Genomic DNA, 63,186 nt, shown 5'->3' on the forward strand with positions numbered 1-63,186 from the left:
CCCCCCTTCCCTTTCACGTAACAGGGTTAGATGGGAATCATGTAGTGATGATACAACTAATATATCTTTTTTCTTCAGTATCTATACAGCAAAATCAGTTAAGAGTTATAGAAAAATAGAAAGCCACAGACATATTGATTTAAAAATAATAAATAGGGTCTAGAAACACTAAAATAGGATCTAGCAATATTATTGTATGGATGATACAGGGTTGTGTACTATGTATAAGATTTAACAGGTAACAATAGTTTAACTTCTAAGGCCTCAATTTCAATTTGTTTTCATAAAACAATCTTGCTTAAGTCTTTTCAAGTATTTAACAGAGGTATTTCTACTCCACACTCTAGATGCAGCTTTTATTTATTTTTTTCCCTTCAGTCTTAGTAGCTAAAATCACACAATTACAAACAAGATCTAAACCAAATACATATTGATGGGAGCCATAACCTGAATTCTGACAGCTCTGTTCTTACTTATGGCATTGGATTTCTCTGGTGGTAGTGCTGCTAAAAGTGATCCTTTTTTCTCCACTGTAATGGAAGGTCAGTTGTCTCCCTTACAGACTAGTGAAATACCAACTCTCTAAAACCCAAAATGTACTTCTCCCTGCAGTTACCAAAACAGAGATTTTATTTGCCTCCCAGTATACTATTTCCCATTGTTACAAGTTAGCTCTATTACTATTTTCTTTCCTTGTCAAGTTGCAGGATGGATTAAGAGTAGAAATGTTGCTACTGACATTGCTGTAAATTCAAGTGACTAACTAATATTTCTGAACACTGCTGAAATAGCAGATGGTTCTTCATGTTTAATGTCGCTCGTCATCTGAACTACTGTTCAGTATTACTGTTCATTATTGATGAACATCTCCAACTGTCATTTGATACTTGGTGGTATGGTAGCTTAACTGAAGACAAGGTTATTTGAGTTGGCAGTCTGCTTTAACTATTATATAAATATGGAAAAAAGTTCTTAGATTTGGCTGGATCCGTTTTGTGACTGCTCATCTTAAAAAAAAAAAAATGAAATCTGTAGAATATATTGCATCTATTGATTACAGATTTCTCTATAGGGTTTTCTGATATTATCCTTTTCTAATTTTTCATACTCTGAGTCTAAGTGTTTTCCAGTCTTGAGAATAACTTTTGGCAAACAGAAAAACTTCCTTCATAAGTAAGGGAATAAAGAACTTCAAAAAGGAAGTTTTCCTGGGACACCTCATACTTCATAACCGGCTAGTAAGTGCTGCTTTAATGAAACCTATATTGTTTCTGTTTCCCTTCTCTCCACATGCTCACAGTCTTTCTGTCTCCCTTTGCCCTTGGTGCTGGGTGAGCTCGCTGGAGAGCCAGTGCTTCCCTTTGCTCCAGGTGTCAGTGCCTGGGAACAGCTTCCTCCTGCTGCACTGCACCGACAGCTTCCAGCCCACGGGTGGCCACAAGCCGGCAGCGCCGAGAGTGCGGCACTGGCAGCTGGCAGCAGTAGGCTAATGTTAAACGAAGTTAGCTTTGAAAATTCACTGTGTTGCCCAGTATGGCATGACTAAAGGAAGCATCTGGAAGTGCACATACCCCCAGGATACTGTAGCTTTTCTTTAACTCCTGTAAAGTAGCATACTAATAAAATGCATAGTTCTGTTAAGAAAGTGATCCAGGTACCAGCATCCCTTACTGTGATCAGAAACTCTCAGGAGTTAGTGATTCTTAAAACATTCCCCATTGGATCCAAGTTCTTTAGCATTCTGCTTCATCTAGATTTCCCCCTTTTTTCACCAGGTTTCTTCCTTCTCTTTCCTGATTTCCCAGTCTTTAAAAGACCCTAATCTTCTCTGTATATTGAGCTTCCCTTACTGAGGTTTCACGGTTGCAAGGACCGTTTCCTGCCTCTGCACTTGAACAGCTGCTTCTCTGATCTCATCACCATTTTCTGGACAACTGCTCTTACCCAGCTTGCCTCAAAGCTGCTACAAACCTTCTGTATCCCATTGAATTGCATTCTTTTCTGTTTGCCTTCTGGTTCCACTAAACTTCCTGCTGTTGTAGCCATTACTGTCAGCACTACTGTGTAAGCCAACAAAACCTCACTATATTGATGCTATTTCTAAGAAGGTAACTACTAGAACAAGGAAAAATTAATAAATGTTGCTAGTTCAGAAGTGTTGATAAAAAAACCCCCAACCAACCAACCAAAAAAAGCATGAAATTATTTTTATATGGTTTAAAATTTTATTAAAACTACTTGAATTATTAATGTAAGGTTTCAAGTAATTTCGTCTTGAGTGAAATCTTGAATCCTGATAAAAATCAACTTGGCAATAGCTTTCCTTCTGCCTCAAAAAGCCTGAAATAAAAGTAAATGCATAGGAACTCTGAATAGCTCCTACAATTTTCACTAAAACTTAGTATGTACAAATACATGTGACATCAAAAGATGGTCTTAGTGATGAATTATGTTGGCATGCTTAAAAAATATCTACAAGTTGTTGAGATAATTCTGAGAATATCCTAAGTGGTAAAATGAAGTTGATGCATTATAGCTAAGTCTGGGAAGCTGCTGAGACACAACCCGCCTGTACCTTCCTGATATTCCAGTGTCTCAGAGGGTGTTAGAGGTGACAGGGCTCTCTGCCTCACTGGAGAGACTTTAACCTTGGTGTTCGTTAGCTGTGGAAGTCAGAGCTGTAAGTGAAAGCAGTATAAAAAAAAATTATGTAAACAGGTAAACCAGCAAAAGCTTTGTAATGTCATATTTGTATATGGGCTATATGCTGCTCTCTCTTCTGTTTCAATATTACTTTATTTGTGAGACACTTCAGTTACACTTTAGTTTTTTCTCACTGCAGTATAAGGAGGTTTAACTGGCTGAATATTTGGTAGGCTAGGCACGGTTCTAACTGCAGAACTGAACAGAATTTTTTTTTTTCTGGTAATTAAACAAAAAACACCAACCAACCAACCAAAAAAAAAAAAACATGACTGCCAAATATCTGCTGTAGCTCTCTCATCCCTATCCGGAGACAAAACTAAGAATCATAAATAATAATGTTATTGATTGATTTCAAGCAGTGATTATTTTTTGAACTGAGTTTTAAATTTTACTGCTCAGAAAAGCCATGCTTCTGTTCCTCTTGACCTTGGCTCTCTTTCTGCAAGCTACCTGTCCAGGTAACAGCAAGGAACACCTCATTCCTTTGGTTCTGTGCCAGGGAAATAGGCAGCATGTGGTCACTTTAAATATTTGCTTATATTCCTTCCTCCACTGTTAACTGTGTTTCTCCAGGCAGGATGATCCCCCTGCTAGCAGATGTGTCCTGCACAGTGTGGTAAGAAAAGCAGGCAAAGCAAGGTGCAAGAGAGTACTGCTTCAAAATGAATTTTTTTTTTTTCCTTCTTTTTACTCTGCTGAAAATAACATATTCCAGCATCTTGGAAAAAAGGCAAAATACAAAGCTGTGAAATAATGAAGCCTATGAGGGCCTTTGACTGAGATAAATAGAGCAAGTCACACCTTTCAGAGCTTATTGCTTAAGCTTTTCCTTGAGAAGTGACAGGTGGTTTGGGGTTTGGGTTTTTTTTTTGGCATTTTTAGTGATGTAATTTTTTTTTTAAAATGAAAGAACAGAATTCATGGTATAAGAAATGAATTCTATGGAAAATCTGCAGCTGTGGATATTGCTGGTGCATCATCTCTTGGCTGTATACAAGGGAAAGATTTAGTTTATTTCAGTGCTTTGAATGATGGCTTTGAACACCAGTTACATTATTCATTGTGGAAAGCTGCTTATCTGTGGTGTAAAGCTGGGGAATTTAGGCTGCATGAAAGATTTAAGTATGTTTTAAGGAAAAGCTCATGTTAAATCCGAGGGTGAGTTGAGAATATATATTGTATACTGCAACTGTATACAATATACCATAAACCATTGGTTTGGCCGTTAGGTTTAAATTTGTATCAAACTTATTTTTTTCTAATGTACATTTTCTCTCCTTGTATCTCTGCAGAATCTGTATATTGTTAGTGCTATAAACTTTAAAATCAGCCTTTACACAAAAATTCTGTTACTTTTAAAACTTTGAGATATTTGAACAGCCTGCATGTTGTTGCATGATAAATACAAGAGTATAATCCTTTACAGATGTTTTAACTTAATGTAATAAATTACTAATTTACTTGTACTGTAATTTTAGGGAGATATCATTTTTCTTTTCCTGAATAAATTATATAATTCCTGCATTTCACAGCAAAGTTTTGACTCAAACTTGAAAATATGTGCTGTGTTACAATAATAATTAGTAAAACATATTCTGTGGTTACTAAAATATATTATTGTATTGGGGTACCTAGTAAAAAATAGGAATGAAGTAACTGCTTTGAAAGTCCTTTTTTGAAAATAACTTTTTTTTTTCTACTTTCAAATTCCTCCACTCAATCTGACAACTTGAGTTTGCTCACTTTTTATGCATGAATTGTATATAAAATAACGTTTTAATTGTCACAGTTGATGAAGTAGTTGTTCCCCTTTTTGTTTCTCTCAGTGTATTGAGTATTTAGGCCTGAGGGAGGAACCCATTCAGCTCTGTTCCCTCTCCAGTGTAGAGCTTAGAGCTACTGTGCACTCTGTGTCAAATACATTTCATAGGTTCAAATGAGTTTTGGTAGCAGAGCTTTCTTGATCAGACTGATTTCTTAAAATTAGCAACTTTTATTTGTTTATCAATTCTAGCTAAAAAAAATGGAATGCATTTTAAAATGCCCCCTAAATAACAATTTGCAGGATTATCAGTTTTGTTTAAAGAACTGTTATCTTCTGGTGGCAGCCTGCACAATCATATCCTTTTCTGGCATACTTGAAAGGTGTTCTATGTAAATGCGCAACAAAAAGCTCCTTTGTTTCACGTGACTTGCCTTTTTAAAGCTGCTTTTGAAGTATTTTAATTGCTAAGACTACCACTTTGCAGATGATGCATCCTTTTCAATTAACGTGCATAATTAGTATAAATCAGGACAGGAAAAATATTTCTTATAATGGTATAAACAACCTTGAATGTTTGTGAAAGAGCCTTCTCTAGGCTTCTTGCTTCCTGCCCCTTCCTCTGTTCTCTGGTTTATGAAGTTAAATGCAGCATCAGAAAAATATTTTGATAGATAAATAACTGTAAAGTATTCACTGATTATTTAAAAAACAACTACAAGTTCAGTATTAGTATGAGGATTTTTTTAAAAAAATAGTCATTAATTTCTTCAAGTATGTAATCTTACAAGAGAGAATTTTCTACTATGGAATTTTAGACATTAAAAATGAATTTTTCCTTCAAATATGTATAAAAAGATAAACAATGATTCTACTTGCTGAGTGAAGTCCTAATAAAAAGAAATTTCAAGTTCTTTTTCAGTAACGTGTCTATGAATTATTTCTAGGTATGCAGAATTTTTAAAGAATGTTTAATTTGTAGCACAGGTTAATGTGCAGTTAATGAGGCAGATACCTACGAATGAAACAAATGGCCTATGATTTGTTCTCAATTACAGAAATACATTTCTATGAGTTCTGTTTGCTCTGAATTTGCACCATTGTATTTCAAAGCAAGTATAAGTTTTCAGTGACCATCATGTCCTACATGTAGTGAAGTAATTGAGTGTCTTGCATGTATTTGATTTTGTTTGCCAGTTCTTAGCAAATAAACTCCTTATTTTATGGTAAGACTAAACCAAATTTTCATGATAGTGGGAATGAAAACCAAATTTTGAATAGCTGCCTTGGGAGAGGGATAAAGGGATTCCACCTTTTGTTGTCCAACCTAAACACACTAAACATAACCACACTGATGAAGAACAGTTGCAGTACTAGACAGTACTTTTTTGCATAGCCAATGTTGTAATCATATCTGTTCTAGAATAAGCATTTTGATGTTACCGAACTTTAAAAACTTAGTGTCATTATATTGTTCTGTATGTCATACATACTAGGGATGGAGAGGATTTTCTAGCTCACTTTTTTTACTGCAATTCTCGATAATGGTGTTTCAAGCATTAAGAATTACCCATATAGGGATGTGCCTGCTGCCTGTGGGGAGCTGCCAAGGCTGGGAGCAGTCTCAGAAGCGGAGATGTGCACCGAGATGCGCAGTCAGCTCCACTTTGTTCTCCTTGCAGTGACCTGTAGTGCTTGGGAGATATGTTGCTTACTTATATACTATTTTGCATATTACACTTCTGAAAATGTATGCTGGGTACACTATACCCAGTATAGCACACTTCTTGTACAGCTGAAAGTGTGACAGAATCTTCAGATTGTCTGTGTTGTGACTTGGTACAAGGTGCTTGATCTAGAGAGTCATGTGTATTTCTTTCCCCCTCTCTCTGGTATTGGTTCTTTACAGTTCTTTCTTACGTATGTATCTGAACAACTATCAGGATTACTCAATAACCATGTACTTAGCTCTAGGCTATCTCTAACATGTTTTTGAGAAAAGTTTTAAAAGATCTTTTTTTTTTTTTTTTTAAATGGATTTCACAGCCTTGAAGCACAATGCTCATTGCTTTCTGCTATAAGAAAAGACAGTCAGTTGTTTCTCTAAAACTGGAAGGAGCCACTGCTAGAGACAGGAAGTCGTGTATTTCACACATACTTTGAAGTGAAGGGAACTTCTCACACTATAAAGAACAAGTCTTTATAGTCTTATTTTGAATTATGTGGGGTTTATGCCACAAGAGCATATTTTGAAGATGTTTAGTGATGAAGTATTTTATGTGAGTGACTTGAGGTGCTAAAAATAGAAGGTTATGTAAATCAGATCAGCAGATTTTTACTCAGTGTTTATGACACACCTTCAGCATTAATTATTAAAAAAATCTTAAATGGCAATTCTATGTTATAAAATCCAATCATTATCAGATCCGAAATGCCAGCGTAATTCAAGGGCCTGTGGTGATCTTGCTAGAAAAATTTCCCCTCTTCCCTTGCTTTCCTCTTGCTAAGCACAAATACACAAAACATTCCGCAAAGGTTCAGCACACATCTCACTCACCAGGAGTTTGTAACTGTGTGTTACAAGCTCTGCTGGAACTCCAGACACTCCAACTGCTGCATGCTTGCTTATCATTGTCTAAGCTGTGGGTTGATTCTGTCTCAGCTTAGCTCAAAATTTATTTTTTTTTTTCCTTTCCTGCCATTTACATATTCTACTCACTGCCACATATGTGAAAGTGAAGCATGATGCACTATTTTCTGTAGTTTTGAAAAATCTTTTAAATGATTCATACGTTCTTTGTAAGCTGGTTTTACTGCTAATTCTAAGCAGCATGCAGATTTTATACGCCACAGTTCTTTCTGGAGACTTCAGTGGCCTTCAAGGTGAAAACAGAATTTGAAGGACTCTAACAGGGGTTTCAGTGCAGAAGTTTTGTTTTTTTCTTCCATTACCTTTGTTATGGTTATCCATACCTTTTTGTCTGGAGAACATACTGCTCTAGTATGATCCTTGGAAAGAGAGTGAGAGGCAAGAAATCTCTCCTTGAAAGTGCACTGTGAAATGAATTTGGATTCTCAAGAGCACAGTCTGTTGAAAAGAAAAAGAGGATATTGTATAAAATGTGCAGTCTTTTAAGACCTCCACTTCTTTGGGGATGTGATTGCAGATAGAAAAGTAGAATCAAGATCACTGGAATTTAGACTCCTGGAATTCAGTGGTGTTCAATGACAAAGTCTTTATGATTTTTTTTTTTTCTTTTCTGAATTGTCTTGATTTTAAGTCATGCTCCACCTTGATCTTAGAACCCATTTTGTTTATGCTGGGTATATCATAACAGCTGATCTTTTCATTGTTTGAGAAAGGCTTTATTAATTTATGTAGCTTTGTTCTCTTCGCCTTTGCTTGTGCTTATGCATTTAGGCCACTGCTCCAATCTTTTTTCTCTCAAGAGAGTGATTGGAGAGAAGCACAACACAGTGGTTTACCTACCAGAAGCCTTGTTTGTATCTGTGCTGATAACTGATACTTTTTGCATACAGTTTTTTTCATGGTGGGGGGAGAAGAATGGCTGGCCAGTGTTTACTTAAAGGGCTGGTACTGGGTGCTAATAAACTGCCGTCCTACTAAGATCATGATTAGGGCTGTAATTAATTTCAAGCAATCCTCTGATATAGTAATACTGCTCAGATAATTGAAGAAGTATCTAAAATGTCTTTGGGAAACTGACCACTCTGATGTTTTTGTCCTGCAGGTGGCAGTGTATGACTTCACTCTTTCCGTTAATGCTCCTCGGGGTGACTTGCCATCGACTTGGCCAAGCCTTGGACCTGCAGCTTCTGTTGGATCTGTAAAGGATGTTGTTGCTCCTCGGCCACCTGCGGTGGCTGTGGCTCTTCCATCTGTTAGAGTTAAAGCAGTTGGTAGGTAAACTAAGGACTTAAGCAGCTGATGGAGACTTAAATTTGTAGAGATGTTTTTGCATGTATTCTAATCACAGAGAATTGCTCCTTAACTGACATTTGATGGATATTTGTATAATTTTGAAATTTCTTGGACAATTGGCAACTTTTTGTGCTTTGATCTGTATTTTTAAATATGTGTAAAGCTGAACTTCCTATACATAATTATAACATGCTAAGAAAAATCTGATTTAATTTTTTAGATAGCCACTTGCTTTATGTAAAAAATAGTTCACCATAACTTATTTTTGTTTCTACTCATTCATTAATGGTTGTAGATCTTATTGTGCAGACCCCAGTACTTACAGCTGCTCATCTCAAAAGAGCAGAAAAGTAATGTGCCATTTATATTCATTTTTTAGTCTTACCCTGTCAAAACTAGGAGCTCTACCTGTATATCAAACTTCTTTAAAATGCCTCTAATTGGACCTGATCCTATCTGAGAGAACTGGTGGAAATTTAGCCCATTTGCTTCTCTTTGTTTTTATGTGGAGAAGTGTACTCTTCTGGCCTGTCAGAGTTTGTTAATGGCAATTTTATAGGCCTTTTGCCTGCAGTAAGAAATTGGTATCTTGCAGGGTTTGTCTCTGCTTTCCTTAGAAATAATTTGTGGTTTTCATTAATTTCCTGTCTGATCTTTATAGTCATATAGACCTACATATTGCAAGTACTTGAATCCACTAGATTTCCTCATCTCAGTTTTTAATATCTAGTCACCATTTAAGTGCTGAGTGTCTTCATGGAATTATGTTTGTGTAGTATTAAAACATCTTCAGAGCACTGAAGGAGGCTTGGCAAATTAAGTGCACAATGTGGGGGTAAAAGCAACTCTAATTTGTTAGTTTTTATCTGTGTTTGTTTTCTTATTTTCTTTTTTTTCCACTGTAGGGCTTTAATTTAAGTCTTCCTTTTGAGATCTTTTTAGAGTGAAAAAAATCCAAGAGACCTTCTTAAGATCCTGTGGTGGAAGTAAATTAATATTAAAGATTTCTAAATATATTTAGTTGAGGACAACAGGGAGTGAAAGTTTAAGAATGCGTAGAATAAAGAGGAATGCATGTGTATGGGAGATTATTAGAAAGCATGTTTTTGATGGCATAATGAGTCAAGGTGGCAGACTTTTAGTGCAGAAGTGATTTATGTAACCTGAAGAAAAAAAGAAAATATTTATTTCCTGTTTCCTTATTATGAATAATGGAATAAGGAATTATGATACAGTCAATAAGTCTCACTAATAAATGTCAATCTTATTTAAATCTTAGCAGAAATTTGTACTTCTGCCACATAGAATTTCTTGAAAATACCAGTATAAGCCAGCATCAAATAATTACAGTGCTAAAGTGAATATGTAATAATTTCAGTTGTTAGAGGTAGTTGAAAAAATAGTGTGGCTTCTATTTCAATTGAGTATTGGAACTGCATTCTTACTGGGAATTTTGATGGGCTGGGAGGAGGGAGAAAAGTCTAAATAAATCACTGAGTATTTCACATAATCATACAGATACAGACAACTAGACAGATTATTTTTGTTGTTAAAAAAGAACCTGATAATTTTATTACATTCTGAACACTTGAAAATTGTCTGTTATTGATTCATCCCTTCAGATTGTTGCTTTCAAAACTAAAAGTGGGTAAGACAAATATGTCAAATTCTCAGTACTTTGTGCTTTAGGACACATTTGTTTTCCACTCATAATTTTTTTTCCTCGTTTGCCCTGTTACAGTTCTGTGATTGACTGGGATTCAGACTGCACAGGACAGTGCAGTTGGCACTTGAATCAATAGCTTATATCCAATGTTTGTACTTGGGAGTGTTCACCCTGACAAAGAATCACAATAATCTCAAGAGTAGTCAACCCAGTCTTTTACCTTCAGTGTAGTCAATATGTTTTCAATCCACCATGGATCTTTTGAGCGTGTTTAAAAACAAAATTTGCAGACTCGTTCAGCACAAGGGAAGTAAAGCAGGTCTCTTAAATACTTGTAAGGCTTTTCCCTTGGAGAATGCTTATCAGTATGTAAGAAAGCACTGAAAGAGGAAAAATCCCCCTGAAACCAAACCGCAAAACTCAATTGGAAAAGACACAAACCCTTCGTCAGCCAGACACAAAGGAAGAGGATATATTATCAATGTAATGACATCATGTGAGCTGACTTTTATTATAAAAAAAAAAAACCTACCAACCCACAAAGAAGCCTAAGTCTCACAATTTTTTTTTTGTGGGGTAGATAATCTCCTTTCCCTCCTTCCCCTTTTTTGTAATTTCCTTCTGTGGGTAGTTTCTAAGAGAGGCGAGGACTTTGTGAGTGACATAGTTGCATATTGGTGGAAGCATTCCAGCAGATTAGGGTCCTACTTTTGAACAATATGCGTTTTAGATGGTTTATGGAGTTTCTATGCCTTTGCTTTAGGGAAACGGTATTGTTGTTTACATAATGTGAGATATGCGATTAGGAAATCTTCTGGGCTTTTTAGAGGGAGAAGAGAATTGATCAACACAATTCCTCACCAAGTGTGAAACAAACTTAGTTTTTAAGGACACTGTGGGAACATGTATCTTGTTTTTTTTTTCTAAATCCTCATTTCAAACATCAGCCTCTGTGATAATTTCATATAGCTGGAACAAAGAAACTTAAGAGAGGTGCTGTTTTTTTATAAAACCTTTCAAGTCTTTCCTGATGATTACTGTCACAAATATAAATGTATTCCTTTACATTAGGAAGATCATGCGGCTCTCTGTTTATAGCATCTTTTTATGAAGGAGAGATATAATAAACCTGGTAGATACAAAATTTAGATAACTTTAATGTGACTAAAGGTCATAATAAGACAGAAAGTTAAATTACTGTAATTATGTATATAGTGTGGGAAAGAAAATACAACTTTAAAACAAGGGGAGAAAAATTTCTGTTAAACATGTGCAGAAGCAATGATTTCATGAAGGGACTTTGAAGAAATTGTCAAAGTAATGCTGCATAAACATCTCTAGATTATTTTTTCCAATAGTACTTAGATCACCATTGGAGTTCTCCTCAATGGAACTTAAATTTGCACAACATTCCAATGGCACCCATTTCAATATTGCTGATGAAAGTCTGAATTCTCAGGTATGTAATCACAAGTTTTGTTATAGTTATTCTTGGCTATAGATTTTAATTATTCAAAAATGACTGGGAAAAAGAATACAGATCTGGAACTCAAAATTCAGTCATGTTCCAAATATGTGGTTTGAATATGTAAGTTTTCTTATTGTCATTTTGTTCAGTTTTTCATTTTATGTTTGTCTTCTGTTCACTAGAAGGTTTTTGAATAATAAAAATTGTGCTTGTCCTCACTGTCTGGTATATGTGGGCACCATGAGAAACTGACCATGAATTGTGTAAGAAATAGCTTGCTTCCAGAGCTTTTCTGCCTTTGCCTGTACTAGTAAACCAGACAGTGGTGTGCAGAAATGCAATTGATATGCCGTGATGGTCCATATAGTTAAATTGCTGTCCCAGTATCTAGTGTGGTACTGATCTGTGCCAGCTGGAATCTCCTCAAAAGCTCCTCGTCTTGATTTAGGGCTTAATGCAAAAGAGGGACTAAGCAAGTGTTTTGCCAATTAGTAGGCCTAGCAAAAATGACACAGCCAGCAGGAAGACAAACCAGTAACTCAACTGTTTTGAACATAGAAAGGTCACTACATGGATGATCACCGGGGGTATAAATAAGTCAATTAGCTCACACATAATCAACATCACCCCCAATGACCCCAACAACGATACCACACAACCGACAATAGATGCAACAAATAAAGAACCAAAGTCAACAAGTTAATCACATAAGATAAAGATGGCCACATATTTCTCTCTCCCCTAGCCCACATTTGCAAAGGTCTAACCTGACCAGGACCTACTTCCAGGGAGGGTCAGGAGGTCATTCCTCAACCAGGAAGCTCTGTGAAGTGCACTCCACAGAGCAGATGCCCCTGACTCCCTGCAAGTGGTCCCAGCTTTTATCCCTAAGCAGACACCTGACCTTTGTCAACTCAGTGCGGGACCCCGTTGAGCGCTCTCCCGGCAGGCCCGGCCACAGCCTGGGGGGAAGCTATAAGGCAAACTCACCACCTCTTTATGAAGGGCTGTGGGAATCACCCATATGTCAACCTTAATTCAGGGCTTGGGGTTCAAACCCCAGCATTTCATCAGGATATTTGGTCACAGCCATTCTATTTTGGAACAGAGAAAGTGCAAAACACACCATAATGTAATTTATTTTTTTGAATTCCCAAAGACTTTATGTGGAAATTAAAAATGTTTGTGAATGACACCGAGCTGTGTGGTGCATTTGACACATTGGAGGGAAGGGATGCAATCCAGAGGGAACTTGGCAGGCTTGAGAGGTGGGCACATGCCTACCTCGTGAAGATCAACAAGGCCAAGTGCAAGGTCCTGCACCTCAGTTGGGGCAAATACAGGCTGGGCAAAGTATGAATTGAGAATAGTCCAGAGGAGAAAGACTTGGTGGTTCTGGTTGATAGCAAGCTCAACATGAGCCAACAATGTGTGAGTGCAGGCCACAAAGCCAACCATATCCTGGGCTACATCAGAAGAAGCATGGCCCCTCTTCTCTGCTCTTGTGAGACCTCACCTGCAGTACTGCATCAAGCTCCGAAGCCCCCAGCATAGGAAGGACATGGACCTGTTGGAGCAGGTCCAGAGGAGGCCCATGAAGAGGATCATGTGGTTGGACCCACCTCTTCTACGAGGGCAGGCTGAGAGAGTTGGGGTTGTTTTGTTCAGCCTGGAGAAGAGAAGGCTCCAGGGAGACCTTATTGAGGCCTTCCAGTATCTGAAGGGGACCTGCAAGCAAACTGGGGAAGGACTTTTTAAAAGGGTTTGTAGTGATAGGACAAGGGGTAATGGCTTCAAATTGGGAGAAGGTAGATTTAGGTTAGGGATAAGGAAGAGCATCTTCACTATGAGTATGGTGAGACACTGGAACAGGTTTCCCAGGGAAGTTGTAGGTTGTAGGTGCTCCATCACTAAAGGTCATCAAGACCAGGTTGGATGGGGCTTAGAGCAACCTGGTCTAGTGGGAGGTGTCCCTTCCTGTGGCTATGGGGTTGGAACTAGATGGTCTTTAAGGTCCCTTCCAACCCAAATTATTCTATGATTCTATGATAGAGCAATATGAAAAGTATCATGATGTTTGCTGCTGTCTGTCTTTCATCATATCCTCCTTTTTCTGCAAATATTTACAGAACCTTGACCTGAAGAATATCTCAAGGCAGCAGCTGACATGGACATTGAATTGTGATGATGCAAGCAAAAGTATGGAAGATGGTATTTTTAAATTTAGTCTGCAGACTGGATTTCTTGATCCAGGAGAAAAAATCAGTATTCGTGTATCTTTCTGCCCATGTAAGTAATTTTCTAAATTCTTCTACAGATAGTTTGGCCAATATGCCATTTTCATAGATTTGTTTAAATGGCTTTTTGTGATGAATCATAGCTAGCACTTGTTTTGATTAACTTCCAGTTGACAAACTGAAATGCCAGAAGAAAGGTTTGTTATGGTTCTGAGAAAATAAGACAGGTACAGACCTAATAAAATGCATGGGATCACTTGGTCGCATTGTTTGAAAAGTCTGGTTTGCACATATAAAGCATCAAAGGCTGGGATAGCTGAATCATTTTCAGTACTGATCCTTCATATGCATTTGGGTTTTCAGACTTGGACACTAAAGCCTTCCAAGAGTACTTGCAATGTGTGTGGTTTTTTTTTTTTTTTAGTTATAATTTAGATTAGAATGGAAATTTCCTGCCTCAGTGAGATACAAAATTATATTTTCTGACTAGTCTGCTCAGGCGACCAAACCCTAACAAAAAAAAGTCAAATAGATTTCTAACAAAACTCGGGAGCGTACAAGAAGATGGTGATCAACCACATACACCAGAAGAGAAATGGCAGAACATGAGTATTAGGATTATTTCCAGTCAAGTGTTTAGGGCAGAGAGTAATATAATGCTAAAGCCCACCAGCATATGCAGCTCATGACTGCAGAACTGCGTTGTTTTGACAGTTTTAAATGACCTAGTTTTGTGGCCCCAGCATTCTCAAGGGGAAGAAAAGTTGTTTTGTCATTGGATCTGATCCTGAGTCAGCAAGTGAGCATCCCTGTCCTAAAGAAAGATGTTGCTGCTATTCTTTTTGACAGGATTGAAATCTATAGTCTCAGTTAAGCACTGAGAACAATTTGATGGAGTTATAAATAATAAAAAAAAATAAATAATTATAGGTACAAGAGTATCACAATGATTCTGTATGATGAATTGAGACTGTATCAAATGTTGCTATGCAAACGTGTTGCGAATGTGCAAGAGCAGTATATATATAATACAGAGGTTTCTGTACTTCAAAATATTTTTCCATATTTTATGCCTTGTTGGTAGCTTTTTTCTTCAACTTGTGGTTGAGGAAAAATCACATCAACTTGTGATTTTGCTTCATGAGGTGGAAAAGTAATGAATATATAATGGTTTTTTTCAGAATTATTTAGAAGGCCATTTGTTTTAAATCCTCATAATTTTTGTTTTGAATAGCAAATTCTGACTTTTCTGAAGTAATATTTCTTTGTGCATATAATATCTGGAAGTTTTCTGACCCAGTCATTATCTGTGGTTGTAGTTCTTGCACTTCTGAGCTGGCCTTTTAGAAATCTGTATTTAATTTACACTGTTAAATTAGGTATTATTACAAATTGAACTGCTAGAAAAAATTTGCTAGAAGAAAGTTAAATGCCACTTATTTTTGCTCAGCCTTCCACTAGTGTTTAGAGCTTGTATCTGTCTTTGTCTCCTTTTTTGCCTATGTTACTCCAAAGCAAATAGGAACCCCCCTGTTTTTTCACTCTGAACCACACGTTTATGAAACGACCATAAAAATGTGTTCAATGCAATAAAGATTTCTTAGCAGGTAGGTTCTATTTTCTACTTTGTGTAATCCTTGAGTTTGGAACCAGATGGTGTGATCTCATCTTCATCTCATATATGCAGGTCATCAATCAGTTTTTAGTCATAACTTGTGGAGGTTGTCAAAATAAAATAGAGGAAAATTTTTGTTAAAGAATTTGGTTTGGGAGCAATATGAAATAAAAAATCCAAGGATACTAGGTAAATTGGATGAAAAATATTGTCCGAGGATGTAAGAAAATGTTAGAATAGAAAAAATCAAAGGAGGTTAAACAGTGGGAGCAGGATGACAAAATCATTTGACAAAACAGACACTCTAGGAGAAAAATCTTGAAGGTATCTCTTTTCAGATGTTCAGTTTAGAAATATGGACTTGGAATATATCAGTTTACTTATGAAGTAAGGATCTACTCAAAGCATGTCTAGGAAGTGTGTCTAGACAGAAGAAAGGCTTTGGGTAAATTTCTGAATTTTGAGAAAATGTTGAGATGCAACTCAACAATGGGTTGCTTCTAAAAATATGGTAAAGTCTAGGGACAGAACCATATTATGATGCCAGGCCTTTGGAATAAGTATGTAGATGAAAAAAGAACAGAAATATAGAAGGTTGGGAAGTGGAAAAACAAATGCTCATAGCCTTCTGTTGTTCCTTGAGATGCAATTAAAAAATACACATGTAGTTTACTGTAACACCATTACTTTTAACCATTTTTTTTCTCCTTTCATAAATTTCTACTTTGCTTTCAATCAGTTTTTTTTTTTTCTGCAATGCTTCAGATAATAAAGCCTACAAAATAATGTTGTAATTTAGGTATTCTAATAGATATTTTTGCAAAGTGTGCCTGAGGTTAGAATAATTGAGGGTCATATTAACATAATCACTTGTGAAGAACACGTATAAACATTTTTGTCTGCTTTGAATTTAGGAAACATATTCCTCTAATAGGAGATATAATAGCTGCATTTTTGCATTGATTATGTGTATAGCATAGAAAAGAAAATTGCTCAGGGCAAAGTTAGACTTGGTAGGTAAATAGAATAAATCTGTATTTCCAGATATCTGGTGATTTTTGGGGTCCAGCTGAACATGTGGTCTCCTTGTCTTATTATTCTAAGTACTGCTCTAGCATTTAAGACTGAAGAAGTTAAAAAAAAAAAAGTCTAATACTATTTTGTACAGCAGCTGGGGAGGGATCATGTGATAATAGCCTGCATGATCATCCACATGATGGTTGTTCCATTTAGGTCTTAATGTCATGAGAACATACTAAAATTTCTTGCATGTTGCAGACTGTGAAGCAGAGAGCAGCATTCAAAAAAAAAAAAAAGCCTATGTTTTGAATTACTGAATAAATTGTATTTGTAAATGCAAATGTATATATACATAAATATGACTGATAATTGTAATTTGGAGTTGTTTGTATTTTTGCTGTGTTCCAATATCTCTTATTTACAGAAAATCATAAATAACTGTAAAAATCAATTGCCCTTAATTCCATGTTCTAAGTATTTTCCCATCGTTTATAATCAACTTGTGCTATACTTCTACTGCATATAATTGTTCTTTTTTGTAAGAAAGCATTAGATACATCAAAACCCACACAGGAGACCTAGTTAATGAGTATGCCGCGCTAATCACCTCTCTAGGTTTATACTGTGAAGTTGTAGTATTTGGGGGTAAACAAACCTTAAAGTGAACTTTGAGTGTACATTACAGTAATCTGTTTAAATACGCTGCAACATTTATAATAATGTGAGTGCAAAATGCTCTAATAAGCTACAATTTTAAATTATACATGAGAGTTTATATAATGTGTGGTAATATAATGCCATCTGTAAAAAAAAGTATACGGCATTTAATGTTCTCAAGAGCTAAAGGTGTATTAATATGATTCTCTTCTGCTCTACTATAGTATAATGCATTAACAATATATGAAAATTTTTACTATAACTTATTGTGATATGAAAAAAACTTATCTGCAATGTAGTAAGTTACAGTAAATTTGTGCTCTGGGATCTTGTGTGGAAAAATACTCACAAATGCACCCATGAGTTAACAGTTCAGTGACTCTAGAAGACATGATGATTAAATAATGGGCACAAATGACCATCATGACCTTCATCTTCTCGGTTCTATTTTCTGTAACAATAAGAAGCTAAATAACTACACCCTTTAATAGTTTCTGTGGAGGAATGATTAGTTTTCTTTTGATTTTCTTTTTTTTCCTTCATTTTTGTAGGGATTACCTTTAACTACCTCTGAGCTTTCTGCTTTGAAGTCTGTATTTGAATGTATGCTGTTTCTTCACTGGCACACATTTATGCTGATGGTGTATACATGCAATAAAGCATGAGTTATTGGAAAGACCAAGGCAACTAAACTAACAATGTTTATTTGGGAGACAAATGTAGGAACTGAATAACAATCTTATACAAAGTGAAGAGGGTGAGAAAAGCAGATGTTGATTTTCCGTTCTTCCCACACACTCTTAAAAGATCAGAAAACATGCTATTATGCAGTTAAGATTTCTGGGGGTTAAAAAATAAAATAAAAAAAATAAAATTTGATTTGTGCTGCTAGAGAGGAACAGTAAATCTGGACATCCTTAAAGACGTTGCTGTTTAATCTAGTAGAAAAAGCTAGTTTAAATTGCAGCTGAAACAGGTAGAGTAGAAGGTGTGGGGACTTGAAATATTTCTCCTCCAGAAGTGTAAGAGCAGTACTGGGAGAAGAGCTTTCTGCAGAAATATAATCTGTTTGTTTCTATTAAGAAGAAATGTGCATAAGTATAGTCCCAGGATAGCGTGCCATGGAGTTAGGCACTCTGAACTGGATTGGCTTTCTAGTGCAAATTAGACTGAAAATGAAGCAGCTAATGAATATATGAACCTATGCACTTTCAGAAGTTGTGCCACTTTATTCAGATTTTTTTCTAAGGTAAGGTACTGAATGCTTATTTCCCATACTAAATATTTAGAAAATACAAAGTGGAAATTTCCCATAAAATTCTACAGGCTTTGTTAGCCCTTGGCAAGTTTAGATTGGCACATTTGTAAATACAATCAAATCTCCTTAAGGAAACCCTTCACATCTGCTGGACTGCTTGTTGTTTGGCCTATAGAAATTAGTGGTGATATGTCAGAATGGTAACAGCAGCATAAACTTTATCAGTAGTTGTGAAAAATGTGATTAATAGAATAAACTCATGACTTCGGCTGTTAGCTGAGGATGTAATTCTTATTAGTTTCAAAGTGATTTATTTAAGATCAAATATCCTGAAAACATTATTCTTAGGTATTACACACTAACACACAAAACTTACTGAAGTAATTTCCTTTTTTCTCTTCGTGTCTGTTTAAAATGAGGACAGTATCACAACATCCTGATGTTTCTGACAGAAGGACTAAATTATTGGCTTATATATTATGCAGAATTTTGATGTTACTAAGTATGTGGAGTCACACAAAGAATTATCAACACTGCAGAATAAGCACTGTCTGTTCTGCCTTCTGAGCAACTCAGGGATTCAGTGGCAAATGGATGTGATAACGTAGTTAATGGATTTATTAGAATTCTTATGTATAGTATGGATGAAAAGTTTGTATGAGGAAAGCTTAACACTATTCTTTCCTAACTTTTGAAGGTTTAGCTTTGGAACTATGGTTAATACAAGAATATTAATATGTACTTTTAAAATTGCATATCTTTTGATACTGATATGTGCTCCTCTAGCTTGCTTCCTTCATGGCCTTCCATCTCTATGCCATTTATTGATTATAGCTTTTCACTTCCCTTTGCCATATGTCATACATAAGTATGAAGATAGAATATCAGAAATGTGGTTTAGTTAGAGCACAGGGATAGGACAGTAGACTGTCAAGCTTGTATATGGGAGTAACTTGAACACCTTTTCTTGCAAGCGTGTAAGAAAAAAATTCCAACAAATTAAAAAAAAAAAAAGGATTTCTAGTTTATTACAGGCAAGTGTTCTAAGCATTCCTAAATAATTCTTAATTTACTATATGTTAAGCTACATATAAGTAAGAAGAGTAAGAAGCTGTTTCTTTTAAAAAAAAAGCTAAAAAGACTCTTACCATAAATCTTTCAGTTCTATGTATTTGTGGTTATATAATTTTGTGCTTTGTATTTTTTTTTTTAAAACCTTTTTAACAGCTTGTCCTGGAACATACACATCTGAAATGTCACTGTACCTAAATGGTAATCCATCATGTTACAAAATAAAATTGTCTGGCATTGTAAAGTCACCAAAAATAAATTTTGATCCTCCTTTTTTAATGTTGATGCCAGTTCCTCTGGATATGGAAACTGAATCAGCCATCATTATCATTCCACAAGATTATTTAAGGTAAAAATATATTTAAAAGTTTATTACAGAAATCCTGCATATTTCATGGTTTTTATTATCTTCTTAAAATTGAGTTAATTTTTGTTTGTGAATGTATGGAATTAATTTTCTGTTCAGCACAGGAAAGAGTCTATCTACTTAAGAGAAAATTAATGTAATTATCTTTGCTGTACATTCAACAAGCCCATGTTCTGTGCTCAAAATGTTCCTGCTTCATGAAGTGACTATCATCTTAATAAATTCACCCTGTCAGATGCTTTTGAAATTACTTTGAATAGCACAAAAATTAATTTATTGTTAATTTTAGCCAGATGCTAAACCTATGGTCTTTTTTTTTTTTTCTTTTTTTGCATTATGATAGCTGTTGTTTGGACAGCTGGTGTTTCTTTTTTTTTTTTTTTTTGTGGGGTGTGTGTGTTTGTTTGTTTTTGTTTGTTTGTTTTTGTCTTGTTTGTTTGGTTTGCTGGTTTGTTTTCTGTTTTTTAATTCCCTAAGCAAAATTTTAGTACCTAAGAGGACAGCACGTTTTAATTCTGTCACTTAATATAAAAAATAATCCTTGGACTTTTAATTCTGCTATGGAACACTCACTTTATCTTGCTATTTAAATTTATGAGAGCCTTTTTTAAAACTTTGTATTATGTAGCATAACCCAGCACCACACCTATTCCATTTTGATACACATCTTAATATTGTAAGCTTGCCAAGCACTCTTGTGTCCATGTGTGTTGAAATATGCTTTCCTGGTGTCTTAAGATACAACTTTTCTGTTCCTAGTTAGTAAAGAGCAGCAATATTAGTTTGTTATGCTTATGTAGGTATCATTTCAATACCAGAAGAACTGTGGCAAACTCTCTTAAGTTGCTGCAAGTTAATGAAAATAACTTTACCTTCATATTATTATTGTCTTACCTTGTTTGAGTTGTAGTAATTTAACACGTGATTTGTCTATTGTCAGTAACTCAATGGTTGGAACTGAAAGGATTCCATATGGGCCTGGACTGACTGCCAATCTTGTTTCAGAACTGGAACCTAAAATTACATAACTATTTTAAAACTTGCTTTAACTTGAACAATAATGCAATTTAATCAATAGTAATGAAAAGTTTAGGTTTAAGAAACCTAAAGTAAGGAAGTAATATTTAAGCCTTTTGTAGCGCGGTGAAGAGAAGTTGCTTTTCATTTAGATGTTGCACTGTTGTGGGTCAGTATAAGAGTTCAGATACACATGCAGAAAATAAACTAGCATCTAAATGACAAAGGAATTTTAATGAGCTAGTGTCACTTGATTTGTACTTAAAACCTGAAGTTATTCATCTGTGTTTAACTGTGAAAAGCAGTTTTGTAAATGTGTGAATCTGTGAATCGAATTTATTACTGCCGTCCTGTGAGAACAAACACCATTACTATTTATTTTTAACACAGGCAGTCACGAATTCAAGTTGAACTTCCAGAGCTTGAACTTGAAGATGGTGACAGGATTTACCCTTTTTCTGTACAGTTTCCAGAAGGTCAAAATATTGTTCTTTCATCAGATGGCACAAATAAGGAATTCACTTGTCATATCAGCTTCAGGTCATCTAGGCCCGTGTCACTTTTAGGGAATATGTTCTTCATCGATGAAGAAGGAAACAGGTAACCTGTGCAATTCAAATTCATCTGGGGGCAGGGTCCAAAATGACAAAGTTGAATATAAGACACAGAAATCATAATAGTTGGGTATAGGCATACAAGAGTCATTCTGAGGAAAAAAAAAGGAGTTGAAAGAGAAATGTATTTCTTTTTTCAACTAAGTTACAATTCAAGTATACAAAATCCAGCTTTGGTCTCCAAGGTAAGATTCATATAACTGGCCACCTTAAGGTCATGTATCTCATTAGTATCTAGTAGTAATTCTTATGTCTGCTTCAGTCTTCTCAGATTGCTTTGGAGAGAAATGGTCTTCATTTAGCAAATCCCAAATTTTTGTATTACAAAATAGTTTGCTTTTTGAAAAATATCCCATTTAAAATTTTACAGCGCACTCCATGCTGGATTCCAGGGTGGTTTAATTTTGGGTTGAGCCGAACTGTGAAATTTTGTTCCTTTGAGTCTTTCTCCTATGCTACATTTTTTTTCTTTTTTTTTAAATAATAAAATGTCTGTGACTGGGTTAGAGTCTCTTTTCTGGTGTCTGGAAGAGCTTGTGGTTCTTATCACCTATTTGCCAATCTTTATAAAGTTGCAGTGGAGAGATATAGCAAGGGATTACCCCATTTTCACTGCTCTCAAAAACTTCAGGTTTTATTCTGGTACCCAAGAGTTAAAGAAAAGACATCTCTTGAGTAACTTAGCAGGTACTTTCTCTAAGTAAGCGATTCTGGTTGGTTTAAAAACTATCTGTACAATGTGGAACTGTGCAAGAGTACTTGTTTCCTTTTAAAATTATTTTTTAAATTTTTTTTGAGAATGTTTGAGGTTTATAAATGTGATTTATTATTTATACATGTGGTTTATTCATTCCCTGAGCCTCTGAGCTTAAGAGTAAAGATAGGGAGACTTCTCAAGGGGGAATTACACTGGAAATCAGAATATCATTTTGCTAGGAAGCAGCAAAAAATGTGCCTCAGTCTTATTTTAAAGGGACATTCTTCCCTTCTTTCAGTGTATGTCATTCTTAAGTCTTTTGCTCTCAATGTTGTCTTTTTTCCCCTGCATTCTACTACTGCCTGGTTTAGGTGTTTTTTTTTTTTTTTTTTTTTTTTTTATTTCCTACCCCTTTTTTTTGATTTTTTTTTTTTTAAATCTAACCTTTAATCTTCTATTGTTCTCTCTTACTCCTTATTTTTTCCTTCTCTGGCTTTATGTTCTCCATTTTTAAGATTTCTGGAGCACAATGGTCTATTATGAGTTTGTATTCTCTCAGCTGAGGCATTTTCTTATGTCTAGGTCTTCCTGCACTATCTGTAATATTGTTACTCACTTAGGAATCTGGAGGCTGGTGTCCATACCAAAGATCAGTATGGACTCCTTCAGGTGGAAGAATGTGGGTTGGTTTGGTTTTCTTTTGTTTTGGGTATGTTTGTCTCTTTACTAGTGTTTTTTTTTTGTGTTGCTTTTGGGTTTGTTGGTTGGTTTGTTTTTTTTTTTTCTTTCTGAAAAGGCAAGCTGCATATGTGTGTCCCGAGACAGGAACTGGGAACTATTAAGTGATTAGTATATTAATGCTTTCATCATTTTTTTTTTTTTTTTTAAATTTACAAGAGGCAGAGCAGTATCTTTGAGCAATTGGCTCATGAAGAAAAAAGGAGGCTGACTCCTGCTCTCAGAGAAGGTGTTCTTTGGGTCATAAGATAAAAAAGAATAATTTCAACAGCTGGGTGACACAAGATTGCATGGATGGGTGCTGCTCAGCTGTATCAGTGCAGTATATTGTTTACAGATTCTAAAATATATATAAAGGCATGCATATATATGTGTGCGTTTTGCTTTTTTTTTTTTTTTTTTTGTTTTTTTTTGTCGTGTGTTTGTTTGTGTGATGCTAGGAATTCATAAAAGTATGCTAGCGATAAGTTTCAGCCTCAAACCTTACTTCCTGTATGAAAAGCCTGTGGCATACTGTCTTTTCTCCTATACTCCTGATATTTGAGATATAGGACTGGACAGCAAAGTATGGAAAGTTGTTGATGTCTTCTCCCTCCTGCTGTGCTGGGCCCTTCAGTGTTTTCTGCACTGCCTTGGAGGAGCTTTCTGGACAGCAGCGTCAGCAGAATCAGGCAGTGTCAGATAGAAGATTTACTCTGCATTGTTATTTAGTTATTTATTTCCTCAAATGCAGTCCTGTGCACTACATCAGAAAGCATTTGAAGTTTTCAGAAGTACTGACATTATTTGGGAATAAAAGCATCTGAAAAATACTCTCGGAATTTACATTGCCTAATTCCTGTTAAATGTAAAGTCCTTTAGGACAGAACACCTAGAGTTTGATAACAATTTGTATGCAGTGCTCCTACCAAAATTAATCTATTTAAAACAGTGTTTAGTGATAAAGACATATGCAAGCATGAAATTCATATATCTTATTTTGATTTTAAAGTAGTAGGCTGTGTTTTAGGTAACTTTACTGGTGGAAAGCAATGCAGAAGGCCTCTTCAGTCCCAAGTAAATGGACATCAAATCTGTTATTAAATGTGCTGTTCAAAAATTAATGTTTTCAGCATTTGTCTCTTTCATTCCTCTCTTCCCTTGGTGGGATGCATGGGTGTATGCATGAGGAGGAAAGATAGGTTCTGTTGTGATTAAAAGTCATTCCTATAGTTACTCTTTTCAGTGAAGCAACTATTTTCAAGGTTAAATATATCTGTTCTACAGCTTGGGCAGAGCCACTACAAACTGGGCTTTTTCTTAAGCATAACATTAAATTTTATATTATTTTGACGTAAGGGTTATGGAACTTTCAATTACAGCTGCTTGCTTTGGATTAGTATTTCATATTCTTCAATACAGATTGTCTGCCAGGATTCTATTTCTTATTCATTTTATTTAATTCCAAGATTTAATCATTGTGTGGGATGTGATTCATAAGTGTGTGCTAAAGCTTGCAATAATTGTGAGAAAAGCATAATTTAAACTTATGATGAGGTCTGAAATATAGCTGCTCAGCAGACACGATATTTATTGTAAATAACTGTTTTTATATGATGCAGTAGCAGCTTCTTAAACCTTATTATACAGAAATAATCCTTTCTGCTGTGTAAGATACTTTTTTTCTGTATTTGCCATTAAAATGAAATAAAGGATACCATCCTCAATTTAAAGGCAAACTCAATGTGTTTTTTAAAAACATACTAAATAAAAATCAAAGTAACCTTAAGAGGTATCCCTGCTCGCAAAGCTGAAAAAAAATCATGCTCAGGAATGACAAAACGACTTAAAATTGCTGCTGTATTTTAAAACATAGTAGATAGGTATTTGTTAAAGGACAGAGCTAATAACCTTGGTTTGCCAGTGGGTGTGTGATTTTCTGCCAGGCAGTTGGTTGCATGTGTGTGTGGCCTGTAGGAGCAGATAATTTGAAACCTCAGCACAACTGGATGAAATCGCACATGACCCACAACAAAGGGGTTCTGTATGTGCCATTAGTCACTGCGGTAGTCTCATTCATGCTGGCTTTTGAGAGAAGTTTCTCATCAGTAGTTTTATCATCACCAGGAAGACTTTTCCAATTGAAGGAGAGAATTCTAAGTGTGTGATACTCTAATCCTGAGCCTATCATTATTATTCTAATAAAGTCTAGGATAATTTATCGACACTTGGGTTTTGTTACTATGGTTAATATTATGATGTGCTTTGATATTCCACTCTGAAGTAACTTGTCGCTGCAATTCCTTTTTTTTTTTGCATATCTACCCTTATTATCCCCCTAACCCCACCCATGGTAGACCTGTGCAATGCATTCAGACTTCAAGCCTGATTTAACTAATTGTCTAAACAATTGAGCAGTTTGTTTCAAACTGTGTGACTCATGAATTTAAACCGCTTTGTTAATTTTAGTCGTTTTGGAAGACAAGGTTTTGGGGCCTTCTAGATCTTTAATAATAAACCAGTGAAACCTATAACCTTGTATCAGACCTATAAAAGCTAAATGGTCTTGAATAGGTTCCTGTTTTGTTTAATAGCCCATGAAATCTCACAGTATCAGTTGCTGAGGATGTGTTAATTTGTCATATTATCTCTTTATGTTTCCATTTTAAAAGTAATAATATGTATTTTTAAATGGTTTGAAAGGAAATGTTGTACTTCAGCTCCTTCTGTGTTCTGGGATGGAATTAAAATAGGCAAGTTAAAAAATTATTTTCATATGTTGGCAAAATATCATGTCCTTCATTTTAACTAGTTGGAAGAGGAGCCTTAAGTTCTAAGCAAAACTAATTCTAGGCATATTTCAGAGGATGAGTGTTGATGAGACAAATACTTTGTTCTGGTCATTTTTTACTTAGGCTCTGCAGTGTTTTCCTTTTCTAAATTCAGGTCTAAAACTTCAGTAGGTTTGATTTGCATAGTCTGTATTAAGTCAATCTAAATAATAAAGTTTTTCTTTTACCTTTAAGTCAGAGTGAACACTGGGTAGAGGGTAGATATTGTTGAATTTGTCTCCTTTACAGAAAACATTTGAAAGACAATAGGCAATCATGTTTTGTAGCAAAATCATGCTTTATGTAGCTGTATATGGTTGTCATTTACACAAGTAATTTACTGTGTGCACAGATTCCATTAAATGGATCATGAGAGAAAATGCATTAGTATTTATTTAATGACTGCCTTAATTGAGAATTTGCAGTTAATTTTTAATGTTATTTTTAATCTCTATCCTTCCTTTTTTGCTCCTTTGACTCTAAAGCAGAATAAATGACGTTTCCTTGCGTAGGGCTGATAGGAATACAGAAATGAAAGATAAGATAAAATCCAAGAATGTCTTGAGCAAGTATTTAATAAATGAAGGAAATAACTGTCATAGCTAAATATTTCTTCCCAGCTTGAAAAATTAAGCCCAAAAAAGTCTCTGTGAACACGACATGTTTATATATTTGTCCTCTAATTGCTATTACATCTTTTAATATGCTGATTAGATAAATAATTTAGCAGGAAAGAAAGTTTTCTTCCATCCTGACTGAAATGACATTTAACTTACTGTTTCTAAAAAAATAAGTGGTAAACAATAAGTACATGCTGAGTCATACAATAAAAAAAAATGATGCTCTGAGCAGCATCATTTCCAACCTGTTGTGTCGTAGATGGTGTGTAGATAAATTGATGTTATAATTGATGACACAAATATGCTACGGTCCTTCCCTCCCATGTTCTCCAGTTCTCCATTTGCTTTCTCTCGCCCACTGGGAAGCTGGGGAAACTCATGCAATTTCTGATGTTATTGACATTGCTTATGGCTGGAAGTTCAGGAAAGAGAGAATGTTGGGGGACTTAGTCTCTATTAACAACATGATGCAACTGAGACACAATCACTAAAAGGTAGCGGCCTATGAATGGATCCCAGTTGTTTTGACATTCCCTGGGATCGCAGTGTCTCACAGAGGCGAACAGTCTGTTCCCTTTTGCTGCTGGGAAATGTGCCTAAACCCTGGAGCTCTTTAACAGACACTGCTGGCAAATGTCAAATGCCTGTATTCTGCTGGCACACCTTAGGGAATAAGAGCTGTCGATTCCCTTGGGTGTCGTTTAAATTCAGAGAGAGCAAGGAGCTAGAAAGCATTTGAATTCTTGATACTTGCATGCTTCTTTGCTGCATTCATCTGACATAACATATCAACATTTTACTTCAGAGAGTTTATAGTGCTTTTGAAAACCAGGATGGTCAAAACCCATTAATCACTCCTGTTCTTTCCTGTGCTTGTGGCTTTCTACCATTATGATGGTCCCTGCCAGCTGAAGAAGAGTCTGTTATTCAGGAATTAAGAACTGACATCACTGCTGCTGCTAGAAAAAAAATGTGGCTACTTTCCCAGCTATAAGTCTTGTCTGTTGTGTGAAACCATGTGCCTGTCACTATTCATCATTGTAGTATTCTGATTGCTGTCGAATCCTGAACTCCTGCTACAAAGGATAAGGGCTCCCCAGTGCACATAGAAACGGCAGAGCTTGCCTGGGTCATCTTTTCCTTTCCCAGGGTTTGGAAATATGCATTAGAGAATAAACTCTGAAATAGCAGTGGCAATGATGGTTCGTGTAGATGAAGTTTTTGCTTGCTTTATTAAGCATTATAAAATTGAATACACTGAATAATTTAACACATTCAGTAATTTAACATTTGCGAGCAGTACAGGTATCTTTCATTCTAATAGTATAACACAGACTTTTATAGTATTTACTTAAGCTCTGCTGCAAATACAATATAAATACATTGCAGAAGACTTTTAGCTGTGTAACCTCATATTATGAGTGGTGTTAGAAATAAGGTTCAATGGAACAAGATGATTTTAAGCACATGCAGAATGTACATGTCTTTGTAATCTGCCATATTCATATGGAAATATGCATGGTTTTCTGTCTCAAGCCCTGTATCTCAGTGCCTGAAATGTGTTCGATAAATAATTAGTGCCTAGCACCTTTGGTTTTTTTTTTTGCCATGCTTCCTCAAGAATGGAGTGTCATCTTTTGAAACCCAGATATGATTTTTTAGCTGACATATTGTTCTTGAAGTGTCCTTTCAAATCCCACTTTCGGTAAAACACCATATTAAATTACTTGATGATGATGAGTGGACATGTGGCCAGTAAGTGAGGTGATATTTATTATCACAGAATAGATTAGAAAGAGCTTCCCGTGATCTAGTCCCCTCTTTAAATCCCCTCCTCAAATCAGAATCAACACTGCTGTCTACTTGGTTTTTTAATATCTCCAAAGATGGGCACTCCACAGCCATCTCTGGGGAGGTTCTTATGGTATTTTTTTTTTCTTATAACTAGATAGAATTTCCTGTATTCCAATTTGAACTGATTTTTTCATCTTACAAACACTCTGAAGCTTCTAAATTTCTTCGTTAAGAATATATTTACATTGCATTTGCTATTGGCTTGGAGTTTTAATTTCTCTTACTACAAGACCACGGCAACCAAGGAGGCATGCCCTTGTTGGTTTGTTAGTGGCATGGGACAGGGAGGAGCTTCTCTTGCAGCCGCACTGTGAGTCTGTACATTTGTACACATGTTCTGTAGCGGTGGCTGTTCTTTATATTCTAGATTGTGAAGTAGTAGCTTTGCTTTGAGTAGTATCACACAATGAGTTTAGATAACTACTTAAGATGTGCTGTGTTTATTCTCACGCATACTTTTCTGTGTTTCATAACTGTGCAAATGAGACCATCAATGAAGATTTGACATATGCCCAAATCTCAACTCAAGATTATATAGATATGCCGTAGGTGCTCATCTCAAACTAGGAAATCAGAAAATTGACTGAGTCTATTAATGCAGACATCTGTCCTACTTTCACGTAACTTGAGAGCTGTCTTTCATTAACCTGCATAGGGCTTTCTTCCACCCCTGAACACAATTCTGTTGTCTGAAGTTAACCTAATGTATGCCTGCAGAGTATTGAGAATTGTTGTTTATCACAGTAAATTTATGGCTTGGAAGCTGGCAAACTTTTTTGTGTTGTAGTTGTTATTGATCCTGTGTGTCTTTAAATGGCTTGGTAAAGGTAGAATAAATATGGTCTGACACCTAGTTTGGGTGTATATAAATGTACATTTTGTACATATAGACAGATGTAGCTATAACTCTCAGCCATCTATCCTCCTGATAACCTGCTGCAGAGATTTTTGCTGGATTAAAGCAGAAAGCATGAAGTTAGCTAAAAGAAGTACTCTGCTGCAAGGTGAAATTGGCCATGGCCCTTGCTGTGCTCCCAGACATGTTCCAATATTGACATGTGCTAAGAACAATTGAAAACATTGCAGAGCTGGATCGTTGATTTATGTAACCGTTAGCTATGAAATTGGAATCCAAATGTGAATATTTACAAATAGGAAGGATGGCTGTGGATTTTGTTGGAGCCTCGCTCTATTTAATAAAGTACCCCTGAAAGCAGTATTTAAGAATGTTGTGTTTGGAGAGGCAAATATGAAAGAGAAAAGAAAAGCCACTTTCTGGTACGTTTAAAACATTTCTGTTTTCCTGGATTATGTTATTTTATAACAGGGTAGTAGAAGATAATTGTGCCATATTAGAAATTAATCTGAAAGGTCTTGTGATATCTTCTAATATTAATCTAAATTTACACCAAATAGGAATTTATCCTTCAATACGTAATTTAATGGAAACAGAAAATATTTTCTTTTGTCTTGTGCAAGGTATCTTTTTCAATAGGTGTAATTCTCAATATACTGAAGTAAGATGGATATCAGCATGCTGTTTGAATTATTAAAATACATTTTTCTTTGTAGTTTTGACAGCTTACTCAAAATTGTTGATGTTAGTTAATAACTTAATGTGGGGTAAAAACCATCTGTGTAGTAACGTAGGATGAAGCTCAGTTGAATGATCTGTCAGTTGCAATGAGCTAAGAACATATGTACAGAGGGCTAACAGAGATCCATGGATGGCAATAATATGCTTGTTGATTGCATCCTGGGATATTGAGGGGAAGTACAAAATAAAAGAAGGTTGAAAGGTGGATTGCTACACATTAATGTGGCTGCTACGGACAGTAGAGAAACTCTAGTGAACATTGAAGCATGTACATTGATTTCTATTATATTCTGGCAACTGCAGTCAATATCTTATTGTTTTTAAATTGAATCTATTTATTTCTAAATATTTATGTTGAGATTTCTGTAAATTCTGATAGAATAAATAGGAAAGCAAAACAGAAGTTACTTTTCAAGAAAACTTATCCTGTAACTTTTGACAGGGGATGTTTAGTAAGTTAGCATTCTACTTTAGGACACTCACAAATGTCAGCTGTAATTTTAATTATTTTTTCTTTTCCCAGAGATGGAATTCCTATATTAATAAAATTTCTGTTAATTCTTGAACTTTCAGATTAATGATACATACATGCTCATAAAAAAATATGAAGTGGAAATACTATACTAAACTTCCCTATTTAAGCATGTCCAGTCCCATCTGTCTACTCTCCTGTTGAAGCAGAACAGAAATTGTCTGAATGCGTTCATTCTGTCTTATTCCTGTGCTCTTAATGACCATGGCTAAACAGAAAACTATCACTTTTGTGTTTTGTTTTGAACAGGTTTTTGATTCAAGTTGCTGCAACAGCAGAGAATTGCCTTCTTACTTTATACCCATATTTGGCATTTCATCGCTCTGATCAACAAATTATCTTGAGAAGCAGTAAGCAATTAACTTTCTACCTTTTAAAATTATATTATGTCCAATAGTATTATCAATGTTTTCAGTGTGATAACAGGGATGTTATCCTAAAGATAGTATTCCTCATTAATTACAATGGGATACTGCAGTTAAATTTTAAAAAGACTTTAATAGCTTCTATTTTCTTGTTGAAAATGAGGAAAACTTTTATATAATTGATTAGGTACTGTTTATTGAAAAGTATTGGACAAGCTTAAATCTTACAGAATGCTCTGTGAAGTTTTTGAATTATGGGTAGAGAACACAGTCCAAACAATAGTGAATAAATAAACACAATTGAAGCTATACTTATAGAGAGTGATCATCAGTCCCAGGACAACAGTTGGATATGTTTGCAGAAAGCAAAAGAGTAAAGCCACATGATGTTATGATAAAAGGTGATCATTATTTGCCTGATTGGAATATTTTTCAATTGTTGGTGTTTTGTTTTTTTTTTTTTTTTCCCCAAATTACTGTCCTTGAAGGCTGGAAAGCATAAACATATTTTAAAACCTAATAGAAGCCTGCAGCCAGAGACTAGAAATATTTTTATCTGCAATGTGTCTCCCTGCCTGCCTCCCTCTGCCTGCTTCTCTGTGTCTACATCTCTGCCTGTCCCCACCTCTGCCTGACTCCTCTCCCTGTCCATCCCCTCCCACTTTCTGCCTGCCTCAGTGATCTGTAATGTCTTTACATGTTGCTGTGCTCATGGGAATAGATTAGAATCATTGTATAATTCAGGTCAGAAGGTATCTCTGGGGGGTCATCTAGTCCAACCTCCTCCTCAAAGCAGGTTCAAGTATGGGGTAAGTTATTACATAGGGGTTTTTATGGACAAATTTTTCAGGCAAGCAGGTTATTCCTTAGGTCTGAAATAGATTTAGCTTTGAAGAGTGAATTCTAAGAGTACATTAACTTAAAATAGGTGTGTTACTTGGCCTGTCTAAGAGAAAAGAGAGTTTATGCTTGTGAAATTGAAAAAGGGATTAGGAAGAAGGCAGGTAGTGATTTTTATTTTTTTTTTTTATATATATAGAAGATAGGTATAAGTACCGTATTAATGGATCATAGAACAAATAAATGAAGAGAGGAAAGGGGGAAAAGTGTTATCACTTGTAAATGTGTATGGCTTGGTTGATTTTTTTTTTTTGGGACCAATAGGTAATTTTTGAAATCTTGTCTTTTGAAGATACTTTGTAGGTTTCCCTTGAGGATTAAGCCAAAAATGAAGTGATGATTTTATAAGAGTTGACCTCTCATTAATAGTGTGATATTTCCATTCTATATTGGTTGCTTATTGGTTTGTTTGCACTATCAGTTTGTATCAAGTTTGAAGCAAGTCATTATCACTAAATTCCTCGATTCTTTTTTACATGGTATTGTGTGGAATATTTTGGTGTGGAATGCTGCTTAATGTGAGCAGGCCATTTCTACACAACACAGTGGCTTTGAAAGCTATTCAGGAAGGCTTTGCTTCCATGTATCGACACTATGCTCTTGTGCTATTTGCTTCAAACCATACGAATAACAGTGCCAGAAATTGAAAACTGAATATAATCATATGGAGTTCTTCCTTCTCTTACTGATGGGCTAACTTCTCTAGATGCTACATTGGGTTCCTCTTCTACTCTTGTACTGGAGACTGCTATCAGAGAGAGCTAGCAGAAGGTCCTCTAATTCTAGCATAGGCCCACATGAGAATGTCAGAACATTCTGGCAGAACTGATGGATTGATAAAGCATACTTTTGAGTTTGATTTGTGTTGTTGAGTCTGAAAGAGCCTGATAATGGTATGCTGACTCATTACAGAGCTGTAAACACTAATTCCTCAAGAATGTTTTGTTAATGACTTAGAATTCTTGAATTAGTGCTGTTCTGATAGGCACTTTTCAGCAAGTGTGAAGACTTCTCCTGTAAAACATAGAATTAATAGAAAACAAAATAGGGATAATTATTTTTTGTCCCTGGTCTAGTGACAAAAGTGAGATTTTCATAGTGAGTCAAATGAGAACTGTTACCTGATTAAATGAAACATGGAACAGAAATATATAGAAGCAAATATTCCTTTATAAACTGTTAGAGCACAGACAATAAAATATGTTTTCTCAACTGCAGCTTGTAATCTTGTTTTACAGATAGCAAAGACCACAGCAGTGGGGAAGTTGTTCTTCAGCCACATTATACTTCGCAATCCCTTTCCTTTAGTACTTCCTCAAGTTCCTTCGATGCAACTACTGACTCAACCTTTGAAGATTCTCAGTCAGGTATAGTGCAGCTGTTCACTTAAAACACTTTGAGCTCTTGCAACTACTTTTCAACTTACTGCTTTCAAGAGATATTTTTCATGTTTGTAAACTTTACCTGAAATACTTCTGCATATATAATGAATGGATACTGGGAAGTCTGTCCTCTCCTGTGACACTACAGGTAACCTGCCCTAGAGTATAAAAGCAGAAAAAAACCTCTCCTTCCTTCGAGCAGGCCGAGTGGAAGAGAAATCAGTCAAAGTATTAAAATCAACCAACCAACCAAAACCGAAAAACAACCCCAAAAACTCCCAAAAATGTCAAGATCCATATTGCATTGTTTTTTCCTCTCAAATTGTAACAATTATTGGTTTTTTTTATTACCTGTCTGAGGTATTAGGTTTTTTTTGCATCATTTAAAGTTAAAACTGCAACAGTGGATTAAAATACATCTTTAAGGATGGGATCATCTAAGTTATTTGTGCTATGAAGAAAATGACTGTTTTTCTTAGTTATCTTTTATGCAATAATGTTCTTGTTGATGTTGTAAATAACTAGTAGTTGTTAAAATATGTAATCTAATTTTTGACCAGCTCACTATTTAGGGGAGAGAAGTCCTAACAGAGGGGAGAAAAGTCCAAAAGGTTATAGATTGGGATGTAAGCTTAGTTACACCTATACCTGATAAACTGTTTAAATACAAGTCAGTTACTGAGCCTTGCTATGTGATTGAGGTGGGGAACTTGTAATGACTAGCTGGTAAAATTATACCTACTGAACTGTATGTAAGATTGTTTCTTTAAGATTGCTGCGTGTGGTTTTGTAAGCCATGCCTGAATTTATTTTTTCTGATTGGGTAATTTTTTCTTTAGGTGAAATTAGATTCCAAGAATATAATTTGCTCTGTTCTCAAGGCATGTACATGTCCCTTAAATTGTTTACTCCTGAAATACTTCGATCATTTGTTGTCTGACAGTTTATTGCTTTCTGAAAACAATTGTGTATCAAGAAAAAAAAATACCGTGTTTGTACCAGACAAAAAGAGGGAAATAAGGGAGTTTTTTTTTTTTTTTTTTTTTTTTTGTGTATCATTCAGAATCAGATACTACTTTCGAAAGTGAGAGTGATGAAGAGATGAGTGAAGAGAGTGAAGCTGACAGTCAAAGTTACAGGAAAGAAAATAAATCTGAATCATCATTTTTTCCTGATGAAGATAAAGAGGAGTACATCTTCTTTCAGAAAACCCTAACTGCTGTTAAGAATTGGTTCACTCTCTTTGGTTGGTCTAATGGACAAAATCCCCTTTCAATACCATATTCACTAAGACGGTAATTCACATCTGCTTAGAGCTAGCTTGTGTCTGCCTAATAAAATGTTCACATATATAGTAAAGTGTTTTGGATATGATCTGGGGAATATAAACACACTCTAATGTTGTATATTAAAATTGTAGCGTCTATGTGCTGTTTATATGAAAATGTCATTCAGGTGTTGCTTTTAATTTTCTAAAGTGCATTTCCAGCCATGATGCTCTGATGTATCATCATGCTGTGTATGTTAAATACATGTCACCCCCTTAACTGAAAATTACTCTCCTCCCAGAATGAGCAATTGTTTCTTTTTTTTTCCCCCATCATGTATTCTAAAGATCAAGAAACAGATAGGAAAGCAAATTTCATAATCAACAGTCTTGCTAACAACCTGGAAATACATTTGGCTTAGTGGCATCACTTAGATGATCTCATCTAGCTAGCTACTAAATAATGAAGGCAGTCTCCTGGGACACAAACACGTAGGCATCTATAAACAGGATAAAAATCAAAGTTGTGTTTGGCAGAAAGCAGTGACAAACACAAAATTATTTATGACCTACTTCACATATACTTATTAAATATTCCACGTAGTTCAAAATTTGTAATTATTATGAAGATTCTGTAAGATGGACAAAGTGTTATAGTTTTATGGTTTCTTAAATTTATCATCATGATAGATGCAGTGTTAGCTCATTTTATGCATTTAAAAGAAAACTATCAGAAGTTTTTTTCTCTCTTAGTGATGTGTGTAAAGTCCAGATGACCTCTTCACAAGAAAAGGCTTTTAAGCAAAACCTTGGCAAAGATACTAAGACACTGTATGACATGTTATTCCATCTGAGTGGACAGTTGTTACCAGGCATTACATCGAGCCAGTCCTTGCCACTTGATCCAGTTGAACGAATGCTACAGCTCCACTCGCAGCACTCTGCATTGCTTACTTTCCTTAAGTAAGTACCTGATGCATCTTTTCTTTCCACTTTTTATTAGCATAGGTAAAACATAATTCCAGGTCAATGATATATGGTAGGTTTAGGTTTTCCTTTATACTGTATATTTTATGAGATAAGATTTATGTGTTAAAACTCTTAACTTTTACCAAGGTTATCCACTGCAGTTTACACTAATTGAGGTGTCCTCTGCAGTTTACAGTAATTGAGGTGTTCTTTGGTAGGGTTACAGCCAAAACAGAAATTCCACAGGTACTCTGCTCTCTTCATTGTGGAAGGTGGTGCTCAACCTCATTCCTTAGATGGAGTCAGTATGTAGTCAGATCAGGCTTGTCATTAGTGATCCTACCATTCCCACTGATTTTCTTTGTCCTGTAATTACTAGCTTTAGCAAAAATTCTGTAGACTTTGTAATCTCTTAGTCTTTGATACTAATAATATGCTAAGGAGTGGAAGCACTACTCCTGTTGCTGAACAGATTTAGCTATTAGCTACCTTCATGGATAATCTTATCTTGTTACATAATATGAAACAACTGTCAATGAAGGTGCAAATAAAAAAAGTTGAGAAATTATTCTTCATCCTTCATGGATGTTGCTGCTGTGAAACAGAAGAAAATTAACTTCAGAGAATGTCTAATGTCATGAGATCCTTAGAGATCATCAGAAGTCCTGAAACTGCTTTTTTATTAGCATGCTCACCTGTTATAAATACAAGCTTTTAATCTGAGAATAACGGGCAGTGATGTAGCTCTATCTGAACTCATAATGAGACCAATGCACACTTATCCAACAACACTGGATCTTCATTTGCAACTTTCATGAATGTAATTTGTTTTTTACAAGAGGCAGAATAGCATTCTTTTGTGTATCACAGATGATAAGATAGTGGCAGATGATTTGGAGGAGCCATTGCAGCAGTGGCAGAAAAATATCTTTGCGTTTCTTTAGTAGTGAAGGGAAATGCTTACAGGTTCCTGTTGTTTTCAGAGCTTCAATATCTATTCTGATAATAAATGAAGGAATCGGTATTTCATTATATCTTAAAGGCTAGAGTCATTAGGCAGTAGATTGCTGAAGAATGTCTTTCCATAATATCAACTGAAAATGCTCAGTAATACCACCCTGCTGACTCTTCTTCTGAAGGTGTGTTGCAGCCTTTCAGAGAGCAAGACATTGAGTATGTGGTAATACAGAATAATGGAATCATTTAGGTTGGAAAATAAGATCATTGAGTCCGATGGCGAATCTAGAATTGTCAAGTCCACCACTAAACCGTGTCCCTAAGTGCTGTATTTATACATCTTTTAAAAATCCTCCAGGGATGGTGGAGTCAGGACTCAATGGACAGCCTATTCCAATGCTTTACAAGTCTTTGTGAAGAAATTTTTCATAATACTCAACCTAAACATCCCCAAGTGCAACTTGAGGCTGTTTCTTCTTTTCCTATCACTTGTTACCTGTATACCTCCACCTCACTACAGCCTTCTTTCAGGTGCATGTAGAGACTGAGAAGGTCTCCCCTGAGCCTCCTTTTCTCCTGGCTAAACAACTCCAATTCCCATAACCCCTCCGTTCCTTCAGCTGCTCCTCATAAAACTTGTACTCTTGACTCTTCACCAGCTTCATTACTCTTCTTTGGATATACTCCACCACCTCAGTGTCATTCCTATAGTTGGGAGCCCCAAACTGAACATGATATGATAAGATGTTCTGATGCTGAATGGTTGTCTAAGTAGATTCAAGAGATTTTCTTATTTATCTGATCAGCATAATGATATTTTTCTGAGGTCAGACCATCAAAAGTCTTTGGTTCCAACCCAAGGAAAATGATTTTTGTTGCCAATACCTTAGGTCCAGTGTTAAGCTTTCCACACTTGGAATATATTTTTTTGGTGTTCAGTCTAATGAAGCTGCCTTTTGTTACTGCAGTTACTTTTCCTATTGCAGTTATTAGTCCCCTGAGGAGAGGTGGCAGGTCAGTTTAAATAATAGAGTTTGGAAATACCTTTGCTTACACCTGTAAGGCTTCCAGTGTCAAATCTGTGGACAGGTAAAAGCATCATCATGTTTTAATTCTAATAATATTATGTAAACACTGGTCCTTTGGCTTTCACATGAAAATAGGTATTGTGTGTTTTGATGCCTTGTGCAATAATAAATCCTTTATGGAAGAGCAATTCTCATAAAGAAGCCAGTCTGTCCACAGTTATATGTGATTTTAGCATCTAGGTGTATCCATAGGAATTAAACATGAGCTTCATAAATAGAAGCTATCTAAAAGAATAGTACTGGAGCATTAGTCCAAAGTGTACTCAAGCAGAACTCCGAAGAGCTTACACGTAGGTTGAGGACATTGAAAGACTTGGACTACTCTTGATAGGAATTGTCTTGCTTACATATTTACTTTTGCTGCTTTATAATTTCAGAAGCCAAGGAGCATCTCTTCCCCACGTTTTGCCAGAATTTCTGCTTGAACCTGATGATTATAAGAAATGGATTAAAGAGCAAACTGTACTGAAGGTAGGTTTTGGGATTTTTGTGTTTGTTAGTTTTGTTTCATTGTTTTAGTGAAGACATTTTTTCCTACTATCCAATCTAGACTTCTAGTGGTGCAACTTGAGGCCTTTTCTTCTTGTCCTATCTACATGCTAGTGTCAAAGACCACATACTTAATATCTGTCCTTTGAAGACTAATGGAATTTCTCTGTGGACAGTGAGTATTCCTACTGTAGTGACTGTTGTTGATTGCATAATTCTGAGCATTTGCATGAGATTGAACAGGAATTTAAGATGACAAACATTTACACACTCCATCCCTGTTTTTTCTTTTTCATTCCTTCCAATCCCGCTGATACCTGTTATTAATTTCTAAGAGATGTGTCCTCAAAGTAGAATTAATTTTACTGCTTTCTACTGATTTTACTGTTTAAAAAAACCCATCCTTTGTGTTGCCATTCTGTCCTGTTGCTGCTTTCAACTCCTGTTAATTCTGCATTGTGCTTCTTAGTCCTGACATAGCACCAAACTGTTAATGGTTCTAATGCTGATCACTATTGCATTATAGTAGGTGTTACCAGTAATTTCTGCTATTGGTTCATTATCGTTTTCTGAATTTTCCACCCAAACTGCTGAAAAGAATATTGAAAATAAATCCTGTTCCTTTATCTTAAGGGTCACACAGCTGAGTTGGAAAGAGAAGATGTGGAAAACTCAGACATATTTAGTGACAAGCATCTATTCATTCTGGAGGACAGTATGTTTGAGACAGTCAGCAAACGAGCTTGGACAGATGTACTACTGCAGATATATAAGGTAAATTGTAGATACATTTGCTATTTAAATTCTGAAGAACTGATGGCAAAACCCATTTTTTTGGGCATGAGTCTGTGGTATATTAGAGATTTTTTTTCTGAACAGATCTTTAAAACAAAATACTTCTAAGTATAATATTTCTAACAGGGAAGAAGAAAAATGAGTGAGTCTATTTTCCTTTTCTTAGTTCTGAAACATTAGCAGTATGTTAGTATGTTTGTCCTGTGGTGCTTAACTGCTTAAAAACCACAACAATGTTTCTATTAGGAAATAATATTTTAGAACTGTCTGCATTTTATAAAATTAAATGTTACAGAAATCTTATTACAAATAAAAAAATCTGCCATGCTTTTTGTTACCCTGGTTAGAAACACTTCTCACTGAAAATAGTAGGTGGCTAGACGTATACATAACCATGGTATATATTATCTCACATTAGAATGCAATTTTTAAACCTTAATATTAATTTATAATACATATTCCTTTTAAGACGTAATAAACTTGTCAGTGTAGACTTTTCAAATTTTATTCAATTTTATGTTTACTGATATTAGACAAAAATTGTGTATCTAAGTAATGTTTTCCAATGCAAATCTGATGTGCTAACCAATAATCAGTAATGTTTATATGCCTAAAATTAAATATTTAATTATTTATTCCCAAAGTATGGAAAATAAATGAAAAATAAAATATTATCTGGGCTTACCAGTGCAAGAAAGACATGGACATACTGAAGAGTGACTCCAGTGAAACATCCCAAAGATGACTGAAAATACTGGAGCATTTGTCATACAAGGAGAGACTTGGAATTCTGAGACTGTTCAGCCAGGAGAAGAGAATGTTCAAGGGGGAGCTTATCAATGTGTGTAAATACCCGATGCGAGGGTGTAAAGAAGACAGTGTCAGACTCCTCTCGGTAGTGCCCAGTGACAGGGTGGCGGGCAGCAGGCACACACTGAGATACAGGAAATGCTATTTAAACATCGGAAGCTTTTTTACTGTGAAGGTGGCCACACACTGGAACAGATTGCACGGAGGGGTTGTGGAGTTTCCATCCCTGGAGGTATCCGAAATCCAACTGAACATGATCCTGGCAACCCACTCTAGCTGATTCTTCTTTGAGGAGGAGGTTATATTATTAGTTACTGAAAAAGCATAATAAAGAATGACAAATAATTATGTCACTAAGGTGAGGTCGCCCCTCAGCCTTCTCTTCTCCAAGCTGAACAAACTAAGTGACTTCAGCTGCTCTTCCTAAGTTTTGCCCTCAAGACCTTTCACCATCTTGGTCACCCTCCTCTGGGCACAGTAATAATTTGATGTCCTTCAACTGAGGCACCGAAAACTGCACAGAGTACTCGAGGTGGGGCCACACCAGGGCAGTGTAGAGTGAGACAGTCACCTCCCTTGGCCAGCTAGCGATGCTGTGCTTGATGAGCTTCAGGACACAGTTGGCCTTTTTGGCTACCAGGGCACACTGTTGACTCATGCAACTTGCCATCAACCCAAACCCCCAGATCTCTTTCCGTGGGGCTGCTCTCCAGCCTCTCATCCCCCAGTTTGTATATATAACGAGGATTATCCTGGCCAGGTGCAGAATATGTCACTCCTCCTGTTAAATTACATTCAGCTGGTAACTGCCCAGCTCTCTAGTCTGTGCAGATCTCTCTGTAAGGCCTCTCTACCCTTGAGGGAGTCCAGAGCTACTGCTGATTTAGTATCATCAGCAAACCCACTTAATGTACATTTGATTACTTTGTCCAGATCATTTATACAAACACTAAAGAACATTGGCTCTAAAACTGAGCCGTGGGCAACCCCCAGGTGACTGGCTGCCAGTGTGAGGTAACCCCACTTACTATAACTCTGAGACAGACATGTCAGCCAATCATTCACACGTCGTATTATGGGCTTGTCTAGCTGCATACTGGACTTTTTCTCCAGAAGGATACTGCAAGAGAGTATCAAAAGCTAGAATCCAAAAAACACAATCTACTGGCTTCCCTTGGTCAGCTAGATGGGTGACCTTCATATAAAAGGAAATTAATTTGGTTAAGCAGGACTTTACCCTTGTGAAACTCTGCTGGCTATGACAAATGACTGCATTGTCTCTGAAGTGTTTTTCTAGAACTCTCAGGATAACCTCCATAATATTACTAGGCTCTAAAGTGAGACTGCCAGGCCTGTAATTACCAGGGTCTCCTCTCTTTCCCTTCTTGAAAACTAGGACAACATTTGCCAGCTTCAAGTCAACTGGGACCTCTCCAAACTCTCAAGGCCATTTGGAAGCTTCAATTTGCATTTTGTTTAAGGAAGCAAAGGAATTCCCTAAAAGCCTCAGCAAATCTGTTCTCCTGTGTGTTATACATTTATGCTAATGTGTAATCTCTTATACATTTTCTGAATTAGAAAACCTTTTGAGTTTGAAGTGGTGCTTTTAATCATTCAACTTGAAATTGTTCTTTTTACAGTTTGTGCTTAAAAACACTTTTTCTAATTTCAGGTTTTTGTTCTTCAACATCTTTCTCCGTGTAGTATCACTGATCTATTCAGCTTAGAAAGAGCGCAGAACATGCCAAGAATAAAATCAGAACCTTTATCCAGTAACATATATTCTCCCTATGAACGAACCATCCTCACCTGGTTGAATGAGAATTATGAGAAGAATCGAAAAACTGTGTGGAAAGATTGTCAAAAAGGTGAAACAATTCTTTCACTATACTCTTCCTTCTAATAGCTCTCTTGTAGACTTTTAAAATTGTTATTCATAGAAATATCATGACAACGTGCCACAGAAAGTATTTTTGAGGGATAACCCTATGTATTCCCTTGTATTTCTGTGTTCCAAGATCAGTGTCTCTTGACAAGCACTGTTCATGAAACATCTTCTGTTTTCTGTATGTTCTTATAGTTTCTAACCAGGTCTAAAGGGTGAAGTGTGGTGAGCCTTCTCACTTCTTTCTAGTAATGATCTCAGAAAGGAAGTGCTAACAATAATCACTTTTTCTTAATTTTCCTGTTTAGAATAACATGCAGTTGTTAGTATTTGTGCTTATAGTGGTGTGTTTGAGAGCTGCTTTTCAGAATTTTTAGAACAATTTTTTGTTTTGACTATTCTAATGCCATTGAGGAAGGAAATAGCTATCAAGGTTCCAGATTATAATTTTTGTCCTGCCTGCAAGGTCAGTTTCACACCTCATGATCCCTTGAGTGAAGTTAGACAAAATGACCTGTTCTGTTTGAGACTGACCTGGGCAGTTCTGGTAATTGAATATGATAAAACTTCTCAACCAGTAGTAGTTAGTGCTTCTATTTCCTTGTATGTTTTCTCACTTTTGCTTCTTGACCCTAACTTTATTGTATCTTTCAACATTAATTTTGGATGAGTTGTTAATACCAAGAAAGGGCAGTCTGAAGATGATTAGGGAAGAACTCCAGAATGGCTTATAACCCACATATGGAGAAAATCGTCTAGTGTCATTTTTGCCTTGAGTGATTTCTGACCTCTCTGCATTATGTATAATCTATTTCCATATCATCTTCCACAAGTGTCATTTGGGCATATTCTCTACCTTGCATATGCTTTGAATATCTCCTTGCTTTTCTCATTTTACTTACAGAAGCAAATTATACTAGATACTCTCAAATGTGTTGAATAATTATTCTGATAAAATTGGAAGGTCAATCTCTTTGGCACTTACATCCAGTAGAAATAGATTTCTAGCTGCCGACGTATAGCCTGGGTCTGATCTTATGATGAACTCAGGGAGCTTTCCTAGCTAAAGTAACATGCCCTACAATAAGTAGGTGTATTTGCAATGTATTGTTTCCTTGTTATCTGTGTCTAATGCCTGCCTAAGTGGAGATGTCTTAAAGTCACAAGCACTCTGGTCTGCTGGGTGTTACCTGAGTCCTGTGTGTGCAGGTGACAACTTTGTGAGACAATGGCTAGCTACCTGACCAGTGTTGTGGTTAACCACAAATGCTGCATGGATACATTCATCAAACCCACTGTCTGTTCAGTAACACAGAGATGTTTGAAGTGCTGGGGTTTAAACCCCTAGCCCTGAATCAGGATTGACATATAGACGATGCTCACAACCAGGCAGGAAAGACCCTCCTGACTGGTTTTCACCCAGGGCCTGCCCAGCCTTGAGTGGGAAGCGATTAGGAGATCACTACCAGGTGCCCCTGCCTTAGCATTAACGTCAGGTGTCCTGCCTCCAAGTTAACAGCATAAAGGCTGGCTTGGCCTGTATTGCATGTTTACCTATGTAGTGAATATACTGTGTAGGATTTTCAGTTACTGGAAGGGGCCCCCAGCTGTTGATCATGGGCAGAGCCCCCAGTGATGGTGGGTCACCAGTATGGCCAGGAGCAGAGGGAGGAATATATCTGTAGTAATGGCACTGTTTTACGGTCATGGCTATGCAATTGCAATTGGACTGGTCACCTGGTTCCTTGGTTGGTTTGCTCCTGTCTTCGCTGTGTCTTGCACTGTAAGTAAATATATCAACATTTTTATTCCTCTGGTGGTTGTCTATAGCTATTTTGCTTCATGAGTTCAATATTGTGTTTGCTAGAGGGCCCACAGAAATAGCTTGTTGTATATATATGTGTGTGCCTTTTTTTTTGCTTTTATTTCCATTTTTCTCACAAAATTACATAATGAGCATAGCTAAATATACAATAACTTAAATAAGAAAATTCTGTCAAATTCTGAAATTCATAGTCTGAGTTTTATAGCTCTGCATTATAAAGGTGATTAAGTGTGTGGTCTTAACACTGTTCTCATCTGACTCAATATTTCTTTGAGTTCTCTGGTTTAGCCTTCACTTTCATCTTGCTTTTTTGGTTTTACTGCCTCAGAATGAATTAGTGTCTGCTACTGTGCTTTTCTTTCTTCTAAATGGGGCAGAGAATCTGATGACAAAGAGCACAGGGAAGACTGAGGTACTCAATGCTTTCTTTACCTTGACCTTTACTAGTAAGACTGGCACTGAGCAATCCCAGGCCATTGAGATTAATGTGGAAGTCTGGAGCAAGAAGGACTTAGCCTTGTTGGAGAAGAATCAGAACAGGGAGCACTTAATTCGGACAAACACAAGTCCATGGGACTTCATGGGATTCACCAACAAATGCTGAGAGGGCTGGCCAATATCATTATGAGGCCCTGTTCAGTAATCTTGGAAAGGTCAGGATAGTTTGGGGGAAGATTGGAAAAGGTTTGGAAGAAGGCAAAAGTCATTCCATGTGGAGGAAGGAGGATCAGGGGGGCTACAGGCTAGTCAGCCTCATCTTCCACCCTAAATGACTCTATGATTCTGTGATCTTGTTTCTTGAGTTGTAAATAATCTTGGAAACCATTTTAAAACACATGGTAGACAATAAACTGTTTGGGAGTAGTCAACATGAATTTACAAAGGGGAAATCACACTTGACCAACCTGTTTGCCTTGCACAATGACATGACTTGCTCAGTGGACAGGTAGGGAGCAGTGGATGTTGTTTATCTCAACTTTGAAAAGGCTTTCAACAGCCTCCTGTAACACTATCATAAACAAACTGATGAAGTACAGGCTGGATAAGAGAAAGGTGATTTGCACTGAAATTGGACAGAACTGCCAGGCTCAAAGGACTATGGTCAGTGGCATAAAGTCTGCCTGGGGGCTTGTCACCATTAATGTATCTCAGGGGTCAATAAAGTGATTTTTTTTTTTTTTTTTTTTTTTTTTTTTAAGGTCATACACTGGAGAAGAACTTGCCTATCTCAGCAGATTTAATATTCTGATAGATGGTTTATCCATTAAACTTTACGATATTCAGTTTAATAATCAAATTTATACTTGGAAATTGTGACATTTTTAATCATGTTAGCTGTAAATTAAACATTTAAATGTGGTTTTTCAGAGGAACAATTAAAAGTACCATAATGAAAAAATCAAAGTATAGTGAATGTTTATACGACCCAACTGGAAGTCCCAAATGTCTGTGATTTTGTATTTTCGTTGCTATTATTTACTTAATATCACTAATTTTAAGAGAAGAATTGGTTCTTTTATTCTTGCAACAGTCCAGATCAGAGGGCGATTAGTACTTTTTGTTTAATATTTAGGCACCTGCATGTTATCAACCAAACACTGCTTTGAGTAAAGAATTAGCCCTGACTAGCAATATGTCTTGACCATGGAGTGGCTTTCAGCTCAAACTAGACTGTTGGATGATCCTTTCCTACTAAATAAATGAAGACCTATCCAGGCCACATTTCTCAGTCTTTGATACCTAAACTACTTAAAGTGAAATGTGACAATGAATCAAGTGTAAGCTAAAGCAGTGCAGAGAGGTTTTAAATATACATCTTTATTACTTCCTTCTAAAGTGTAAGATGACTGTATCATTCATCAGAACTCTTCTCTTGAAAGAATTAAGATCCTAATGGCTTAGAGAGAACATTAGCAAAGAGTTTACTATGTTCACATCATCTGCCCTTACTTCTACTAAAAAATAAATAGGTTTTAAAAGCAGCCTTGCATAAGTTTTGAGAGGGCAGGCTTGTAATATGTCTTATTGACCATAAAATGGAAAGCAGCGTTCAAATTTGAGACCAAATCCTCTAAAACTGCAAAATGCAGCTTTGCCTAGTCTGCTGAGGCCTTAATTGTACATGAAATAGAAGATTCAGTGCCTACTTAAGTCATTATGTGGGCAATGGGCAATAGTAATGATAGGAGAGGAAGCATGAATTATCTGAGTGTAATAAATTTTCAGTTTACCTTCTACCATTTCCTATATTTATGTTTCTTTTCAACTTTTCTCTCTTAAAGAGTTACTACTAATAGTATGATATGAGTCAGGAAAAAAAAAAGAGTTGCTAAAATATTGGAATGCTATAATTGGAAACCTGTACTTCCTAAATGGAAGAAAATTTTGCAAATTAATGAATTGCCATTTGAGAAGCTCTGTCACTTCCTTAGTTAATTCTGTTTATTACCATGATGGAAAAGATAAATTATGTTTTGGGAAAGACAAGCTTTTTCTTGAATGTATCCCAGGAAGACCTTGAAAAGAGTAGATAATTATATGTTTATTATAAAAGTATTGGAGAACATGATGGCCACAAAATTGAAGAATTGACACCTTCTACTAGACCAGGTTCCTCAAAGCCTCATCCAGCCTGGCCATGGGCACTTCCATACAAGGGGCATCCACAGCTTCCCTGGGCAACCTGTTCCAGTGTCTCACCACCTTCCCAGTAAAGAACTTATTCTGAATATCTAAATCTACCCTCTTTCAGTGTAAAACCATTACCCCTCAGCCTATCACTACACTCTTTAATAAAGACACCCTCCCCATCTTTCCTGTAGGTGCCATTTAGGTACTGGAAGGCCACTATAAGGTCTCCCTGGAGCCTTCTCAGAGCCACCTTTTCTCCAGGCTGAACAACTCCAACTCTCTCAGCCTGTCTTCATATGAGAGGTGCTCCAGCCCTCTGAGCATCTTTGTGTCCCTACTCTTGATCTGCTTGATCAAGTCTGAGTCTTTTGTAAGTTGGGAGCCCCAGAGCTGCATCCAGTACTCCAGGGTGGGTCTCATGAGAGTGGAGTAGAGGGGGAGAATCACCTCCCTTGACCTGCTGGCCACACTTCTTTTGGTGCAGCCCAGGATATGATTTGCTTTCTGGTCTGCGAACACGTTACTGGCTCACATTCAGTTTTCATCCACCAGTACCCTGAGGTTGTTCTCTGCAGGGTTTGTCTCAAACCACTCATCTCCCACCCTCTATTTGTGCTTGGGAATAACCTGACCCAGGTGCTGGACCTTATACTTGGCCTTGTTGAACTTCATGAGGTTGGCATGGGCCCAACTGTCAAGCCTGTCAATGCCCCTCTGGATGGTGTTCCTGCCCTCCAGCATGTTGACCTGAACAGTGTCCCTCTGGTGATATCTGAACAATTGACCTGACATGACAATTGATTAGCAATCAAGTCTGAGATGTAAGGGCTGTCTCCAGAGCAGACACATCTTCGTATTACTGAAAATCTGCTTGGAATGGAAATTTGGTTTAAGAGGAAAGAAGTGCTAATCTAGTGTCAATGTGGATTTGCCTGATGTTAGGCATAGTAACATCTCTCAAGATTCTTACTCTAAAGTACCAAAGTTCTTGTTTTGATGCATTTTATTCACTTCATTGTAAGTGACTTGTGTTTTTTTTTGTTCATTTTTCTTTTAATTTTTTAAATTTTGATATCAATTTAGCATGACATTTGCAGTAAAAAATTTGAGGAAGGAGATATTTTTTTTTTGAGATTACATGTCTTCACAAAATTGTGTGAGAAGTAAGTAGAATTCTATTTTAGTCCCTGCTAATTGTAGGGGTTGGACTAGATGAACTTTAGAGGTCCCTTCCAACCCAATACATTCAATCATTCTGTAGAGCTTTTACTTAAGGTTGTTGCTAGTATAACAATTAAAAAGCACACACTTTTCTTTCCCTTGTTTTCATTAACTTATCTCCTCCTTTCTCTTCCCCTTTCCATTCTTTCCCCAATTTTTATGAAGATTTTTATAGAGTCCATTGATTCTTGCTTCTCAGTTTCATAGTTCTTCAAGACAACTGAAAAACAAGAGCTATAGAATACTTATGTCTTTTAAGGGTGGAAGGGAGGAATCTTATATAATTTCACATAAGATCTCTTTCAGCAAAAATCTCTGAAAACAGGCTTTCCCCAAAGAATGAATCTAGCTTTTTACACACTTGATAAAAAGCTGAATTAAGGAAGGGGCAGTGACTATCTAATGAGCTGCCATCACGAGTATTGTAAATCTGATTTCCAACAGAATATCCTAAAAACATTGTTCTTGAGTGAATAATCCTGGAAATTATTTCCTGAAGTACAAAATATCAAATTTTTAAACCACTTTTTTTGTTTTGGTGTTGTATTTCATGATTTGCATAGCAGAATGTAAAAATGAAACATCATATGCAAAGATGTCATCCAATAAGCATATGTTTCTGATCTGCTCACCTTTCTTAGCCAACCTGAATACTTCATGTTTTAGAATTACATCATCTGTCATTCCCTGAAGACCCCACAAGATCATATCAGTATCTTATTTAATAGAAAAGAGAAAAAAAGAATTATTTTCCTGAGTTTTAAGTTCATATGCAGTTGAGAAATAAGGAAAACTCCTTTTTTGATTTAACTTTTTAGAGACTTTGGAGTAGTATAAAAATATTTGTTTTGTATGGTTTTTATTGTTTTATACCAGCTGGCATTATGCAGCATCAGGGAAATAAAAGTGTAGAAGGATAGTCCTTGGAGCACTGCATTGAAAAGATTCTAAGTGTTCGTGTTTGGGAAAGTGTTAAAGATCTTTCAAAAAAGCCGTAACTCCTAGGGCTGCATATGTTTTTGTTTATATTTGTTGTGTGTATGTACATGCATACTTACTTACTATGTGTAGATGTGTATGCTTATATATAAAAATGTATGTATATATGTCTATGCTGATCCTCAAAAACCTAAGTGACCTAACTAGGAATTATGTGGTAAATATTTACAAAGAAATTTTGGTTCCTTACTTGCAATGGACTTTGAGATGCCTACATAGCTATTCTAGTTTCAGTGAAACAAGACACTTTGCAGTGTGAGTTTGTTAATTGGAATAAATGAGTTTTCCGATGATTTGTGTAATTAATGCCACTTCTACGATGTGTACCAAATATGTAGTTTGAGTATGATATAGCTGTGGATTTAGTAACTCAACTTCAGTTACTTTGTGGAAAACACTTCAGGTTATGAAGATTGGAAAATTAATTCTGTTAATTCATTTTAAGTATCAAATAGTGAATTTTGCTGAGAACAGTATTTAACTTTTTGTGTTTTTTTGACTAAATAAGATGGTGTGAAGGTTATAGTATTCATTCTGAAGCCAGTGTAGAAGCTAGGTATGCTATAATGAATTATTGTGAATTATTGCCTCTTAAATTGGTGACCCATAGGTGAAATGCCATGATAAAAAAATAATGTAAAAGGTGACATTTTAATCTAGAGGCTTTTAGTACTATTCAGTGGTAGTGAACGTGCTGCTCTGGTACCAGTGATTTTTACAACCAGTTCTCTTTACGAATGGAAACTTTCTGTTGAAAACAACAAAAACTTAAGGAAAAATCTAAGAAATTTGTCAATTCAAGATATTATTTAGGATAAAAATCAGTGGGGAAAAAAAACAGAGCTGCTTAGGTAGTGAAAGGTGATTGGAAAATTTTATTGGGGCAGAAAGGTAAATTTTCATGCCTCAGGGTAAAAGCCTTCTGCAAGAGATGGGTATAAATCAGATATATATTCCAAGTGTATCCATTTTTCTGTTATTACCCCATGTGGTCTTTCTTGAACTTTTTTGCTTGGTATTATTATAAATTGACAGTAATATTAAATTGATCTGTCCCTGACATTTCAGGAGTTCTTAAGAGAATAATTATCAATTTTGATGAGCAAGAGTTAGAGCATCCTTTCTGAAGTAGGAACTGTAATTGAACTACAAGTCTGTAATAAAAGGCTTCTTGTTTTCCATGTTAAAATAAATGTAGCCTCACATGGTGTCTGTGCTGAGGGTAGATATATTATCATTCTGTTAATCCTAGATACATTTTAGGAGAAAGCATAATAGCCTTTTTTTTGAACAATATTCAAAGGCATATTTCCTCTTATTGTTCTTATACTTCAGTACCATAATTTTAAACCTTGTCCTGGTTCTAATGTCAGCACTTACCAAAAAGGTTATTGCTACATATTTATTCTGTAAATGTTTGTATTTTTTCAGTAACAGATTTATGCTACTGAAAAAAGACTACAGGCATTATTACAGCTATAGATTAGTTCCCCCTTCAGAGATTTTCAGATCCCAGAATAGGAAGTTGTTGTATAATGTTATAAACCACTGTTACTGCAGTAACTTACATTAAAAATTATATAACTGGAAATTTAAAGGTCTGTCTAGCTCAGTATTCTAGCTCAAATAGAAGATGCTTAGAGATGGGTAACAGTTCAAACATATGGCAATACTTACTTTATGCATACTCTGAGACTTCCTGATTTAAAATTCGGGACTGCTTGAGAGGAAAGTGGACTTCTGTAAGATTGTACTAGATTTTCATTCTTTGAATTTGTTTAATTGTATTTTGAACTTGTGCAAACTTCTAGCATCACACCATATTGAATGAGTAAGTAGGTTTAAAATCTATATTAGATGTAAAATATTTTGGTTTGAGCTTGCTGCTTAATTCTGTTATTTGGTACCTCATTTACTGATAAATTTGTGTATTCTGCTGAGCTATTTAACACTAATGCCTGGTTCCCATTCTCAATGTTGTGCCTACTTATATAGACCCTTGCCATATCCCTACTCAGTTGCTACTTTTCCATTGTAGTTCCGTAGTGGAATTTATTAATTTCTTATAAAGTGCTATATCATACCTTTGATCATTAAAAGTCATCAGTTTCAAAATTTTATGTGAATGTACTGGATTTATTTAGAAAGTCTTATACAATATTAGCCTAACCCTCTGTTTTTCAGTAACTCAGAATTTGAAAAAATTGCTTGTGGCTATGTAACAAAGTTAGCATTGATGAAGATGTCTGTTTTGCCTCCTTAGACATATATCAGCTCATTCTGCAACTGGTAGCAAGAATTTACCTTTTTCTTGCTTGTGAAAACAGTAGGACAGCTTCACAAGAAATACAGTGCATTCTTTAAAGATTTATTGCTATTCTTACTTATTTATATAAGAACCCTCTTAGACTTACTATATTAAACCAAATCTGAACTTTTAAAAGGTTTAACACTGGGTGTAAACTATTTATTCTTTCTGGATGGTCTTCTTATTCAGATAATACCAATATATCATACTTCGGTGTTATGACTTTTTTTCCCTTTTCTATTGGAATTTTAAGATTAATGGTAATTATTTTTCTTTCAAATGGATGTAGTGTTTTTTTGTTTTTTTTTTTTTTTTGGCGAGGGCTAAAGAGTGTTCTACCAGAAAGAAGACCACAATTTTGGCTGTCCGACCATTTTGTACTGTGTGTGTTTGCTTGTTTGGTTTTTTTTGTTGTTGGTGGGGTTATGGACATGTTAGCTATTTTGAAACTATTTGAAATTTGTGAAATATTTTACTTGTTTCAGAAATTTCTGGGAACTTGTGATCCCATTTAGCTATTTTTATGGGGTGTTTCATTGAATAAAACCCCTGTCCTCTCTTCAAAGAGATACTTTTTTACAAACTTATCTCACTGACTTTGTAAAATGGTAATGCATACTGATGGAACAGTCAGTAAGTGAAAATTGGAAAAAAAAAAAAACCAAACGCTCATAGTAAAGCACACAAATTAGGAAAGGGAGAAAGATAACAGAAATAATCTGTTCCATTCTTGTGTGCAAAGACTAAACTGACCATACCTGTAGTATACTGGACAGATATTTGCCTAGACCGTTATACAAATCTCTGAAAAACAAGATTCCATGGTCCTCTTCAGGCAATATCTGTCAGTATTTCCCACTCATTTCTGTTTGAAAGGTTTTCCTGTTCCATAACATAACCCAGAATTCCCCCTGTTCGAGTTTAAGTCCATCCTTTCCCTTATAAAATGTGGAGAGCAGTGGATCTTCTTCGTTTTTCTTGCAACTTTATATATAATTTACAAATCATTAAGTTCTGCTTCAGTTACTCCTTTTGCCACCTCTTTGCAAAACAATCCCATTCTTTCAGTCTTTCTGTGTACTCAGCTCATTTGTTTTCTGGTAAACTCTTAGCTGAGCCATGTCTTTCTTGAAGATTGTAGCCAATTACTGCGTTTAATACCATGTGAGGCTTTACTAGAACTGAAGTGGAATCAATCTCCCTGCTTAAGATCTAACTCTCCTATGTATTTTCTGCAACAGTATAAGATTTACTCTTATCTCCAGATTATTTTCTGCAGAATTCCTGTCTATCCAACTTTCAATTTAGTACTTGTGTAATGCATTATTCTTAATTAAATATAGCACACTGTATGAATCATTATTGGATTTCATCCCATTTGTTTCAGATGATTACTCCAATTGTTCAAAACTTATAGTTCTTTCCTCATGAGTACTTGCAGCCTATTCTTCGCAGAGTCAATTCTTTAACCTTCTTGGTATTATGTCCAGATGGGATTGAGGTAGTTCTATGCTCTTTTCCAAGTTGCGAATGAGAATATTGAATAGTATACAACTGAGGACTTTGCAGTTGGGTTTGTAAACAGCTGATGGTTAGACTTATTGTTTTTCAGTGAGTTTTGTGCTCCACCTAACAGCACATTTTTTGTAGAATTCACCTTTTCCTTGCTTCCTTCTGAGAGAACATGTTACCGATATCTTATTGAAGTTCAAATGTCTAGTATTTTTCTTTTGACCACAATATCTTCTATCTGTCAGATAGACAAAATTTGACCCAGAGAAAATCATGGTGACTGTTGCTTACTCTTCTGCCGACAAATAGGTTGTTTGACATTTTCATGTGGAATTGTTTTTCGGTATTTCCTTGATTATCTCCATTTGGAAAACAGTTTTTGTATCCCTCAAAAAATCTGGAGGCTTCAAATCTAATAATATGAGTATAAAAGCATTTATTTTTGTTTTAGTGAAAAAATAAAGAAAGATTATGGCAGAAAAAGCACTTCAGAAAAACCCTGTAGCATTGTGTGGTATTGATTTATCATGGGTAGACCAAATCCATCCCAAAGAGTAGCTGTAAAGATAGTTTGCTCTTTTCTTTCTTTTTGCAGGAGAACATAGGGAAAACATGTACATGTGAAAACGCCCCCACATAAATTTTGATTTTGATGAGTCTGATTTTTCTACGGTCATGATGAATTAGGAGTGAGACTATATACTAACTAATTGATGTAAATAATAATTGATGTGTTTCAGGGACTGTCCCATATGTGTCCTTGATGTGTTTCCAGTCCCATACATTTTCTTAAAACTCAGCAGATCAGGGCTTTTCCTTTTTTTTTTTTTTTTTTTTTAAATTATTTTAAAAGAATAATTAGCATGTCATGACAAAAGTTTGCTGCTTCTTTATAGAAACACTTAATGGAAGAAGAAGGCAGTGTGTCTACAAGACTTGGTTTAACCTGTCACAAGAAAGTTGAGGACAATGCTGTTATGCTTAATTGCTGCATGCGTGCCTCATGATGCCATTACAAGTTAAAAATAAAATTGTTTATTAAAAATAAGTAAATGCAGGAATTGAGTCCCAAATCACTGAATTGAGTATGAATGTTACTTCCTTCAGTGATGAGTCAGATCAGCAATTTAAACAAAACTACACTCATTTTAGGTCTCTTACAGAATATGTATATTTTATTTTAGTTTTACATCACTATGGTAAATGTCTCAGTACACTACACAAGAGTGGCTACACATCAACTCCAAGTTAATCCTGCTTGATTATTTTCTTTTATGAAATGCTGTCACCTGTTGTGGACGAGGCAGAGTAAATGACAGCCTGTGATGGATCAGGATCCTGGTGTTTACTGAAGAACCATCAAGGTCAGAGGTCTTATCCTATTTGATAATTTCACACACTCAGTTGCTCCACATAGTGCTATGTTCAAAAGGTGTCAAATTTCCTCCCTGGCAGGGGAGTCGCTACTGGTCTGAGAATATTGGGCAAAAGTTGTGTCAATTCATGCTGTGCTGCTCATAGTTACCAATGTCAGGTGTCACTTTCCAAAGTTCCTGAGCATCTGCTGGCATTTGTCTCTATGCGTCTCTCTGATCTTCAGAGTCTTCTCCCACTTCCAAGATCTTTCCTTTAGTTAGGAACTTTTTCACCTTCTTTCCAGTTCCCTGTTCAAGACTACTGCCTCTTTTTGAGAATGTTTCTTTTTGGCCTTTTTCTATAATTCCCAAGTCCCCAGTGTACCCAGTATAAGTAGTCTGTGTGGAAGCATAACTTGCAATCAGCCTAACTGATACCTCTTCATTAATGGGAGAATTCTGAAAATGTCAGTTTAGTCTCAGTGTTGTCAAAATTTGCAGCCAGCTCCTTTGGGATGCAGTTAGCAAGTAGCAAGAATCTGTCTCAGAATTCAGAAGTTCCGTTTCGGACAATTTCCTCTTCCCCTCTCCCCTAACTACAGTTATTTGCTGCCTGGTAAAGTTGACATTTCAACCTATTTTTGCCTACAACACCCATCAGTCAGGTTTTCATAATGAAATTCACTGAGAATATTCATCTTAAAGATACCTTAGTAATTTTTTTATATTCTTTTATGAAGCACCAATACAAATGAAAGTTAATAACTTTGTATGCTTAAAGGAAAAATGAGGTATCCAGAGTAAGACTTATGATTTCTATTGTTTATTTCTACTGAGTAATTATATTAAAAAAAAACTTAATTAGTGTAGAGTAATTAGCTGGCAGATTTTCTGCTAGATTTGATGTAATTCGGAAAAATACACTGTTTTCTGACTAATTTAGTCACAAGCATTTGAATTAAGTAGTCTGATAGTGGAAGGATTAACTGGGGAAAAGAAAAACAAAACCAGAAATACTTATAAAAGTATTTAATTACTCAAAGAGGGGAAATCTACTTTAAGAGTTTTTTTTCTTCATGCTCTGATTTGTGTAGGCTACAAAGCTGCAGTGCAATGAATGCTTTTTAAACGGTAGTGTTACCATGTTTTACTTCCACTGGCACAACCACTTATGTGGCTGTGTGATAAACTGGATTGGTGTGATACAGATTAGAAAGTAATGTTTTGCCCTTTTTTTTAAGCCAACTTTGTTCTCACACACGCTTCCCTACCACACAGGCAATTCTATCAGCATGAAAGGATTAGTGGAGGTAAAAGAAAGTACATAGGTACTGTGGACAACTGGTATTGCTTAAGTGCACTGAGATAATATTCCCACCAGAAGACTAAAGGCAGCTGATGGTACACTTAAAGTAAGATTTAAAGTTAAAATAAGATAAACAATAAAGTTTATTTTTTGATCAAAGTATGTGGATTAATGAGTTTCCATAATCACCTGAGTAAATCAATCTATATGACTAACCAGAAGAACAATTCCATATTTGGCTTAATTTAAAATGAAAGCAGATGTAGTTAATCTTAAAAAGTTAAAAATATGAAAATGGTGATATATGAAAATGGTGACATATTAAAAGTACTAACATTCTGTGCTGAGAGTGAGTCTGAGTTCTTTTAACAAAAAAAAGACAAAGATTATTGAATTTTGTAGGTTCCAACTATGATAAATAAAATGTATCTATATTTGACTAATTTTTTTAGGGAGAAAGTAGGCTTTTAAAAAATTTATTTGCTATTTTTGAAGTCTTTGTTTCTGCAGTGACTACAAATTTTTTATATAACCACAAGCAATTTACCAAGGAGTTGGGGTGAAATTAATATCTCCTGCTGTAGACATTTATAAAATGTTGGTCTAATTCAAGTTGATGTGAGGTGACAGACATTTAAGTTTTTCAGATGCTGAGTCATCTGTATTCTGTAAATGAACAAAAGAATCATAACAGAGATTTTGCTTAGAATATGGTGTAGGAGTTTGTTGTAGATTGAATTTTTATTTAAAGTGTACTTAGACATTAATATTCTAATTAGTTTGCCACTGAATTTTTCATACATTCTTTTTTCCACCACAACAGAGTATTTGTTGGAGCCGTTAAAAAAAATTTCTATCACCCTCCTTGCAAGTATTTTGTAGGAGTAATGTTAAATCTCTAGTGCTTTGTAAGTTAGACCAAACAACACCTTTATTTTCCTGCATTATTGTACATGAAAGTGAAGCTAAAAAGGTCTGAATTGACTGCTGCTAGAAGCAGCAGATTATAAGGTTGTTTTAGGTGTATAGTATCTTTCTTCATAACACACAGAACCCTCCTGAGGCTCTTTATTTGGTGCTCATGCCACAAAGAAACATCTTTTCCTACAGGGTATGGTGTGTTTTTTTTTTTTTTCTGAACTTTTTTAGTCAGTGTGGTTTTGATAGTTCTTGTTCATAGGGTATGTAACATACTCAAAAATACTGCCTCAGGTTTAAAACCCTTAGTATCACTGATTCAAGTGTTACATTTATAGTGTAGCGTCAACTAATTTGTGAGAGCAAAAGACTCTGTATTCTTGACCACTAAGTGAGACCATTGTGTTCCAAATGCAGAAAGAAACTGTCCTGTTCTCCTTGAACTTTCATTTAGTTTATGGCATTCTTTCTGTAAAGGTAGAGACATGAATTGTGAACCTCCTTTCATGCGTTTTGTTTTGTAGAATGAAGCTCTTAGTAAGGACAGACTTGGAAATAAAGCTCTGAAATGTGTAACCTCGTGAAAAATTTTATGCTTCTGTTCTTTTAAAATATTTCTGTCAAGTACTGGTGTCTCTAAATTCTACTTTTGGTAATGAACATAGTGGACTGTTCTGAACGTTTTTTTTTATATTACTATCATAACAATTCAGTGTTGCAAACATTTATTTTCTTTTTAATGATAGCATTTTTTTAAAATGGCATGAAAATTTCTTTATATTCTAACACTAAGTTTTTTGTAATATGAAGGACATTTGTGATCATCTCAGACTGGGATCTTATTGATGGGTATTTTTTTTCAAATTGGGAAGCTTCAAGCTTGGTAAACAATACACTATTTAGTGAAGAAAAACTGTGTAATTTGTTCTATATGAGAAAGCATGATCCTAGTCTATCTGAAAACCTTGCAAGTGGCTGCAGTCCAAAGTGTTCCCTACATCTGGGGGCACTAGAGACAGTAGTGACAACAAAGAAAAGTAAACAATTGGTATTTTGGTAATAAAAATAGGAAGAAACTGCAAATAACACAACAGAGAAGGCATGACTCAGTACTTGAATAGGTGTGACCCAATTCCTCTCCTTAAAAAAAGATGAGTTTATGTGTTCATGCTTCACAAAGTGCTTATTATCTGGAAAACAAAGTACTGGTAATGTGGTATAGACAGTGATTTAAAACATTTAGTTACTGGTAGATCAGTAACTTTTCTTAAAGAATATATCAGGTTGAGATTTTTCAAATGACTGTTTTTCCTATGGTTTCTTGTAATACTTAAGAACAAAAGTCTGATGTTTAAATTCTGTGTTATATATTTAGGTATGAAATGCTTCAAATAAGAAATACTAATAAACAAACTATATTTAATTTCTTAATCAGTTTTATTTTAAATAAAAACTTTAGAATTATAAAAAATAATCTAACCTTGTGAAGGTTAGGCCTTTACAAAACAACTTAGAAGTAGTGATCTGTGCTGCAGGAATTGAGCTGTTAGCTTTCATTTGTGTCGCATTTGTGCCAAATAATATGACTTTAAAGCAAATCAGTAACCTTTTCTTTCTTAAGTGCTTAAACACTAACTTCAAAGGATTCATACATATTTCCATGAGTTTCAGTAGCCCTATAAACGTCAGGCCTGTAAAAATAAGAGTAATTTGCATGTTCAGATTCTTAACCTGCAAGGTTAAGTTTAGTTTACCTGCTTTTCCTTCCAATGTGATGAATGCTCTTACGTGCTGTATCAGAATGTATTAATAATAGGTAAAAACGGTTTAGGTGAGTCTTTTCATGTTTTCAGCAAGGGCTGGGTAATAGAAATATGCCTGGGAATTTCTACATGTGAACAGATGTTTCCTTTTCCTCTACTTCTACTCAGTCATTTCAAATAGTTGTCATATCTACCTAGAATAAAATTAGGCGCCTCAGGGGGAGAAGAGTCGACTTAATCTTGCCCTGCTTTTAAACCAGGTGAAGTACCACCAATGAGATGGATAGTAAATTTTGACCGAGATCTTCTAGACGGTCTGGTATTGGCAGCACAAGTGGCAGCTTATTGTCCATATTTGGTAAGGACTTTTATTAATATTGTACAAGTTTTATAATTTATTAATGTAAGTGGGTTTATTCACGCCTTCTTTTCCTTAGGAACTATTGACTCGTGGTTTTTAAAAAGAGAAAAACCATGATATTTAGCAAGTCTAGAGTGACTATTTCAGTATTATTTTTTCTTTTCTCTGGGTATATTCTTAATGGGGAATTTTAGTAAAAAAATTTAGATCTTATAGATTGCTGAAAATGTCAAAATACAAACAGTAATTTTGCTTGGTGGAAGATCAAAAGTTTGATTTCTTTGTCTTCTCTAGATTTCTACTCACTTTGTAAGGATGTATACTACTCCAAGCACTCCTGAAGAGTTTCTGCACAACTGCTTGATACTTGTGAATGCTATGCATGCTGTCAGTCTGGCTATAGACATTAAGGTAAATTATTTTATGCTAACAGTTCTTATATACTTTTATTTTTTTTTACTTTTATGATCTTAATTTGATGTACAATATTACTATGTTTTACTGAAGCAGTTTTGTTTCATGATGTGCTATTGTATTATAGAAACCAAAATACTGCCTCATGTAAATACATCTAATTACAAGTAATTTCCATAATCCCTTGCTTTGTACAATCATATATACATATACACAACTAACTGATTTCAAGATTAGTTCAGTTCAGGTTCTAGCATAGTAAATCACACAATGAAAAGCTGACTGGAATTTATTACTAAAATTCTAAGGCAATTTAGAAATAAAAATGTATTTAATAATAAACATTATGCACTTAAACATAAGGAGCGGTAAAAAAATTATGTGCACTCTATATCACACCAGTACATATACACTACTATATATTACTAGTATATATTACACTTACGTGCATCTATTTAATCATGGATGCCCATGAGGGTTCTATCTCATGTTTGATGCATGTGAGAGTCAGTAGCTTTGCACTGTTGCTGAAAGTAACGCTGTAAACTGTCAGCTTCTGATATATTTTTTTTTAAGAGTACAGTGTTGTTGATGTTAATTTCTTCTTCAATATAGGATTCACTTGGGATCACTTTTACATGTTTAGTAACATGCTTTACATGTCTGTCTTTTTTTCATTGGCTCATGGCTCCAAATTTTCTACATATGGCACTCTTTACATATGTTAGATATTATTTCTTTGTTCTTTTTTTTCCTCTAAAACCAGTTTTCTCCTGCTTACAGTCTGCATTTCTTTCATTGACCATTTGTGTGTTATTTATAGCTGTGGTTTCTGGTAGTACCATACAAAGATTAAACAAATGAATCATAGAGGCCTGATCAATTATAAAAGTTGCTGCTATAGCTAAACCAAGTAAAGCAAAGCATTACAAGCTGGTTAACAGTCCCTCAGACAGAGAAATCTTGTCAAGCCCCAATGCTGAGGGTTCAAATTAAATAAAAAAAATTAAATTCATCACAAAGCTTATGGCCTGTTAATAGCAACAGCAAGGTTGTATTACAAGATTACATGCTCACAGGGATTCGTGCTCTTATCTTCCATGTGCTGATTGAGTTAACTAATTATTACCTATTTAAAATAGCACATTCCCCCTTATTTTCCTTTTTAACTTTGCTAACTGACTCTAAAAATCTTGTCTTCCCCAGGGCTAGTAAAAACTGTTTAAGGACACACCATTCTCGTAAGCATTTGCAGAGTGATGCAGCTTCTATCATGAGTCAAGTGAATGTCAGGGACTGTGATGGGCTGGATGGGTGTGGAGCATATTTGTCTTTCTAGAAGACCAGAAGAGGATAAAAACAGAATAGACATAAAATTTGTTGGTGTATGAGGAAACTTTTCAAAGTAATTAATAGTATTAGGAATCGGAGGTAGATGTGTGGTGTGAACAAAGTAGTATGAAAGGAAGGGCAGTTACAATTTTTTTTTTTCCCCCCCCTTTTCGTTTGACCATGTTATGGTTACAGGAGAAATTAACCCTGTTATTTCCAGTTATATCAACTACAGTCTTGCTCCCACATTGTAATACCAATATGCTGTCATAAATGGCTTTACTATTACAGTCTAAACCAAGAAAATCTATTGTTTTGTATACTTGTGACAGACTGGAAGTACAAAAAGTTAATCTAGGTATAATCCTCAAAATGAAGATGTATTTTGCCTCAGCTTTTGTGAAGAAAAACAGGCAGTTCAGCCCATGAAGGCAGGGGCTAGATGCCAGATATGCAAAAGAAGTTAACCACATTAAAAGTGGAAGTAGAACCCCAGGGCATTATCCTTAATGCACTTACTGTGTTTTAAGACTATAGTCTGTACAATATTACAATATTATTAGTTCAGCATATTTCTGAGGTATTGGTGTTTCTCTAGAGGAAAGACCATCTCCATACAGACTAGGAATTTAAACAAAGTTATATAATCAACACCAGAAAAAGGAATAGATCTTGGAGGTCTGTATTTTAACTCTAAAGTGTGTTCTACAAACAAAATATTGTGGAAAGTAAAAAAAAAAAAAAGTAGTGTGCTTTTTAAATAGATTTTTTTTTTTTTTTAATTCATTTATGATTTCTAAGAGAACTGTAGAAATTTCTTAAGGTTCTTGTCCTTCAGCAATAAAATCAGCAAAGTACATAAATCCTGCTGCTGAACTGTCCTAATTTGGGACTTTCCTCATAGCCTTGTCTTTTAAACTTAGTAGGCTAAGATGTTCCGAGATTATTGGCAAAGATCTTGACTATCAGTCAGTCACTGCTTCTGAACTTTCAGGAAAGCTTTGCATTAATTAGTGAAGTATGGTGGTGACAGCAGAAACCAAGACGTGTTAGGTTTGGAATAGATAACGCTTTCGATCACTTTACAAATCTAAGGTTCTGTAATAATAAAGAAATTTAACTGTCTGGAAGACTTCAGCTGCAACTTTAAAAGATACTTCTAACAGAGTTCAAGGCTTTTAAATTCTTGTAAGGATTAAAGTTTAGACTTAAGATGGAGTACTTTGGGCAAGAAATTTTGTTTCCATTTTGTAATCATGACTGACAGTTCAGCCATGGAGTATTACTGGTGTCTTTTTGTGTGTGTGTTTGGTATTTTTAAGTTCTAAAATACTCCTATTCGAAGATGATCCAACTGAAAGTCCAAAATAAAATATTGCAAGATAGGATAGTGGTTAACAGTGATATGGAGGGAATATATGTGACAAGGACAGATTAGGAGACAAGATGCAAAGATTTGGGATAGCCAGGAGATGTGCTATTGACTCATTTAAAATTTGGGCTGGCAGTACTGACATTTATGTTTGGGATCAAATAAACGGGAGGATATTTTCAAACCTATAGAAGATGTGAGCAAACTAAGAGAGTGTTAAGAGGCTGAAAATGAATGTGGCTGTTCTGTTGAAGGGAAGAGTTCAGTATTGTTATGGAGTAGAAAGCAGTGAACCTGAGCAATAACCTTGCCGTAGGAAGCAAGAAAAGAGGGTAGATGGTAACAGCAAGACTTGCATCTGAAGTGAATGAGAGGAAGAAGATGCTGTCAGTGGTCAATGAAGAAGAGGAAAGAAATGAAGCAACATAGACTTTTTTGAACTTATAGTAAAAGAAAGAATTTTTCCTTGTCTTCAGATTATTGTGTGCACTTAGAGAGGTAACTTACTATCTGTCACTTAATGCTTCAGTTGTATTTTTATTGTTATCATCTCTAAAAATGATTAACACTATTGTCTTTTGGTTTCCTGTACTTCAGTAAGGAGCTATTAACTTAGTAAATATGGCAAATTCTTGGCAAAAGTAACTTTCAGGAAAAGGATTTATTTCTTGATTCTTATATTTGACTAAGATTTCTATATTACTGCAAATACACAGATAGAATTATATCTATCAATCTATAACGTAAAGGCAAATACCGTGGTTTGGTTGAGATAGGAATCTCACATTGAGTGTAGTCTTAAATTCAGGAGTTAAGAATCTAATATTGAGTGTGGTCTCTAAATTGGACATGGATTTGATGGGTGCAACATTGAGTGGATAAGGAGTTGGCTGGGTGGTGGCATTCAGAGTTGCAGGCAGTGGCTCAATGGGCAGGGGGGACACCAGTGATGACTGCTGTCCCTCAGGGGTCCCTGTCAGTAACAGTATTATTTAATGTCTTTGTTGAGGACATGGACAGGGGACTGAGTGCACACTCAGCAAATTTGTGGATGACACCAGGCTGAGTGGTGTGGCTGATACTCCAGAGAGAAGGAATGCCATCCATAGTAAGCTTGACAGGCTTAAAAGGTTGGCCAATGCAAACCTCATGAAGTTCAAGAAGGCTAAATATAAGGTCCAGCACCTGGTTCAAGGCAATCTCAAGCATGGATGGAGGTTGGGAGATGAGTGGACTGAGAGAAGCCCTGTGTAGAAGGATTTGGGGATATTGATGGATGAAAAACTGAATATGAGCAGGCAGCTTAGAAAGCCAATTGCATCCTGGGTTGCATCAAGAGAAGTGTGGCCTGCAGGTCAAGGGAGGTGATTCTCCCCCTCTACTCTGCTCTGGTGAGACTCCACCTGGAGTACTGCATCCAGTTCTGGGGCCCCCAGTCTAAGAAAGACGTGGATCTGCTCAAGCAGATCAAGAGGAGGGACACAAATATGGTCAGTGGAATGGACAGGCTGAGAGAGTTGGAGTTGTTCAGCCTGGAGAAAAGTAGGCTCTAGGGAGACCTTATAGTGGCCTTGTAGTACCTAAAGGGCATCTACAGGAAAGATTTGGAGGGACTCTCTAATTTTTAATAAAGAATGTACTGATAGGGTGAGGGGTAATGGCTTTAAGCTGAAAGAAGGTAGATTTAGATATTGAGAAGCTCTCTACTGTGAGGGTGGTGAGACACTGGAACATGTTGCCCTGAGAAGTTGGGGATGCCCCTTTACTGGAAGTATTGATGGCCAGGTTGGATGAGGGTTTGAGAAATGTGGTCTGGTGGAATGTGTCCCTGCCCCATTGCAGGAGAGTTATAAGTAGATGATCTTGAAGGTCCTTTCCAACCTAAACTATTCATTCTATGATTCATTGACATGATGAGATCTACGTAAACATATGCAATTGCAACCCATAAGTGATCTGTTCAGGCATATCTAGTTTTAGGTTCTTTTCCATTATGCCCCTTAGGCATCTCATAAACATGTTGAAACTAAAGGAAAGGAAACGTGTGTTTTAAAATTGGTGCTGCTTTTTATTTCTACAACTGAAAATGTCTTGAGTCTGGTGTTTTCACCTGGAATATTTATGAAAAGCAACAATATATGTTTGGGATAGATAGTCTTTTAAAAAGGATGTTCATTTGTGTATACATAACAAATGTACATAAATATAAGCTTTTAATCTTTGTTTAGACACCAAAATGACTACTTAAGCGCTTTTTTCCAGATTTGATGACTGTTCTATTGTCACATTGAGCTTATTGAAAACTTGGCTGCTGCACTTGTGTAAGCAAAGCTTATATAAAATTAGGAACCTTGTTTTGTTCACAAACAAGGTTGTTTCCTGTATGTTTACCTTTAAAGTTAAATGTTTAAGCCTTACAAATCAGGAAGTAACTAATAAAGATTGTGTGGCTTTCTGTTTCTGAAATTTAATATAGTATTTTTGCTACCTTCTGTTTAACACTTTTGCCATGATTTTCAATAGTCATTTACAATTGTTGTTTTAAATTGGTTACTTGGATAACATTTCATGGCTGGTTATTCCAAGCACGTTCTATTTTGCAATTATTTGTGCCTTGCTATATGCTGTTCTTTGGCATAGCAGGGAAAGCCTTTTGGCATATGTTGAATAATTTGCTTCATTCTATTAGAATCATAGAATCATGGAATCATAG

General features: G+C 35.7%; 1 protein-coding gene across 1 annotated transcript; it reads left to right on the forward strand.

The window, feature by feature from the left end:
* Window positions 1–8,220: 8,220 nt before the first annotated feature.
* CHDC2 (calponin homology domain containing 2) lies at window positions 8,221–57,766 on the forward strand (the record flags this gene model as incomplete). The annotated part of the gene is made up of 14 exons (XM_008946545.1): window positions 8,221–8,389; window positions 11,436–11,536; window positions 13,675–13,834; window positions 19,560–19,752; window positions 21,178–21,387; window positions 30,499–30,599; window positions 32,753–32,881; window positions 33,960–34,191; window positions 34,917–35,126; window positions 37,555–37,648; window positions 38,300–38,440; window positions 40,944–41,139; window positions 57,255–57,352; window positions 57,650–57,766. Coding segments are annotated over 14 exons (2,151 nt in total), but the record flags the coding sequence as incomplete, so codon positions are not given.
* Window positions 57,767–63,186: the final 5,420 nt, after the last annotated feature.

Source organism: Merops nubicus, unplaced genomic scaffold (genome assembly GCF_000691845.1).
Source record: "Merops nubicus isolate BGI_N331 unplaced genomic scaffold, ASM69184v1 scaffold20658, whole genome shotgun sequence".
NCBI classification, from domain to species: domain Eukaryota; kingdom Metazoa; phylum Chordata; class Aves; order Coraciiformes; family Meropidae; genus Merops; species Merops nubicus.